The 72089-nt window shown below is 40.3% G+C and overlaps 1 protein-coding gene and 1 non-coding gene across 3 annotated transcripts; one reads left to right on the plus strand and one right to left on the minus strand.

The window, feature by feature from the left end:
- The first annotated feature begins 18555 nt into the window (after window positions 1-18555).
- Window positions 18556-18629, plus strand: TRNAN-GUU (transfer RNA asparagine (anticodon GUU)). The gene has a single exon. It is a non-coding gene; the product is annotated as a tRNA-Asn (tRNA).
- A 4433-nt stretch (window positions 18630-23062) lies between these two features.
- Window positions 23063-39622, minus strand: RAB18 (RAB18, member RAS oncogene family). Of its 2 annotated transcripts, none has more exons than XM_071560058.1 (7): window positions 39475-39622; window positions 37074-37129; window positions 29642-29703; window positions 27666-27738; window positions 25833-25951; window positions 25686-25752; window positions 23063-24327 (listed from the first exon to the last, which is right to left on the minus strand). In XM_071560058.1, the coding sequence occupies exons 1-7, from the start codon at window positions 39540-39542 to the stop codon at window positions 24149-24151; spliced, it is 624 nt and encodes a 207-aa protein (XP_071416159.1). In that variant the 5' UTR covers window positions 39543-39622; the 3' UTR covers window positions 23063-24148. The 2 variants fall into 2 exon arrangements, with proteins under 2 accessions (XP_071416159.1, XP_071416158.1); XM_071560057.1 differs by lacking the exon at window positions 39475-39622 and adding an exon at window positions 37332-37537.
- Window positions 39623-72089: the final 32467 nt, after the last annotated feature.

Consider the following 72089-nt stretch of genomic DNA (forward strand, 5'->3'; position numbering starts at 1 on the left):
TCCCTAATAAGTCAAAGTCTTTCTTCTTTCACTAAATAAACCAAACATTTTTCTAACCTGTATGGTTTCTGGCTCTGCTCACTGCTCAGCCCCTTATTACAGCTTACTCCAAAATTCCTGACTGGGTGTTTGGCAGAGCAAGTATGATCTATAGTGTGACCTTGCAATTCAGTGCACTGCTGTCTTTCTGTATAATGCACTGTAAAGCACAGCTTTTATTGGAAATGAAGCTGCATAAATAAACACTCCAATGTGAAGTAAAACATTTTGCATTACCAATGTGCAGATTCAGGTTGGGAGAAATTAGTTACTAGAGAGCCAAAAGTCAAGCAGCAATGTGCCTATAATATTTTGATCCTTTAAAAATGTAGCCAGTGTCTAATAATTCTATTTCAGGTTTGTAGTCTTTCATTAGGGGGAAGATTTGTTTGCATACTATAGAGAGCTGTATGAGATTAAACCCTTCTCTGGGGCTCTTTTCATCCTCTTGAGCTCCAACCGCAGTGTCTATAGACAGACACTGATTGCATGAAGTAAGGAAAAAGTAAAGTAAATCCAGTCTTGCAAACCTGACCAAAGATGAGTTGGGCTTTAGTTATCTACGTAGAACCTCTTTGTTTCTACCACAGTAGCTTTACTGTTCTTACATATGCTGGCTGACAGCTTGTTGAAAAACAATCTTGCTAATGCATGCACTCTAACATGCTTTAATTTTGGGCTTTTTCAGTCCATTAATTGAGCCATCACTATTTGTTCAGAAGTCAAGGCTGACTGCGTCCAGTGCACTTAAAAACATACGGGCAAAATTCATAGACATCAGCTTTGCATACCATACAGCATGAGAGGTGACAGTACCAATTATGTGTCTGGGAGGAGACACCCCAGTCAGGCTACAGACAGTTAGCTAATGTTATTCCAATGTGTCATTTTGAGAGGGGATAAACCTGTCCTGGTCATCAGCTGTGTAAAGTACTCTTTGGATCATTAGGCTAACTCTGGCAGTATCTTGCTGGTTGGGTTGGGTTTTCAGTAATAATACTCACAGTCATTCAGTCAAATACTTGTGCCAGAACTTTCACACACAGAAAACGCTTCTCTTTTATGAACACCTTGGTGCCTCACTTAACAGGTTGCAGTGTCACATCTGACACTCCTTGGAGAGCCAGCACCAGGAATTCAACCTAGTGTCTGCAGTAGACCATTACCAAGGAGGTTGTTTGCTCCAGAAAATATAACCCAAAACAAAATTAAGGGAGAACATAATGAAAGACACAGAGCTGCAGGATAGCAAATACAGCTGTTTCTTTCTTTCTCCATTACTTCAAGGCCATCCCTGCAATATGGATTCCATTTATGGCTCAGGGACAACCCTGCAGAATTGCACGTTCAAGATGTTACTGAAAAAGCCATCCCATGCCTTTTTATATGGGGGGGGGTGAGAAGAGATTTTTTTTCTCCTTTTTTGGTTGGTTGGTTGGTTGGTTTCAATATAATTTTTAAAAGCAACTTATAAAAAAGTGATTATTTGGTGCAGTGGAACTGCACTGGCAGCAATTGGGCTGAAAGTGAATACATGCATAATCACATAACCAACAGCAAAGACTTTCTGTGCAGCTTTACCCAACAACAGGAAAAAAAGAGGCATACGTATGAGAGGATCAGGGTCAGTCACTTCATCTCTACTTAGATACGGATTGATGGAGCCCCCATCCTCTATTTATAATTTTCTACTAAATCACATAAACAATTATTTCACAGTGCCATCATATTTGAAAGTCAGCTACTATATAACAATAAATCGTAATGATGTCAGACAGGCTGATGTTAGTAAACTATTAAAACACAATCTTTACTTTGAGAAATATATGGATTTCACCTCAAAGTGGGCTTTCAACTTGGCCAGTTATCAAAGTTTCAGATATATAAAACAATTACATGAAACCAGAGTGGAAAAAAGATAATGCAATTCTGAAACTAGCTCTAAGACACTAGCCTCAGTGCTGGCCTTGCAGCCCAAACCACTCCACTCTCTGAGCTGAGGCTGGCTGTGGTGGCAGCAGGGCACCAGTGCTCAACCCCTTTGATCACCCAGCCTTAGCTGTCACTGTGCCCTGCTGCACTCCCAGAGCTCCAGGACAACCAGATCTCCACCATTCAAACAGGTGTTTTTTATCATGGCTGGGAAAACAAAATAATTTTACAAAGTCTGAATTTGCTAGTTATGAAGAAATCAGCAAATTTACGTTGCTAGTTTGAAGTGGCAGCAAACCTGTTACTCCCCAGTGCACAGCAGGAAACCATGGTCCCAGCTGAGCACCCCCTGCCTCAGCCCAGCTGCCCTCAGCCTTGCTGAGGGGACCCTGCTTCTCCCATGGAGCATGCAGGAAAGCACAAAGGGGCTGCCTGCACCTCTCAGCCCCCTAAAGAGCTGTTCATAAAAAAATGCTACTGGATACATCACCTGAAATGAAGAACAATAAGAAATGTTTCTATTTATCTATGGCACTGCTGCTGCCCAGAACAAATGACATCCCATGTTACACCTGCTGAGACAGGAAAGGACCTGTCCAGTAAAATGTTTAGTCTCTTGCATTGTATCTTCAAAGATTAAAAAGTGAATTACGAGGCCCCTACTCTAGAGTATATTTATGTATAAATACTCTAGACTAACATACTCTATATATGCATGCCATAACAGGTTTCCTTGGGCATTTGTGGTGAGTTGTCCTGGTACTACTTATTAAACACTGGATACTGAAAGTCTGTTTATGTCTTCTCACACACTACTTGTATTAGAATATTAAACTCATCCCTTCAGTCTTGCGTTATGTATTGTTTACCAGGGGTTTTTTTAGTTGTTTTTTCGTGTGTGCAAAAATCCCCAGACATATGTGCAAATTAGGATTCCTGCACATGCCTTGTTTACAGGCTCATTTAAAAATGTGAGTCTTGTCATTTCAATCTACTACAGCAGTTTATCTCTAATGTGGAACTGGTGCCGGGAGTTTGAAGGGTTATTTTTCTTCTCTGTGGACAAACTGCTGTACTGTAGTGGTTACCTTCCTACTTAATAGCATGAAGCCACTTAAAAGAGTTAACCTGCTCTAGACAAAATGTTAACAATAACAATTTTCTCATAATACCATTCTACTTCAAATAGAAAATCAACTGCTGCTGTTACAGAAATATGCAGATACTCTGAACCATGACATGATGGTAGAGTGCTCTTCTGCTCATATCTATGTCATAGAAAAGCTAGACATGAGCTGTGAAATAACTAGTTTAGTCTGGATATGTTTGTAAGTAAAATGAGCTTACTGTTAGGTCCATGTAATTATCTCTCACAGCATTCCCCATTCTTTTCCCTTTCCACAGTATCACAGAGAGCAACACAGGAATCCAGTACTATGCACCATGGCTAAAGGAGCATCAGCAGCAGACTTGGAAACAGGCAAAGAGCTCTGAGGTCAAAGCAGAGGCCCAAGGCATACCAAAGGGTAAGATAAGTGCTGGCAACTGGGTGCCACATCTGGAAGATGTAGAACTTCATCTTGCAGATCCTGAGCCGAGTGGCCAGAGCAGTTGTCTTCAGTTATGGTAAGAGCCAAAGGACAGAGGGAAACAAAGAGGTAACGAGAACTAGACACTGTTCTGCCAGCTCCTGAAAGATTATATGTTTATTCATTTAGTTACCAAAACACTAAACATTTTCAAGAGAAATCTAAACTTTGTACATATCTGGGTGCAATACAAGTGCACAAACTAATCTGCATCCAAGATGGTAGTTAATTACAGTGAATGGAAATTATACTGATGTTTGTTTATTATTTATAATACCCTCTTGGTCAAAATCCAGGAATCTGTCATATGAGCTGAGACATTCTGAAATTCCCCAAAATTATCATCATGAGCAACTTAGAGTTTATTATCTGCAGAGCACCCAAGAATGGGCTTTGTAACACACAATGTCCTTGTCCTAAGTGCTAAAACTCCTGCTTGAAATGTCATTTGTCAGGAGAGAGGACATTTGGCAGGGAAGGTTTTAGGTCAGTAATGGCATGATTTATTGTGTAAAGATCATAACTCTGATAAGGAGACAACTCTTAAGAGGCAACTCTTCAGGAAATATTGATTAAGTGGTGAAAAGCTTAGCTTTCTTCTTTGTGGAACAATTCACTCTAGCTGGGTTCCTCATACTGAAACATACTGTATATGAAGCAAATGACAGGCAGAGGACTTTGACTGAGGCACACAGGAGACTTAACCTGTGTCCTCACCATGTCCTGATTTTAGCATTACCTTAAGCCATGCAAAACATCCCTTTGAGGCACAGGCACTACAGATACAAAAGAAAACTTAGACTATTTTTAGTTCTGGACCTGCAAGTCTCCACAGACAATGCCATTCACAGCTTCCCTTTCTGCACTGCCTCAGGTTTAAGTGTAACTTATTCCCAGGACTGTGCCTCTCCCACTGTTAGACCTTCTGTCACAGGGCATCATCCCTCTCTTCCTCCTCTCCCTTGCCAGGTTTGGGTCTGAGCCACTCTTCCAGAGATGCTCTGCCACCACTTTTCTCAGTGCAACATTGCCAGAAGGCCAGCTACTGCTCAAGGCATTCCAAGGAGTCAGACAAGAACAAAGCTCTATCAGCCTGTAGGATTTGTCTTACCCTGCAAGGGCAAGTTCTACTGCTGGCACACAAGCATCTTGTGATTAATGATTTTCCCTTTACTAGATTAGGTCTGCTTTAAGTTGTAGATGTTAATAGTTGACACTACCCTTTTACGTATAATCTAAGGCACCTTGAAAACTCTGAGTGGCATTAAATAACAAAGTATGTGTGATAAAATAAATGGATTGTATATACTAGTAGGATAACATTCTTTAAATAGTTAGAATCTCAAATGACGCATGAATAAAAAGCAGCATAACACCTTCGGAGAGGACAAATCTGAACCAAGCAGGGCGTGGTGGTACTTGGCTCTTCAGACATAAGAAATCAGGAATTTTATTTGTCATAACCTACAGTAGACTTTGAATGTTTTTCTTGTTCTTTGACTAAAAGAATAAATCAAAGAAATTCATGGTGTCATACACAAACGAAGATACTACCAGTTCAAAATAGAAGGAGGACAGATTAAGGCCTGGTTCTCTGAAATATTAACCCTTTAAATATTTTTAAAAACCCAAACCAACAAACAAAAAAAAATTATTGGTATGATTAATTTTGCTACCAGTTCCAGCAAAACATGGACATAATAAATTCTAGAGAAGAGAGAACTATGATGCTTCTATCTGGATATCCATCTAATGCTGTAAGCAGCAATGCTGCAAACTGTGCCCATAAGACCCAGTCTTCTGTTGGATTGAGGGTCTTTTGTTAAGCCTTCAAAGTTTCAAAACATGCTGTTCTAAAGTCTACAGCCTTTTGAATCAATGGTTTGTGAAAATAATTCACCAACATGCACAATGGTTCGAACACCACAGTATAGGACACAAAGTACTGGCTGTATCAACCATAGCCTTAGTGTTGAGGACACTGTGAGTTTAATATAAATCGTTTGCCAAGGAGAACATTACCTGGAAAGAAGAAAGGCTACATAAAGTTTTTCTTCCAGATCAATGAATGTCTTATGTTTGAAGCTTACTACTACCACCAAGTTGTTCATATGCGCAGGGGTATAAAAATTCCCCCATTAGAGTTCAAGAGGTTTTTAAAAAGCAACAGGCAAAATTTTAGCCAAAGACATACTTTATCTTTACAGACAGAAATTGGTAAACTAAGTTTCACATTTTCCTCAATCAGTTTCTGCTCCTGATGGAATAAACAGATGATAAACACATGATGGTGTTTAAAAGATGGCTGTCAAAGATCCTTACTTTTCTGCAAACATAAATATAGCCTGTGACTTAGCAAATGAACACAATTTCTTATGTTTTTGCAGCTAATTTTTCTATGTCTAACTATGATGCAAACTTTGAACAACTAATTCATAATTTATACCTGCTTCATGTATAAGCAATTTGCTAGAACTGTTAACTAGAAACAGTATTTATTTCTCCCTCTAGCTCCATCCTATCTTATTTACAATCTCATAATCTGGTTTAAAATAGTTAGCTTATAGATTTATAAGAGTCATATGTGGCCAAACAAAGAACATGGCCTTTAAAATGTATATTTGAAGTACTGTCCCAAAATAATAAGTTATGTTTATTTACCTAAAATCTGTCTCACACATGCAAGGTATCAAGAGCCATTTGAAACATAAAGATCCATAATAAAGTTCTGAGCAAGAAAAATAAAGGTTATGAACATGCCCTTACAACCACTCTGTAATTATCAACAAGGCTTTCTTTATGAAACTCTTGTTTCTCTTCATTGCTGCTTTAGATAAATCCACACAGGACCACCGAAAGGGAAACATCTCAGTTCCTGTAAAATACAATCTTTTCCCTCGATGGCAAGAGGCAAATCATGATGCATAAGAATTCTTTAATATATTTGCCTTTAGAGTTTATTGACTTTACTTTCACTGGTATTCTACCATGTAGGAATAACATTTAGTTACCAAATCTGAATCCTTCCTGACTTAAAATTCCATCCATTCAACTGCATTTTTGAATGAGTTGTATTAATTTAAGCAGCATGACGCTAGCTGGACAGAGAGCACTGGGTCAACTAACTACATTTTAAAGGTTTTCTTTCTTAGAAAAGGGGGAGGGAAAAAATCAAGCCTAAAAACATGTACCATAAATCAGGATACAGTGACTGAAAGGTGGAGCAAACATCCCTCTGGGATAATAAATCAAGTTAGGACTTGAATTTGTATCATCTTAGAACATCTTTCAAATTTATTTATTAGGTAGCTGAATGATTTTATCTTATCCATGTGTAGTCATGTCGTTCTGCCTGTATCAAGCTGTTCCAGACGGCATCTCTCTGAGCAGTAGCCTAAACTGTGTTGGAAAGAGGCTACCAGTGATGAATATGGTTTTAATTTTGGAAAAGTGAGCTGTCTGTCTTTATCATGGATTAAGGTATCATTCGAAGGTACAGAGTACACTCAGCTTGGAGTGGGCCAAGGTAGTCTCTACCCTTGGCAGCCAGGCTTTCCATCTGGTTCTCATAACACTCCCCAGCTACATTTCATCTTGTAAGCTGAAGAGATGATGCTAGATTAAAAGCAGGCCCAGCAGAGATAGCTTTCAGAAGTAGGAGCAGGTATTCTAATTATGTAACACATGTAGTCATTTCTGGTACATAAATTGGCTTCTTACTGGTACATATTTTATTGGTACCAGTTTCTCCAAGAAACAGAATTACATCAGCCTGTACCAACCCACAGCACAGGGAAAACTTCTGTTCATTTTGCCTCCTTAGTCCACTTCTAACTACCTTTTAACTAAATCCTAGAATACTAGTAAATAGCAACCTGCTTAAACCCTTGCAGCCATAAAGCTGCCATGCCCCTGGGCAGGAGATGCTACACAAGGACTCGTGTTTTCTGAACTCCATCCTGTCACTCCATTTTCAACACTGAAACCCCCACTTTGCAAGAGTTCACCCTGGTGCAGATCCTCAAGCTCACACAAAACCTCCCAGAGCTCAGGATTCAAGGGCTGTGAGCTTCCTAACAAGCAGATTTCTATTGCAGCAGTGGGGACAACAGTACCACAAAGTCTGATTTACAGTTGCCATAGGTACTATTTCAAGAGCAGTACACAAACCCACGTAGCAAGCACTACACTTGCTCAGTAATATCCTTCTGTGTATTGTTTGAAGTTACTTCCATTGTTTTTGAAATTAAAATAATTTATTTAGGCCCATGTTCAGGAAAGCATTAGAGTACAATTTTAAATAAAATAAGCTAGATATAGAACAAAATAAATCATCTGAAGTACATTGAAATATCTCCCATGGAATTTTTCTAAACCCTTTTTAGTAGGTTTCTGACATAGTTAAAACAGAGCAGAATTAATGAATATCCTAATGCAAGGAATTACATAGCTTCTCCCGTAAATAAAAGGTAAATAGCCTCTCTGAGTTAGAACTGACAATTTTAAAACACAGCTTCTCCGAGTTGAATACTGGCAGTTTTAAAACACAAACTCTCCAAAATCAAAACAAAGTCTATTTGCTGAAAGTGGCTTTGTTGTAACACCAGCCAGCACTTCGTGCTAATGTCATGCCAGGATCTGGCCACAGGAAGAGGTATATTTGTACCAAGTGCCAGCCCTGGCATATAGCCCTTCAGGCCAACCTATTTTAAGGCTATTGATCAGTTCCACAACTTCTTTTCATCCACTCCAGGAACAGCCAGTGAACCAGCAAATTGCTTTGTTACACAGCAGAATTGAAAGCTCCCCAAGTTACCTCCATCCAGGAGGAAGATTTCAACAGATTTATTGGATTTCTCATTCTTACTTAAACCACTGTGCCAATAAACAGAATGCCTTCATGCTTGATATGAATTTCTTGGTATCCATTTCTCTTGGACTGTACTGGAATCCTGAACTTCCACCTGACATGAAAGGAGCATTTCATAGAATTTACTGTTTAGTGGAATTTACCCCACCAGACACCTTTTTTTTCTTACCCCACAGCAGGTGAAGGCTTCAAGACTGTTGAAAAAGTTCAGTAGGTAACAGCATTATACACAGTCTGTATGCATTGTATCCCTATATTTAAGAATAGATTTAGTCACAATTTATTTCCATGGCCTGTTTTCTTTTTCAGCCTGTGTGAGTTCTTTCAGGATGACATTAAATCACTCAGCTGCACCCATTGTGTTAGATTCAATTTAGAATGAACCAAAGAATGGATAGGTCAAATGCTGCTCTGTCTCTTAGGAATTACATGCTTGCTAGCAGTAAATTATGTTGCATTATAATACAAATATATTGACATGAGTTATTTGTGGCTAAACACCAAAACAGAGTAGTACATGGCAACATCTGATGCTCAATCGACTTAAAACTATTTGCTCCAAGGAATTAGTTACTAAAATTATTGCCACTAACTTGTTCTGTAACAAAACTTTGTAGGAGAGAAAATCAAAAGCACTTTATGTGGTCATGAAAAGCCCCATCCTTAGGCTAACACTCAGCTAAATGTTGGGCGGTCCGTCTCAGCCTCATTCACTCCAACTGCACTGAATAAACCAGGCCCTTCACTTTGAACTTGGTGTTCCCCATCCAGGTTCCAACTCTGCATCAATTTGCTCCTGTGCTCAGTGCCACAGGCCAACTCTGCACACCCAGTGTTCCTCATACACTCCAAACTGCTCTCATTACTTTTCATTTCACCCATTTTGTTTCCCCAAGCCCTCTGGAGCCATCCTGACCAGAGTTTTTGGATGCTATCACAGTGAAAATAATTTGAGGTGGAAAAGACTGTTCTGAAAGTGAAAGAAAGTGGAGTCTTGGGTGAACCTTTCTAGAAAAAACACATTTCAAATATTATTTAAATAGCTTGCTTTCATCTCTCTTTTTATTTCTTTAAAGTTAATTGGAAAGAAAGAAAGAAGTCACCAGGACACACATTCCAGGAGTCTCCTTGGTATAAATCAGGCAACACACACACTGCACACCAGTAACAATGAAATGACCCCTTAAAATATTGCATTTCTTGCCAAGTATAACTTCTTTGAAGACTTTATACTTCACCACTGGCCAAAATTTGTGAGCTCAAAGTCCTTCTTTTCCTAGTTCAACCTGGGGCACAGTTCAGAGGAAGAAAAAAGGAATAAAGCAACTCATTTCAGCTGATGGTTTCAGTAGAAAAGCAGGACCAGTGGTTAAAAAAGAGATGCTCCTGGCCTTTAAACACCCAGGTTCTGCTCCAAGACCCAAACTGTCAGACTCCTGTCATTAGTCATTTGGGCACATTTCTTTCCCAGCATGTCTGTGGAAACCACCAACACTTGCTTTGTTTGGCCCATTCACTTCCAGACAAGATCCAGCCCTGGGGTTCTCACCAAGCCAGAGTATGAACTAGAGGACAGGGAAGCAACATCAGAACTGGCTCATGATGGACCCCCTTTGGACTGTACTGCAACACACCAACACACAGAAATCAGAATCATGAAACTTAAATAGTTTAATGTAACAATAAATGAAAGACAAATACCACAGTGTCTTATTCCTTCCACTCTTCAAGTTTACAACTTTGTTACTGTGACTCCTGACTGAACATTTGATAGATTGGATACTAATCGGCCACAGGAAATCAAAACAGATGACCAACATTAGCCAGTATGGAACCAGGGAAAGCAAAACCAGGCTGCTTTTGACTCCTCCTGTGTTATCCAGCTATTCAGAATAAGTACAAACACTGAAAAAATTATTCATAATTTGCACTTAAAGAGAATCTTCTATTAGTGGGTATCACAGCAGTTTATGACTGTTAAGTACTTGGTTCTAATGGGATAAGTGTCTGACACTCATGTGCAGAGAAAAATGTATGAAAGAACAGGAGACAGTCCAACTGCACAAATGTATTGCACACACCACTGTGAGTGTCACCGAAACGTGGAAAACATTTGGAAGGGAAAGTGAAAACAGCAGAAATATAAAATCCTTTTTGTTTTAAGACTACAGAAAATAGTTCTTCCCAAATGTTTTTCCTTCCACTGTTTTCTGTTAGGAAAAAAAAACCCAATCTCCACAATCTCCCTCTTCAAAAGAAAAAATGTGTGTCCAATTCCACAGTTCAGTGTCATGAAACTGATCTCCATATCTTTGAGGAAAGAAAATCTCAACTGTTTTTCTACCTCTTCTGTTCACAGAATTCTTGCTTTCTGCAGTTATTAGCAAAATAACTGCACAAAGTGAAATACTTAAACATCAAAATAGGTCAAACAACCCTGTCACTCTCCCCACATCCTGCACACTAAACCCTTACAAGTGCAAAAGTGTCATTTGATACTAACAACTCTCTTGGTGAGTTTTCCTCTTAGCATCTGTGTCTGCATTTAGAAAAAAAATAAGATAAAATCACCTCTGCACCAAACACCTCAAAAGAGATTTGCACATAATCTGTTGTTCACAACAGATGTATACTGGGACAATTATTAAGGAATGTGTACCAAGCGAAGAGAGTTAAAGCTTAATACTGAACGCCTGTCTTGCAGAGCTTCCAGCAGGTACTCTCACATCAGTCTCCCATTCCACTTCACAAAATAAGGTGCTGCCATCTTATGGAAGAGACCTCGAAAAGCACTCGGTCCAAAAACAATTCTGCTCTTCCTCCCTTCCTGCATTTCTCCACCTCCCTTGGTTTACTCTGTAATAAATAACTTTTTTTAAGAATTTCTTTGTCTTACAAAAGTCTGTCTATTGTGGTGAGCCACTCTTTGTGGAAGTTACTTTTTCACCTACGGTTTTATGGTAATTTTCAGAGCATCCAGGAAGTCAGACAGAGGGAGTAGCATTCCGAGAAAGGGAACAAACCAGCCAGGCTGTTAATCCTGACACTGCCTCAGACAGATTCTTGTACGATACAACAAAAACCAGCTGGAGCCATTCAGCCACTATAGGATAAAGTCATCATTCTTGCCCAGTTTTAAAGCAGTTATTTAGCATGCTCCATCTCTGGCCTTCTCTATGTGACAGCTTGAACCAGTTTAACTAAAGGTGTGATTTTTAATATGCTAAAATAGATGAAAATATGTCATCTTAAGCCTGAAGTCAGCACATACACAAAGGTTCTATTTTTCCATCTGTAATGAAAAAATAGGTGCATTTGCAGAACATGAGGGAGCTTAGCTGAGAGATTTTACTTTTGTTCTGTAAGGGAAATCCTTCCACAAGTTCCTGTGTTTTGCTTGCTAGAAAATCAAGAATTCAGATAAGGACTGCCTGTGAAAGGAGAACAATCAGCAAGGCCAAGACACTGCATTTGTGTGAACACAGGACGTCTGCAAGTTCACAACGCTTGTCATGACCTAGGACACAATATTCAACTCAAACACCTAAATCATCAGATTTCAAAAACCATAAACATTTTTGGAAGGAGTATGATCAGCATGAAAGAAGCCAAGTGTCTTCTGAGTCTCTCCCCTCCAGCAGCTAACACTGACACTCTACCAGCAAGCCTGAGCTCCACAGCCCTCTGGGGCTTGCACCAAGAGGTAAAATATGATCACTGGTCAAACACGTACTTCCTTTTATCTGACCTGACTTCTTCATTTTTCTTTCTCCTTATGAAGAAGTTTTCAAACCACTAGTAACTAGGGAGAACATTAAAAAATTCCTACTAGGAATGAACCGTTACAATGCATTAAACACACAATTTTAAACTATACTAGCTAGGTTAAGGTAACTTGCATCCAAGGATCCGACAACAGTTAGCTTAGATGACGTCCGGTCATTTGATAGCTATGTCTAATAAATACTGAATTCCACTGAAACTCCACAAAGTAGAGAAGTTACAGTCCTGTATCCATATTCAAAAAGCAAAGTATAAGATCTGCAGCTATAAGATACTAATCCTAGACAATGCAGTAGAAAGATGATACAGTATGTCATTAATAAAGAATGAAAATATAATTTAATCACTGTGCTGATAGGAAACGTGAACGGGAAAGCAGAAACATGCCAGCAACTGAAAGGACTTCCAAAGACTTTTATAGCCTCCAGAGATGTGTGTAACTGCACAAAACGGTTTGGGTGAAGGATAAATAAATGGCAACATGACATGACTCAAGAGCGTAAGTCTTTAAATGAGATTGGCCAAAAGATAGAATAGCTGGCAGCTATTCATTCATTGGAAACAGGCCTCATGAGGAAAATCTACCTTTCTTCTTTAGGGCAAACACAAAGTAAGTGGAGGGGGAAATGGGGCAGTTTTTAGCATTTCAACATATTATCATCAGATAGACTAAAGAGAAAGTCTGCACTACATTGTATCCATAAGCACCACACTCCATAAATTAAACTAACATTGCTCACCATTGAAAGCACACATACATACAGCACATGGTCTCTAGATCATTCTTTCCAAGACCAAAACTGTAATTGAAATCTTCTCTAATCCAGAGGAAGCATTCCCAAAACCAATAGTACTAGAACAACAGTGCACAGCCAGCTCTGGGTACACAAACTATTTGCTCCTAGGTCAGGCCATAATCCCTATTTCCTCATATGCCCAGTGCACCTAAATGAAATTTATATAAACGAACAGTGAGCTGTTCCAGGGAAGCTATAACCACTGAGCTAGGGGGAAAGAGCTGGTTGGGATCAAGGACACTAAGTGGAAAGTCAGGTATGTTAGTTCAAGCTGCAGGTTTCTGTGTCCTTGTGAGATTTTATACAAATAATTTGTGCCTAAATACCCAATGGGAGTTTGCCACCTAAATGCTTCTACAGCAATCAAGGCCCATCTTGCAGTGCCTCTGCAAGCCTCTCTATAAGCAGTGCAGAGAGCCAACGATCATGGAGAGCTCACAAACTATGGCAGCTGCAGGTGCCCAAGACAAATACAATATCTTCTTTCTCTCATATCAGCTTGAGAAGTCTCATTTAGCAGCATTTCTTAGTTATGACTAAAAAGATCTTACTATAATGTTCACATTGGCCTTTAAAGAAAAATTCCAGCATTTTCATGGCCCCTTATTAACTGAGAGATATAAAATTTTAATAAGGAGAGAGACTGTGGTTTCAAGGGTCCGCTTAGTCTGTAATCAGAGCATAAAATAAAGACTCTTTTTTTTACATATATATATATAAGATATGAAAACCAGCTTCATTTAAAATGGTCTTTCTATAGTGCCCAGTGTTTTCTTTGGCAAATTTGGAGAGCTGGGTTTGGGGATAAAAGTAAATTACACCATAAGATGAAAACAGGATCAAAAGATTAGACAAGACTTCATAAAAATCAGTTGCATACACGCAAAGGGAGACTTTTTCAATAGGTCATTTAAAAGATAAAGCTCTGGAGAATTCTGCTCGGTGGCAAACTCATCTAACTCATGCAAAGCCTACAGGAGAGATTGCAAGGTAGGCAGGAGTTACAGAGCATGAGAACACACACGAACTCTCACATCTTAAAGCTATTTTACACGATTAGGTATAATTTTTCATACAATGCACACATGCACTTGAGCAATGGCATAGTCCAGAAGAAGGACCTTGACTTGCAAGCAGTTTGGGGGGAAAAGAAGCAAACAGGAGCAGATTCTCTTTTTAACATTCACAGGCCTACTTTTTCATTCCAGAATGTGCTCCCATCCCCAATTTTCTCCCTCACTTCCCCATATTTGTTAGGCTGTATAAATACTTAAGAGATCAAGGGAGATGAAGAGTGTATTCTACTACTTGCAAGGATGGCCACAGACTATTCATGCTCTACAGACATAGGTCAAGCTCCAGAGCACTTCTTTTCCAGCCCCTCTGTCATCACTGATAGCTCTAACAGTGTTGGATGGATTTTTGCCTCTTCTGTGGGAGGAGACAACACTCCCCTTCAATATGGTACACATTTCTAGAGCATTCTTTGAGCAGCAAAACATTCAGAAGGTCCATAACCCCTTGCTAGCAGACAGCAACAGCTTTATGCAATAGATCCACTAACGGAGATACCAAAGTAATCCTTCTTGCAATGTAGACAGTGAGTGCTTGCAAGAAATTATAAAATATCAGCAGGATCAGCTGCCATTAAACTATGTTGCTGTCTCAGCACCATGTAATTTCTTCCCCTCACATTTTCAGCCATGCCTATAAGACTAAATTGGAAATATTTAGGGGTGTTTAATCTCCTTTTATTACTAAATTAACATTAGACCGAGAATTTTCCACTAAGTGTAGGGAAACCACATCAATATTAATCACTTGCATGTGGTCCCTAACATTTTAATAACAGCCACTCAAACATTTCAACTGCACCACACTGCACCGCCAGGGCTAAACACGGCAGGAAAGCACACTGGAGTCAGCAAATGCAGGTCTGAGTCAAGACAGAAGTATTAAAATGGAGCAAATGAGAAAATATGAATTTAAATAACTGAACTGAAACATTATTATGTGATTACATGATTTACTTGGAGATAGAAAAAACAAACACCATCTGCCAGAAAAATTAGGGTCTCTTTAGCATTTGTTCTTCCCTTAATGTGCTTTCATACACTTCCAAGTCCTCTGACTTGATTCCTGCTGTGCTGCAGCAGGGCACAACTGGGGATGATCATCCCCAAGGCTTTTCTGCAGCTCAGGAGTGGCTACTAACAATAATACAGTCTTTTAGGACACACATTGAAGAGAAAACTTCAAGTAGACATTCTGAAATATGTGGGTTACCAGGGGTCATTAAACTAAATCTCATGTTTTAGTGAACAAAAAAACCTTAGTGTTTTACTATATAATACAATGGAGAGACATAGAGCAGCTAAGCAGCTGACCTCAGAGCTACACCAAGAACTAAGTCTATTACTAGATTTAAGCTTTTGGATCTGGTTCACTTCCACAGACTATGATGTATTAAAAGAAGTTCAGGCTCAGAGGGTGCCTCTTGCTACCTCTTGTGTGTATAATACCCAAAAAGAAAAAAAAACCAAACAACATTGAATAGGCATCCCTTGACAACAAGTAGCTATCCTGTTCAGCAGGAAATGCAACTGCTTCTTTGTTTTACATCATAAATGAAACCATCTTCAGCTTGGTTCGGTTCCATTGGGCATGTAGGCACCATCTGGTAACCACAGGTGTCAGTAAAAGCCCTAGCTAAGGGAACACAATCCTATCACAGCAAAGGAAATCAAAGTTAAACACAAGGGCAAGCTTTCCATTATTAAGGTTCCAAAAATAATGGAAGATGTTGTTTGTAGCGGCCATAAAATCCTCATTGTTTCATTTCTTGTAAAACTATTTTAAATGCATGAATTTTTTGAGCACACTTGATCCTTTCTTGGGGTAGAGAGAACTACTACTGTGGTATCTTAGTACTTTCTTGCTCTGTTTTTCAAGATTAAATCTGGAAACAAAACTGTGTTCAGACTTCAGGCTAGTGTGATAAAACATTTCAATCTGTACACTGTCAATTAATTATGACTTCTCTGAAGGGCACAGCAAATGCATTTAAATGCTTTTATTGCTTCTGACTACCATTGTGAAATATATAGCAAATAATTGCCCCTATTCTGAGAAGACTGCTACTCAGATTTTCAGCCTAAGAGAAAGGAAGCACATCCTTACAGGCCTTCAGGTATCATTGCTGTCTATCTGCAACATACAGAGGAAACTTCATTGCACTTCTTTTTCATTGCTAAAGCCTCACACAGCTTGCCTCTCCTCTCTAGACAAAAGGAAATTAGAAGATCAACAGATAGTTTTTTCTTACAGTTTAAAGGGAGAAGGGAAGCAGACAGATATTCCCAGCTCACCTTGTGGCTCAGTCCACATAAATCTGTTAGCCAGTCTATTATATTTCACCACATTTGCCTGTGAAACAACAGAAGCTTCCTTTGTTCCATTTGCCAGTTAGCCCAGTCCTAAGAGAAAGAAATAATGTGGCACGAATGTGCTCCTGCTCCCAGAGTAAGATCAGACAACCAACCTCACAGTCACAGCAGGTCCATCCTGAAATACACTCTCTGCAGCACCAAACCAGAGAAGACCCAGGAAGCAGCCTTCTTCCTGGAGGGGCACAGTCAGCGACCAGAATCTGCATTGCCTGAGCCAGACTGCCGCCAGTACCTCACCTGTAACACAGTAACTGCACCTCAGTAACAGTCTATTGATGATGCTTTCCACACCCTCACTCATTTACCATCTTTCTACCTGGACTGCTACACGTGTAGAGGGAGGCACAGGCATTCAGATCTGACATGAAAGGATACTGTTACATCTTCTGGTTCACACCAAGAAATGCCAAAATGCTGCAATAGCAGTGTTATTGCAGCCATTTCACAGACCTGAAAAAGGATTTTTGTGTCTTAACACTGTCCCAACTACATCTGCTTATTTGGTAAGTCTTCTCTCTCCCTCTCCTACATGCCATAACTCAAACACTGCAAGTTACAGAAAAGCCTGAATGAGTAATGGCTGCAGTCCTGAAAACCAATTTGTTAATTCAAACATTCTTGACAAAGCTTGAATGCTGTCACTGCTCCAACAGATTGTGCTGGAAGCTGATAGACCATTATTAACACTCCCTAAAAAGCTTAAGGTCCTGCACTAAGCAAGTTTGGCTCTGCAACTTCCTGGATTCCTCCCTGTGTTCCCTATGACAACATTTAGTTTGCTACCCATTAAGACATTTCAGCTCCCAGGTCATATAGCCCAGGTACCCTCCAAATCCAGCTCAGGATGAAACCTGGATCTCTACCTTTGCCTCATACCAGGGATCCTGGCAGGAGACCAAGGTATGCAGGCCACACAGCAGCTGAGTACCATCCCATTTAGCTCCTGAGGGGAGCAGCTGGAGGAGTAAGACCCCAGTGTGCACTATGGGACAGCTTTGAGGCACATGGTGTAGACGCCCTAACAGTACAGCTTAAAACACCAGAGGAAAGGAAAGCAGCTCACTGTCAAACTCCTCACTAGGAGAAACCATCTAATGCTGCTGCTGAAGGAAGTTCTTCTACACCTACCAGTTTCTGTCTCTTCAAAACAAAACTGCTCCAACTCCTTCTAAGTCCACATATCTTCCTATGCTTGCATAGCCCAGTGGCAGGAGCACTTCACCAACACTGTAAGCAGCACTTCTAAGCACAGCCTTGCAGAGATTAAGCTTCCTAAGTTTTTTAAGCAATTCAGCCATTTTCAACTCAACATTTTGCTGTATATACTTCACCAAATGAACAGCAACAACAACAAAAGCCTAGGATATTAAAACAGTTTCCTTCTGTCAGGGAACCAGACATAAACCAAGTACAGATTCACTAGATGAACAGAACTTGGCTCCTGTCAGGTATCTCAGTAGTTCATATCCTCTGGTTTCCATCAATACATAAGGCCACGCAGATCAGAAGGTTCCATCTTTTCCTGGCTGGTGAATGACAGTAAAAAATACATATGCCCACTACACACTGAAGTTATCAGCACTTTATTTGAGGCATGAAACTTAAAAATACAAGTTTCACCATGAAATCTTCCCTGTTTATTTAAGACCTGTCCAACAGCTATCTCACCTCTAATTGACAGTTCCCAGAGAATTCTACAGTCAGCATCTTGGGTGTCTCTCAATCCATATTCTGAAGCATGCCTCTGTTTTGCTTTAATTGCATTAACATTCCCATGGGTACTGCAGGGCCTTTCTGTACCTTTGGCTAGAGAAGCAGTGATGTTAACTCACCTCGGAACCACCAGCAGACAGCCTGGCACACGACCCCAAGCCCTCCTGTCAGGAGAGAGGCAAGTGGTGAGGAACAGCTACTTCAAATCAAAAGGATCTCCTCACAGGAGATAACAGCATTTCTTCCCCCTGTATTCTGACACAGTAACACATCAGGTTTGCTGCAGCAGCGTGCCTGCAGTACCAGCCTGTCGCTGTTCAGCACACACAGCACTGATCAAACACAATCATGAATTCAGCTCTCCTGAGAAGGGTTATGTATCAGTCTCTGTGGCGCAATCGGATAGCGCGTTCGGCTGTTAACCGAAAGGTTGGTGGTTCGAGCCCACCCAGGGACGGAGGAGCTCCCTTTTAAAGGCCAGTAAGAACCTCATACAGACCAACAAGTAGAAGTGCCAAGTCCTGCCCCTGAGAAAGAACAACCACAGGCACTCAGCTGCACATTAGCAGAAACAGATCTGAGGGTTCTGGAAGACACTGAGTGAACACAAGCCAGGAAAGTCCTCTTGTGAGAGGGCACACACTGCCAGCAGGGTAATGGTGACAAATCTTTGCCCTGTCCTCAGCAGTGGTGAGGGCACAGCTCAAATGCTCTGTCCAGTTCTGGGTTCTGTAGTGCAAGAGAGACATGGGTATAGTGGAGAGGACCCAAGAAAACAGCCATGAAGATGATGAAGGGTCTTCCATGCTGTGACTGTTCAGTCTGGAAAAGGCTCACGGGGAATATTATTTTTGTATATAAATACCTGAAGGGACGTTAAAAAGTGGGCAGACCCAGGGTCTTTCCATTGGCGCTTAGTGGCAGGACCAGAGGCAATGGGCACAAACTGGAACAGACAAGGTGCTAGCTGAGGATCAGGAAACTTTTTCACCATCGGGTGACTGAGCATTGACACCAGTTGCCCAGGGAGGTGGTGGACTCTCCTCTCCTTTCTTGGAGATACTCAGAACCTGCCTGGACACCATCCTGAGTAAAGTAGCCGTGCCTGAGCAGGGCAGTTAGACCAGATGACCACCAGAGCCTCTGTTCAACCTCAACCACTCTGTGTACAGCATTCTGTTTAGGAGAAAAACAGAAGTCGGATCACTGATCTCTAGCATCCTGAGTAGCCAACCCATCCAGAACTTCAGCTTTGATTTCATACCAACCTCTGGCATTGTCAGTATCTAAGGCTCTTCACAGAATATTCTGAGTTGGAAGGGATCCACATGGATCATCGAGTCCAATTCCTGGCCCTGCATAGGACAACCCCAAAAGTCACACTAGGTGCCTGAGAATATTGTTCAAACACTTGTTGAACTCTGTCAGGCTTGGTGCTCTGACCACTCCCCTGGGGAGCCTGTTTCAGTGCCCAACCACCCACTAGGTGAAGAACCTTTTTCTAACATCCAGCCTAAACCTACCCTGACACCTCAGGCTATTTCCTCGAATTCCCTCCATCTTACTTCCATAAGCATCCTTATATCTGTCCTCCTGGATGACACTTGCCCCACAGGCTTTGTATCTTTCTCATACCTACCCTGAATTAAAACAATTATGTTTAAAGCTGCAATTCAGAATTACATATAATCTCTAACCAATATATTTATGCATTTACAAATTTTGCATTTTATTAAAGTATATGAATAAAGTATGTTTGATAGCTATATTAAATATGCTTACTATACTGTGCATTATAATTCTATTTTATCTTTTGTGTATAAAACATATTACATATTAACAAAACTGCCTTCACAGTCTGGAGGGCTGCTATTGCTCTTCCCTGAATCCCTGTTTACAGCTTTGGTCCCAATCCTACAGTAGCTAGATCTGGAGATTTTCATTACTATGTTAAAGAACAAGTTTTATGCTGTCAAGAACATCTGGATAGACACATTCCTCAGAAAGTCCAGTTGGACAAGCATTAAGAACTGGGAACGAAACGCTCCTGTCTTAAGGATCCAAGCAGATTTATTCCCAGAAGCAAGTAAATTCAGAGCTGGTGATACACAGAAAACACTAAAAAAGTTTTCTTCCAATCATGATTTGACACTTCCAGTCTTCTTCTGAGTTTTGGGTTTTTATAAAGAGCCAGAGCCCAAGAGTTTTAAAATTTGATGGGAAATTTTGCTACCATGTATATAAAATGTGCATAGATGTTACAGAAACTAAGAGCATGAGAAAGAAAATATTTAGTTAATCACCACTATTTTTACTCCTACAGAAATGACCAGATGTTACTCAGACACAAGGATAAAGACAAAACTTCTTCCTCTTCAATTAAAATGAATCACAGTACATAACCATGCAGTAGTTTGGAAACACAACTTCACAATTCTTTGTCCATATAAACCTTAAAAAACTTTCATTAAGGTGCCACAGGTACTTACAAAGGATATGGAAACCTTACAAAACTTGGAAGTTTTAATGAAGAGCTTCTCTCTTTTTCCCTAAAAAGCTAATTCTGTGGGAAAGTGACCAGAAAAACATCTTGTATTTTGCCCTTAGAGGCTAAAGTAGCTCTGAAAACTATGCCATGATCTGTCTGGCAACATGGAAAAGCACTGGTAAGGGTGCTTATTGACACCTTCATGAAGGACAGCAAGACACAAACCTACTATGGGAACTTTGGACAATATGGCATGTATGGGCTGGATGCAGCACTGTGAACATTTGCATCAATCCTCCAATAGAAGGATTATTTTAGTTCATTATGTATCAGGTTATTGGCAAACAAGGAAACTGGATATGAATCACTGTGGCACTCAGTGGCAGCAAGGTCACCACTGTACTCCTACGTTCTGTCATGGCTGACGAGACAGACATTGTTATTGCCTGTGGACTCACTGAACTGACATTTTCATTTAGTCAGGCTTTGAGCCAGCTGTTGATCTCACTATTGCAGCAGGAGAATGAGAAAAACAATGCTGTAGTTTGGATAACAGCCACACTAGCAGTAAAAGAACCCTGCATCTTGAAATCTCCATCAGAAGTCTGTCCCACTTCCCTTTTTAAAACAGCAGCAGCAGAATTACAAGACAAAACCCTAACAACACTTAGTAGTATTCTCAAGTGTAAGTTTAAGGAGATTCAAGCACTGTGCCATATTCTTCCAGGCTAGTGTTAAGCCTACAGGAAACATCTGCCAGCCACGAGTACTAAACTGCCTATCAGCACTTTATTGACTAAACAAACTGGAAGCAACTTCAGTTTTAACAGCTTTTCATAATCCTGTAAGATTTCTTATTCACCTCATTGTGGTCTAGTGCTTTGTGTAATGGAAATGGACACATTCTCATTACTTGTTGAGCAAGCAACAGCCATCTCCATTAGCCCTCAGCCACCTACTGAGGTAGGGTGAGGGATCTCTCGTGCATGTAATACTGCAATACACCACTATATAAGAGGTGTAAAGCAGTTCTGAGCAGAGGTTATGATACAGCTTGTAATAATTTCACATATGCTTGCATTACAACTACAAGGGTGGAAATGCACTCGGAGATCATTTGACTTACAAAGAGAGAAAACAATTTGAAAAGCAGGGGAAGAGACTTATTTGAAAGATGGCAGCTCCATTCCCCACCTTCCATCAAAAAAAAAAAATTGGGGGAAAGATATAAAAAAAATGTAGCAGAGTAAGAATAACCACTGATACCTTTGCTTTAACAAATACTGGAAGCACAGAAACCCAGCCTCCCAGTGCACAGCTTCTTGACAGAGCAATGATGAAAGGAAAAACCAGTCCTCAGGGACATAACCAAACATGCGTAAAAGATGAAGACAGAAAAGCTAGTTGCAAGTCAATTAGAAAACACCAGCTTGAAAAAAAAAGTATATCTAACTGCTGTCAGTCTCACTAAATACACTATTTCAGAATACTCCTCTCCCCAGAAATATTTTGCAACGAAATAAGGAGTAAATGACTTAATTCTTTTGCAGAACAATACCCGCTATTCAGAGTGCCCTGCCGTTCCCTCTCTCTGACAAAAGCTGTCAGATCTGGCAAAGACAATAAAAGACGAATCCAGGTCCCACAATAAAAGGACCTTTTGTGAGAAGCTGAAAGTTAAGTCTCCTCTCAACATAGGGATGCACCCAGACTAGGGGCGAAACAAATACGGAAATAAATTACAGTCATCTGCCAGCATGACATGACTTGCCAACTATTGCTGAGAACGTTATTCAGAGCTTTAATGCTTCTGCAACTTTCTTCTGCTGCTAACCTACATAACCCAAAATCCTATGACCTCAGTGCTAACCAAAATGATTTACTCAGCCCATATATTCTGCATGAAACAGAAATGCAAATCTAACATTTTAATACAATATTTGTGTATATTTAATATTAATTACATTTACATATATAAATTATGCTACTACATTAGCAATGTATTTGGTAAAAACAACTAGTGTGATTAAGTCTGCAAATTTTGGTACTGTTTTCTATCCAGTATAAACCAGAATAGAAAACAAAGTTTCCATGTGAAGAATAAAGTCTATTTTAAGAGATGCAGCCAAGATCTGTTGCAAAACACAGATCATGTATGCTCACATTTAGACAAAACCTTGCAGTAATAGAAGGTACTGTCATTCAATATTTTCACAAGAAACTGCTTAATAGTTCAGTTACCAACTGCACTGTAGTGATTATTTAAAAAAAACACAGACACACACAATACAGCACCCTTGCCTTGTCCTTCAGAAACAATTTGTAGGTAAGAAGTGACTCTTTAAACTATACATGCTAGAATATATACAATTCTGCAATAGGAAGAGGTTAAAAAAGTTGAATACTGTGGAAAAAAATTTATTAAGTCTATACAAGTCTTCTGAAACAAACCATTGGCTTTGATACAGTAAATTCAAGTGAATACTCATTGCAATAGTACTTTTTCATACAGAGATCAAGAAGCCTTATAGCTTCCCACTTAGTGTCTGTGACAGGAAGTTTTATTTCTGAACAAGTAGCTGCACCAAGCAGACGTGATTGAGATCTCACAGCCACAGTGAGCTACAGTTGAGATAAACTTATATTACAAACATTTCAGAAATTAAGAATCCATACTGAAGTGTGGCAAATTGATTCACAATGAAAAAACAAAGACATCACTCGGACCCCTTGCCAATAACGAAGACTTTCTGCAGCGAGTCTAGAGTAGAACGCATCATAAAAAACTAGAGTGCAAGAGTACCACAAATTTAGCATATAAATATCACAGGATTAAAACTCCAGTTAAGCCATCAACTGAAGTGATGATTAAAAGGAAAACATGGCGTTCCCCAGCTTTGCAAAGGAAGCTTTCAAAGCATTTCTTCAAGAAGGTGCTGATACCAACTATGGCCTGTGCCAATTTGTATTTTAGACACCTCTGCTGAAAGAAAGAAGTTCAGCAGATTTGCCTAAGAACTGTATAATCCTGCTGGTTTTAATACCTAAAAAAAGCATTTACTAGAAGAAATGAAATGTAACATTTATAGCTCACACTGTTTGCAAGATCTGTGCACACTATATAGTTCTATAATTTCAATGGAATTTAAAATAAAACAAAGAGCAGACAATGCAGTAATGTGTTTGTTAGATGGATTTGTTTAGAATAGTTACACAATAATGTATACAGTTGTAAAATTTTTAGTGCATTTGTTCTTGCACATTATTTATGCTACTTATAAAAATCTGAAGATTGCAAATTGGGCATGCTTACCATAACATTTTCAAACTGGGAAAGCTGCAGAACATTTTTCCTACAAGTGTTCACTGCCATGATACAAAACAAATATGTGCAAACTGCAAGGTCCCTAAAAATAGCATTTAATGACTTCATGTACAGAAAGATGTCACTATCTGTTTAAATATGCAAAGAATAAGCTTCCCCAAGTTTATAACATAGAACAATATCCGCCACATGCTCCTCCTCCTCCATATCCTTCTTCCTTGTTTGATAACTTTACACCTCTGTTTTGGCTTTCACTCTCCCACAGTCCAGGAGTCTGAATGATTTTTTCAACAAGTTCTTCAAAGGCACACTGTACACCATCGCATGTTTTTGCACTTGCCTCTGGAAAGGGAAGAGAAGAAATGAAGTGTTAGCATAACTTTACTTGTTTAGTATTTCTCTTTCAGTTAAGTCTCAACCTATAACCTACACTTACCACCTTCTACAACATACTCTGTAAGAACGTAACAGTGCCAAAATTAGCAGGTATGCAGATTAACACCACATCAGGCAGCACTTCAAAAGATTTTTTAATAGAAGAGCTTTCAAGTTGTACTTCACCAGAGTATATGGAGACAGCAATGGCTTAGATTTATTTTTCTGTGAAAAGCACTCCAGTACCAAAACGGAGGGCTCTCATCTGATCAACCTGGTTGCTGCTCTGTAAGTCAGACCTGCAGTACCACCACAGTGTAAGAAGCAAGGATCCATACTGGGCGGTTCTGGGCCGGTCTCCACAATAAAACTTTTCTGATAAAAAGCAATTAAGGGATCTCATTTCTTCTGCAATTAGCAGAATTCCATGTAAATTCACTCAGGAGCCTTACTTAACCAAGCCCATGAAATCCGCTCACAAGTTATGTTATGACAGCAACAGACACCATCACAGTCTAATTTTCATTTTCCTTTTCATCTTTCATGCACTTAACAGCTTATGCCTCAACTTAGAACTTCTATTTCCACATCTGACACTGAAGCTGAAAAGAAACACAGCACAGTACTAAACAAAAATGTGCCATTAGTCAAAGATGAAGAACATGTCTAAGTACAGGGCACATCAAGGAACTGCTTTGCTACTGGAATCATCCTATAAAATAATCCCTAAATATACGCATAAAGAGTTACTTCATCACCCATTTTTAAATTTATCATTACAAGGCTTTGTCTACAAGACTCATTTCATTTTGCAGCAAGAAGAGACCAACATACTTGCTCCAGTCCTGTCATTATCCAATCCTACACACCATTTGTAAATTAATCATACACCTTCCTTTTTTTTTACATCACAGTTCTAATACAGATTTCTGTCAAGTACCAGCTATTTTGCTATACTGAAGACTGGCTACTGGTACCAGCTTTCCCTCTTTCATTTTGCTTCTGTTGTTATTTAGCAAGTTGGGTGGAAAAAGAAATCAGACAAAACCCCAAAACTCAACACAGGTTTCACCAGGCTACAGCAGAGCCAGTATTCTGTCCTTAAATCTTCAAAAATTTCAATATACCTGTTCACAGTTAGAATAGGTATCTGGACATATTCAAGGACAATTTTAACAAACAGGAATACCCATTATCTTTGTACCTACAGCAGCTGAGAAATAATATTAACTGAACTGTATTCAAAGACTACAGCTCTACAGAAGTGATACTTTTCATTATGTAACAAAAATCAAATAAGATCTCTGCAAATGCCTATAACATACCTATGAACAACATGGAATGTTTCCTTGCAAATTTGAGGCCTTCATTTCTGTCAACTTCACGGTTTTCCTGTAAGACAACACAGCATTAATATGCATTATTAACAAAATATACCAACAGATTACTTCCTGCAGTTGAATTTGGTTTACCTTATCAATCTTGTTTCCAACTAACATTTTCACTATGTCATTCCTTGTGCAGTACGTTTCCAATTCATTTAACCAGTTATCCAGCTTCACAAAAGTATCTCTTCTCGTGACATCATAAACTGAAAGATATTAGCCATATCATTTACACAATATTTTTCCAAGAATTATAGCTTACATTACAAAAGGAGCAAAAATTACGGCTTTTTGAATTAGAAAACTGAAGGAGTCCCAAGGATTCCAATTTACCTTCTATACCACTAACTCGAAAAAAGAAGTTGGACATCCACCAGCTCAAATTACTGATGCAGATCAACTCTAGCATTCAGTCAATTACTGACCTTAAACCAATTAATCTTGAGACACCCCAGCTTACAGGCTGAAGATTCATTCTTCAAAGAACTCTGCACCTGCAGACCCCAGTGCAGGATCTTTACTAACATCACTACACCATAGCTATGCAAAGAGGATGGCACGACTTCCAGCATCAAGTTAATTAGTCATAATTAAGACTTGTTTTAACACCAGTGCTAAGCTCCTGATTTAGCTAAAAAAGTAAACAGATCAGCAAATCCTCACGAATACCAGAGAATTACTGAGTTTTCGGTATTTTGTTGTTTTAAATAATTTAGTGTTTGTGTAGAATATAAGCAGTAAGACATGCTAAGGGCAGAAGAAACAAAAGTAGACCAAAATCTAAAATCTACTACCCAATAACTATCTAACAGCTAACACTTCAAGCTATGAAGGTATTTTTCCTTCATTTTCACATCCCATGTGGAGACAGGCATAAACAGTTTGTTTCAATCAAGTCTGTAACCTGGCTTGCATTTTTAGGAAGCCACATAACAAAGAAATAGTCAGGAGGTATTTAATAAAATGGAAGAGCAAATCTCAACATCACAGTCTTGTGGCTCCCAAACAGTACTTGGGAACTTTCACAGCTTTCAACCATAAGTGGTAGTTTCAGTGCCAGCAACTAAGTGACATAACAAGACATGCCTTGACAGGAAGACAACGCAACTCAGACTTGGGAAAAGGTACACACAAAACAAACCCTACCAGGAAGATACATGACAGAGGTTAATAAAGTCAAACGATTTAACTGGACACAGTATCTTATACCAAGATTCTCTCAAGTCAGAAGCAACTCCAAAAAACTGAAACTTCCCTGCCCTTACTTTAGTCAGCTTCTCACTTCTAGCACTGGAGAAGCAGAACTTCAGAGCTCAGTGCCTACATAACATTTCCATATACAAAGGAAAAGCAACTGAGACTTCACTGTGAAGCTGCAATTTTGGGTTTTGTCTGTGTTTCTCACACACAAATTGGCCCTTTCTATATGCCCAGCTAGTCTTTTCTAAGTGATTCTGACTGTGTAACATCCCATCAGTAGGGAGAAAAATAACAAAAAATCCCAGCCAGACTCCACTGTTTATATTAATTTCATTACGAAAAAAGAACTCGGAGAAGGAGAAAGCTGTACACATACTGATATACAGAGAATACACAGAGGAGATTTTTTTTTTTAACACTGGACCTGGTAAACACAAGCAAAAATAAAAGACAAATTTCAGATAGCACAGGGACCACAGCTCCAAGCCATCCTGTTAAATAGCAGTAGCTTTTAATCTCATGCAAAAATCAGAGATTCTCAAGTCGGTCAGACGGACAACACAAGAAAGAGGTCAGACATTAAGATCCTTTAGTATGAGTTGTTCAATACAGGCACAACAATTTTTAATATCAGTTAGATATTATGTAAAGGATATATGAGTCTGTGTAACTCCAACACATGAAAAACACATTCAAAGTAGCATGCAAAGCTTTACTTACCTAGGATAACACCTTGTGCACCTCTGTAGTAACTGGGCGTTAGTGTTCTGAACCGCTCCTGACCTGCAGTATCCTAAAAAGCCATTCAAGAAAGGTCCATTATTCAGAATTTGAGCAGAATTTAGTTCAGCTTTCAGGTATTCTGCTTCTGATCAACATACAGAATAAGATTTACAGTGTATTTCGCTACCAGATTAGCTGACTTTATTCCATTTCCTCCTGTTTTACTACACATTAACTTTGTTACCTTGTCTGCCCTGGGAAACACCTTTTAACAGTCAGATATAGCAAGTAACTGCTCTATATGGCAGGGATAGCCATCTCTGCAAAGCCTGTCTGTTCTGCATCTAGTACTGCAGCAACCAGCAAGAAAGCAGCATAGCTGCAGTACTTACTAAGATTTTGTAACAACCCATGGCAACAAAACCAGTTCCCTCACTTCAATCACTTGGTCCAATTAAATTTGATGGAGTACCAGGGTAAATGCTTTAACACGCTATGACAGAGCGGAAGTAGAAATAAGTTTTTCGGAGTTTAACTAAAGTTGAGTTTATATCCTCAAATTTAACGTGCCAACAGCTCTGCAAAAAACTCCCTAGATTATTAAAATGTTGTTTTCTGTACCTGTTTTCTTAATCTCTATCAGAGATTAAGTTATAGGGCACATTTATCACAGACTTCATACATAGAATATTTGAACAATTTACCCCAGGTTAGAAGTGACACATGAAATACTGGGGATTCCCTGACAAAGAACCTGAATAACCAAACCAGACTTCCAGCATTCTACAAACCGCTTGGTCCATCCTACACATCTTAAACTGGTTTTATGGTGTAACATTTACAAGCTTTTCTTTTCCACTTTACCTCAGGATTATTTCTTTATATTTACCAATATGAAAAAAAGAAATCCCTTAGTTAGTCCTACATAATATTTTCCATCCCATTATCATTAACCATTCTGCTATTAGTCCAGTTTTCCTCCTCCATGTCTTTTTTTTTCTGTCAAGTTAGTTCAGTTATTTTCCTTGTCATTTTATGATCATTAATATTGTAATCAAGACATAAATCTTGTTTGTTAGTTGAGATACGAACCACCCTCAAAGCAACGGAAATACTGCAATACATATTTCATGTTCCACTACTACTTCTCAAGGAAGGAAAAGTCCAGTATCTTGCTTATATGAGAAACAAGGTTTTATTCTTGCTTCCTACAAGACAACACAACCAGGTCTGCATATTCAACGCATAAGGGTGGAGTGGAGGCTGGTTTAAACGACGGAGAATATGCTAAAAAAGCTTGGAAATGCTTTTCTTTTTCCGCTTGTCAAATTTAGAAATTCTACTTTTAGCTGAAGTAGAAGTTGAATACTCTAAAGCTGTGAGTACAAACACTGCCTTTCTTTCAGATGATCTGCTACAAATAACCTCGAGCCTATAAATGTCTTTGTAAGAGAGCTATGAAGTTTAGGCTAAACATGGTTTTACAGAGGTAACATTTGAACATGCAACAGTAATTCTTAACCTATGAATACACAAACTAATGTTATAGGCAAAATTTAGTAAGGAAGTGCACCCTTTTAAAATCTGTCAAATACAGATGAGCATAGACAGGGATGTCTCAGATGAGTGAAGGCTAACTCTCTATAACAATTAATTACTCATTAAAAATATCTAGGGATGGGCACATTCACTTTTTTCAAGTCTGATTGATTTAATACCATTTAATTCCTTCTCTTTACTTGTATCCCAACCAGACCTGTAATCAGTGCTGCAGAAGTTCAAGGCAATAGAACCACCCCACCAGCCAGCTGTTCCACAGTTCACTCCACCTTCTGAATGGTGCAATATTAACCTCCCACTTCTCCAAATCACCTTGATATTAAAAGAAAAGGATTCTATACAAAATGTACATTATACAAAATATCACTATTCCTAAAGCAACACAACATATTAAAAACTTAGGACAGACTTACCCATATTGCCAGTTTAGCTTTGTTTCCATCAACTGAAATAGTTTTCACCTTGAAGTCCACACCTACAGAAGGAAAAATATTTTAGTTCTTTAAACATACTACAGCTATTTTTAAAAGAAAAAGTAAAGGATAAAAAAAACCCTCAGAAAACAAGTTGTGTTTTGACATCAGCAGGAAGAGTAGGTTTCATTAGCTATTTATGAACCTCGCTCAAAATGCAACATTTATTGCTGAGGGGCTTTTGCAAAAGCCTAAGAGCCTTTAAGCCATTGACTCAAAATATTTTAGGGAAGTAGGGCAAACACTACATTTCCTGTACTAAACAAAATATTCCTGAGAAATTTTCAAGTTGGTAATTCAAATGGGTTATCTTTCTTTTCATTACTCACAAATGTGTTCTCCTTGGATTCAACCCTGGCCTTGAACAATGGACTTTAAAAATATTGAAGGAAGCTGCTTTCAGGTGGCTATTTCCTCTGCTTCCCTCTCTCAAACACTCTGTCCAAGTCCCATCAAGCTTGGTGAACCGTCACAGCCAGAGACTCATCCACTAAATGATTGCTAACCCATGAGAAATAATGTTACATTATACTGCCAGATTCTGCAACTGGGACAGGGCATCCCTGTTCGTGTGCATAGACTGGGGAAAGAGAGGCTGGAGAGCAGTGTGTCCTAGTTCAGCAGGAGGGACCAGCTAACCCTGTGTGGAGGTGATCAAAGCTGTGTATTCTACCCCCTCTATTCATTCCCCAAGGTCAATGGGCCATTAGCAGCAGCTGCCCAGGGAGCCATTATCACCTTCACACCCAGCCTGAGGGGGCGGAGCTGCTATTGGGCCATCAACAGCTCAACACCCCCTGGCTCTCAGAGTTAATCACCCATTGTGTGAGTCCCCGCCCAGGGGGAGGGACTGGGTCCTCCCTGAGGGTACATAAGTGGTGGGTAAGAAGACCTCGGGAACTTCTCGTCGGATCCAGAGCAGCAGCAGGACCTTGACAGGAGGAGATCACCACTCTCGCCCAGACCACAGCCCTCGCCTGCACCAACAGGTTTTTCTTTTCCTTTTGCTCTGGGCTTGAGGGAACCACAGGGGTCTCAGCACAAGGGCAAACAAACCCCCTTGGGTTTGTGCCCCAGGACACTGGGTTATACTGCTGGGGTTTTGTGAGTTGAAAGCAATTTCCCTTGTGTGTCAGTGCTATTATTGTAATGTTATTATTAAATTTTAGCTCTGACTTATAATCTCTCTCGTGGTGAGTTCATTTCCCCTGCTGGTTCACCTTTAAACCAGCACACAGTGCCACAGAAAGGGCCCTGGGGGTCCTGGTGGATGGCAAGTTGAATATGAGCCAGCAGTGCCCTGGCAGCCAGGAGGGCCAACCATGTCCTGGAGGGCATCAGGCACAGCATCACCAGCTGGGTGGGGGAGGGGATTGTCCTGCTCTGCTCTGCACTGGGGCAGCCTCGCCTTGAATATTGTGTGCAATTTTGGGCACCACAATATAAAAGAGACATTAAGCTATTAGGGAGTGTTCAAAGGAGGGCAATGAAGATGGTGAAGGGTCTGGAGGGGAAGCCATATAAGGAGCAGCTGAGGGCACTTGGTCTGTTCAGCCTGGAGAAGAGAAGACAGGGGAGACCTCATTGTAGTCTTCCACTTCTGCAGAAGGGGAAGCAGAGGGGCAAGTACTGATCTCTTCACTCTTGTGCTCAGTGACAGGACTCAAGGTAATGGCATGAAGCTGACTCAGGGGAGGTTTAGGTTGGATATTGGGAAAAAGTTTTTCACCCAGAGGGTAGCTGGGTACTGGAACAGGGTCCCCAGGGAAGTGGTCACAGCATCAAGCCTGACAGAGCTCAAGAAGTGTTGGGACAATACTCTCAGAACACATGGTGTGATTGTTGAGGTGTCCAGCACAGGGCCAGAAACTGGACTCGATGATCCCAATTGGTCACTTCCAAATCAGCATATTCAACAATTCTATGATTCTATAAAATGTGTCAAATAAGCTTTGGATTATTTCAACAGACAGTACATCTCTCACAGGAATTTCAGCAACAAATCAGCAATACCATTTCTCAGTGACCAAGAAAAAACCAAACTGACAACTGCTGTTCACTCATCTGAACCCAACATACAAAAACTCCTCTGCCTCCATGTGTCCTCCCCCCTGCAGGAACTGGCAGCCTATTACTCGCTCAAGGACAAGCTGCACACAACTCAAGCCAAGAAGGACAAGATGTTAGTGGCTGTGCAAATTTAAAGCATAAAGCAACACACACCAGTGTGAGAGGCTGAGTGCAGTCATGACCCATTATGCCGTAATTTAATCCTTAGGTTACTAATAGCAAGTAACTAACTGGAAGGACGTTTCAGCTATTTTGGAGCAACTTTCACTCTCCACCAGGCAACAGCCTTGAAATGAAGTAGCAGTTTGGAAAGTTGATACCTTGGTAAGAACAAATTCCAAATGCAATAGCAACCTTTTTACACTTTGAATTAAAATGGCAGCCATCACACTCACTACCAGAAAAAGAATTTATCTATTCTAATACAAAATGAGTATGGCCTCATGATAAATGTGCTACACTTATATCCCTAAGGTCATGCAGATTACACACAAGTGCAAACAGGTGCCAAAATACGTTCAACCTAAAGTCACAAAGGGTATACAGGATGATAAGAAACTGTACATTATAAGCTGATTTAAACTTTAGTTGCACTGAAGTTTGAGTTTTAGATTTTAAAAAAAACCAGAAACACAACTTTTATTCCAGTTTCACAGCTTCAGCTCACCAGTGTTCCCTTAGTGCTAAGTGATTTTCAGACCACATTCTGCACTGGGAGAAACTCTTTATTTCAAACAAAAGTTTTCCAAAGTACATCAGCTTTTGTAGCAACTGAACAGAACTTTGTTTTTTTTCAGGGACTAAGATCCTTGTTCCTAACTTAGCAGTAATATAATGCTCAGTGCCATGCACAGGGATGGCACACTATTCCAGAGTTATCTTCACAGAAAAGAACAGTGGCTGTTAACTTTATTTTAAACACAAGTTCTTGGAACTTTACCTAGTTCATAGTACACTGCTACAGTAGCAATTTGACACAAATGGATCCTAAAGAACATCCTGTCCTGTCCACTTTTCAGCACTCAGCAGTAACTTTTAGACTAATAGGATCTCTCTCTTCTACTGTAATAGCATAATTCTTCCCCTAAACTGCAAAAATCACCATTTGTTCAGTCAGCACATCCACGAATTCACAGTGCACTCTTCTGTCCATTAGACCGGAATCAAAACCTGTAACTGCAGGTATTGCAAGTCTATCAGATACTTAACAAAGCAAAATATGTCACAGTAGTTTCTAGAAACAAAACTTTTTTCCATGGGATAAACTATTAGGTGTATTCTGATGCCACAGTATCCTTCTCCATTCAGTGAGCACATTCAGTACCTTTTGCTTTCACAGCCCAGCAAGTTCATTTAGTGGAAGGTGTACACACAACACCTTTCTGTCAGCCTTGCCGCTGGCTTAAAATTTAATTTTCCATGAGTGATACAAGTAAAATAAGAAACTAAAATAGCTAATAAATTGCATGTTAAACTGGCAATTGAAATGCAAAAGTACGAAAATAAACTAAAAGCAAACCAAAATATACCCTTTAAAGGGATCAAGGTATGTCAAAGATACTTCCAGAAAATCAAAGAATTCAACACATATAAAAGCAAATGAACAAAAAGAAAACTTTTAAATAATTAGGGGTTTGATTGTCATTCTGCCGTAAAAGAGGACAAGTAGAAAAAAATACAAGGCTCAAGAAAATCTTGTTGAATTGAACAAACAGAATATTTGTGTTCTCTACCTCAGTGAAACACAGACATATTTGTGACAGGTGTCAGTTTTGAGCTTGCAAGAGTGATGTTTCTACCCTTGACAGCAGAAAGCTGACACTGCCTTCCCCCAAGCCTTGGAAGGCAGCCAGAAACCAGACAGCAGTACCAGACTGTACTCCTGGGCATTAACACCTCCTGCCTCACCACTGCACACCAGCATAGCATGGACTTACAGTCTGCAAGGAATAGCTCTGTCACTGACACTGCTCTCACACAGGCCAGTGTGCCAGGCTGGATTTACAGGAAGTGCACAATGAGCTGAAGTGTGGGATTTGTGCTACGGGTAAGTGACAAGTTGGACAGCTTAGAGTTGAAGGACTCCAAATGCAAGGAAAGCTGAGAAGTTACAAGACATCAGATTTGTGCAATACATCACCTCATTTATGAAACAGACTGCACTGAACAGTTATCTAGAATCTCTCATGCAAAGAGGAAGCAAGTAAAGACAAGCATGAGAAGAAGTAAGGACAACAGAAAATACTGGGGTATATATAGTCTGACAAGATCCAAGTGATGAAGCCCAGTGAACAATCCAGCTTCAAGGAATGCAAGGAGGACCCTGAGATTAGCTCAGTTGGTTAAAACTTGGTTGTAATAATGCCAAGGTCATGAGTTCAATCCGTTATGTGGGCAACTGACTTAAGAGTTGGACTCGATCCTTGTGGGTCCCTTCCAATTCAGAATAGTCTGTCTGTGATTCTGTGACAGGTGAGGTGCTAGGTTCAATAAAACTGATGCTATTTGCCCAAAGCAGCTTATTCTTCCCAGAATATCACAGGATTTTTACAAAGTTCTGAAGAGAACCCCACAAAGAATAATCATTTCGTGTTTCATTTAAATTGCACCCAGGAGGTCTGTGACATCTATAAAGATAAGGTACATCTCAACAGGTCATTCCAGGGGACCAACTGTACTGCACTCAAGGCTTTCCTCAGTATTGTGGGTTTGTGTGCAGTTCTTGCTGTATGTTAGAAAAAAAAATAAGCAAACCAAACACGTTATCACTTTGTTTTCTAACCCAAATAAAAAAATATAGTGCCTTTAACCAGTTCAGCAGTCAGCACATAGATGACATTAAAAGATGCCATTTTCTGTAGTCCATTCATTTTGGAAAAGCACCACATTCTTCAGCTGCAACAAGAAAGGCTTAAAAATCTCCTCTGTCCCCAAACACAAAACAAATAGTGTTTAATGAGCACAAAAAGAACTCCAAGTTGAGACTCACAAAGTGTTCTGACATTTCACCATTTTGCAAGTACCTGAATTTGGCATCTGGGATCTGTCTTTATGCAGCACAGAACAGTCACCTCTAAGAGCTCACTCCAGTTGCTATATCTACATGAACAACAAATCCTACTCTGAATTTAAAGCTGCCATATTGCTTCTTAGAAATGCATTCACCAGAAAAATGGCAATGCCACTGCAGGAAACAAACAAAAAAAAAGAACAACCCAGATTCTGTATTTCCCAGTTAAGTGGAAAAAAAAATTAATCTGCTATCCCCTATGAGTGCTCCACACACCTTTTTGTGTGATTTTCACACCCAGGGTCACAGTAGCTCTACTACACAATACTATAAACATCAGTTGGAGGGGCAGAACAGGGTGATCCAGGCCAGCATTTGCTCAGTCTCTAGAAATTGACTTTTCCTGCCAAATGACTGCATTCATGTATTTGTTTCAGAAATCAAACTCTACCTGAAGTAATGTTCACATTGAGTACTCTTCCTCTTTTTCCACATCAGAAACAGAGCAGGGTAGGACCTGCCAGTAATAGGATCTACTGCCAGGGTAGGATCTGCCTGCCAGGGTAGGAACTGCCAGCAGGAAACCTTGAATTGTTGCTACTTAACAACCAGTGATTAGCTACCACACTTGCTGTTGGGCATTTTGGCAAATGCACAGAGGAAGAATTACTTCTGGAAATAATTCCTTAGTTTCTCAAAGAGCACACAGATGTCAATTTTCAACACTGGTAAAGAATATTATATGCAAACAGCAGAGATTAAAAAAACAACAGATAAACAAAAAAATCCCAACAATAAAGATACCCACATTGAGACTGCACCAGTCTACTGATATCCAAAACATCATGACAGCTGAAGTAGCTATTCTGCACTAACTTCCTGGCCCACATGATTGACTTATCAGGAAAGTAACAGGATCCAAAGTATATACAGTGCCAAAACTCTTAGATTAGAATACAAGATTGCCATCTCCACCACCTGATTACATTCCTGTTCCCTTCCATGCTATCCTCCCTCATAAACTGGGGTGGGGCTACTTGCACAATTTCTTTTGGTTTTTTTTACAAGCAATGAAATGAAATTCCTTCCCTTGGCTGCTCAGTGCTTTGTGTGAAACAGCACTCTTGTATAGTATTAATATTAATGAAAAATTGATCAATTTATTGAGTTCTTAATTGATTAGAGCTGTCTGTTTACCAACAGTTGAACTCAAAGAAAAAATTTACATACATTCTTGAACAGAAGTCTTCCAAAAGAGAAAGCAAAAATGCAACTGAAATGCATTGTGTGGAAAAGTATCTCAATTTTTTCATTATTTTCCATATATCATATTTGAAATATTAAAACAAATACTTAAAATATAATCTTTAATTGCAATATATAATGCAATATATATTTTACATAATAATTATGTTTGAAATATGTATTTAGGATATCTAATATTGAAAATACTATTTAAGTATTTCTATTATTTCATTTATTACTTTGGTACAGAGCTGCTTCACATTCTTAAAAGTTTCATTTTGCTCCTTTGACAACAAACCCACATTCTGGGCCACTCTCCTGCAGCACAACTGACCTACACTGGTGGGGATCACACCAGCACAGCAGTGACATCTCACTGCTTTTGTCCCAGCAGCTCAAGGTGCTTGGCTCTCTTCCACTTTTCTTAGGAGTCTAGGCTGGCAAGGAATTGATTAATAAGTAGAAGAGAAAAAGCCACATTGTAATTTCCTTCCTATCGAGGGAAATCAGAAGCCACACAGAGCACAGTACACTTGTCAGAAGTTGCAAGAGTTAACATCCCCTACTGAAGAGTCTGAAGATAGTTATCATGTATCATATTGCGTAGAACAAAAGGTCTGGACAGCCACATTACTACTCAAACAACTTAACAGCCATCTGGCACAGATAAATCAGAAGGAGACATAACAGTAGCTCTTACCTTTCCATTTTAGCCCAAAATGCAGCAAACAGTGAACTGGAGGTAGTTCCACTGGAGCTTTTCCCTGACCATACCTATGACTTCCATTTGCATGGTGACAGGTGTCACTCATACCTGCTTTTTTACCCAAGAATAAATTTTTATATAAAGAGGACAACTACAGACCAGTACAGCCAATTCCCTACACCAAAGAGCACCACACAGTAAAACTGTGTCCACATCATTCTTGCGTTAAGGAAAGGCAGACGTGTCTGAACTTCAGTACACACGAGGCAAGTCTGAACAAACTGCAATTTTCCACTGAAAATTGTCTAAATTTTTCTAAGGTAGTATCATAACATACTTACCAATTGTTGCTGCAAGTTCTGGGTCGAATGTATCATCTGTGAACCGCAGCAGGAGGCTATAGGGAGGGAAGAAAAACAAGAGATACTATTACTGCAGCACAGCCATAGCTTGCTGGAGACCCACAAATTACAAGTCTGAGAGGGAACAGCAAGATCACACAGCTAAGTAAAAACACATCTCATTGTTTTTTTGTGGGAGAGATATTACAGAAAAAAGAAGAGAAACCTGGAAAGAATACAGCAGACATGCTCTGCTACCTGAGCCCACGACTCCTCACTGTGTATATTACCAAGTATGTCTCTTTGAAAACAAAATAACACACAAGTTGCCAATCAGTTACATGAACAGTCACATGATGTGCTTCGCAAAGCATTTTACATCTACCTTGTTCTATTTTAAGTCTCCCAGAATTCACCACAGAAGTAGTATTTTCTTGTTTAGTTTTCATATTGCCTCACAGTATTTCTGTAAGCTTGAGAAAAAAATTCCAAGTCAGCTTTTCATCCCAGAAATAACTCCTTGAACAGCACACACAGAAGAGTAGTAAGGACAACACCCACCAGAAATAAAGAAACAGAAGTCAAAGAGTAGAATAAGCTCACTATTGTTTTACAATTTTTTATCTTTTTGTATATAAGGCTTTTGTATGTAAGGCTTCCACACAAACGTTTCCCTCTATCCTGATAAATGTTTGCTATCAACAGAAAACCAGTTGCAACTAAGATTTAATGATTTATCACACTGTAGTAAAGTAGAGTCCCTTAAAGAAGTGCCCATAATGTCACTCTACTTGTGCCAAATGTAAATATTTTTGCAGGAGACAAAGATTCTCAGCATAGTTTCTAAAACCATCAGACTTATGTATCTGTGACAAGTGCCTACTACTATGTGGCAGCAGCTGTTTGCTATGACCCAACAGCTTCTACTCATTTCCAGGCTGGAGAAACAAAATAAACCTTATTTACTTTTTAGTCTTCCCCCCAAACCTGTTCTTTTCTTCTCTCTTCTCTTTTTGCATGTGAATTTAGCAGTCAAGTGCTGTTTAGCACTTGGACACAGTCCTGCATTGCTAAAAAAAGTGACTACTGAAATTCCTTTACTTCAAAGATGCTGGGTAGTACCTCCAAAGTTAACCATAGACTAACCTTTTTTCCCTTACTCCAGAACCCCAAAACCAAATGGTAGCTTTATTTACCAAGGAATAACTAAAATAAATCATAGAACATAGGTTTTTACCAGTACCTTCAAATAGCTGCATCAGGGTGCTATTTAAAAGATGCTATTTTTAGTTAGAACTAATATCATTCAAAACAGACAGAATATGGAATCCTTATACTGCTACTGGAATAAAAACATCACTCCACCAGTCTTGCATGCCAAGCCCAGCCAATTTCTACCTTCCCCACTACTTTCATATGTAGCTATCACCTTGTACGAAGTCCAGCACAATCACCAGGACCAGGTCTAAGAAAGAATTTGTTCAGGAGTCAGGACTGACCACTTACTACACTCTGCTAATACCAGTTTAACATCTGATCTTCCCCAGTCAAGTGATAGGTAAGGGACACAAATTCGGGAACAGGTCAATAGTAAATTCATGGACCTCAACAATCACATTTATATATTTAATACTAATTTTATTTCCTCTACATAATGCCTCTTTTAACAAGTTTTCTGATGTGAGGAAAAATAGGTATACAAAACCACTGCATGTTTTATCTGCCTCAGGAAAAATTCTTCCATATGGCGACTCATTTATAAGCGATGATCTCAACTAAAAGAAATTTACCCAGATCATGTCTGTCACCAGAGGCCTACTGTACTAATTATCAGCTCGGTCACTAACTCAAACGAGTGACTAACAGATTTTTAACAATTAGGAGTTTTTTTCCTAATCAGCAACTTGTACGTACTTTGGGCCATGGTAGAAGGCACAGATTATCATCATAAAAACCAAATCTAAAATTACAGGTGTGGCACATTCCCAGATGTCCTCCTGCAATTATATCCCCTATAGCCTGTGACAGAACTACTTTGCTGCCTCCCCGTGCTTCCCTGCACGCTGGGTCTCTTGTAACTCTGCATGTAAACACTATGGACTAGATATTAACCCCAAAGCGCTATGGAGATGGACAAGGGCACCCATCTCCCCACGACACACCGCTGCCCCTGGACAGGCCGGTAGAGTCCCCGTTTCCGCTGTGTGGTCAGCTGGGCCGGGCAGGCAGCGGGTGACAAGCCCTCGCCGGGCGGAGGGCCGGCCGGGAAGGGGCGAGGGCGCTGCCCCCGCGGGCCCCGCTCGGCGCAGCGCAGGCCGCGCCCAGCCGGCGTTGTGCGACGCGGGGCTTCGGCCGGGCCCGGCCGGCCCGGAGAGGCTGTGGGAGGCGGGCACCCCCTCACCTGGACTTGCCGACGCCGCTCTCGCCGATGATGAGGATCTTCAGGGTGGTCAGCACGTCCTCGTCCATCCCGGCGGCGCCCCCGGCCCGGCCCGACCCGCCGCTCCCTGCGCAGCTGCGGCCGCTCCGCTGCGCCTGCGCGGGGCCGCCCGCCGCTTGTTTACAGCGCGCAGGGGCGCGCCCGGCGGTGCGCGCGTGCGCGGGTCCTGCTCGGGGCCGTGGGGGCTCGGGCAGAGCGGCCCGAGGGGAGTGGGGGGTGTCCGAGCTGTCCGTGCCAGGGACAGAAACCAGATACAGCGGCAGGAGGGTGTTAGACGTTGGAATGGGATGCCCAGGAGGGTGGTGGAGCCACCGCCCCTGGAGGTGTTTAAGGAAAGACTGGACGTGGCACTCAGTGCCATGGGCTGGCTGACGCGGAGGTGTTCGGTCATAGGTTGGACTTGGTGATCTCCGAGGCCTTTTCCAAGCTAATCGATCCTGTAACTCTGCTCGCTGGCGGCTCGCCAGGGCCCTGGGCCGGAGCGGGGCCAGCTGTCACCTCCAAGGAACTCAGCTGGTCAGGAGCCCGCCACCAAAAAATGAGCTCGTTTGATCACAAAACACCAGCATGGGCTGGCTTGGACATGACACTAAATGCTTTTCAGCCAGCAGAATCTTCCATTGTCCATTAAAAGCCCAAAATGTTCTAAAGCTGACTGCTGTGAGAAATTCCAGCCAGTTCAGCTAACGTTCTAGTATGGCTTGAAAACTTCCTCAGGCCACGTGTAAGCAAGTGCAACTCTGCTAAAACAAACAGAGTACATGACAGATGTGGGTCTGAGACTGTCCTTGGCCCAGGTGGGCAGCCTCTGGGCCGTCCAGAGACTGACTCCATCACACATAAAACAGCTCAGGCTCTTCCACAGTCACACCAGAGGTAACCATGTCAGCACCAGGCAGGTGCACTGGAGAGGCTGTGGTGGTTTCTCTCAATGCTGGCTGCAGAGGGCACGGCTCCTCCATCAGAGTCCTCATTTTGCCAGGCAGTTGCTTTCAGCTGGGTTCCAGGGTCAACACAGGAACCGTTCCCTTGTGTTTTTGTAGTAAACCTCTTTGGTGCCTGGCTCTTCCCACTTACAGGAGTTGCTCTCCTGACTCTTACCTCAGAAAAATAACTCCCAGGATGAGTATAATAACAGTAATTATCCTATTAAATTATGTAGACATATTCTATAATTAAACATGTGCAAATGGCTGGCTGTGTTTACAACAAGACTGTGCCTGTTTATTAGGCATAATCTGACATTTGTTGAAGGTGCAACTTAGTTTTTGTAGTTTGGATGGTGCTTTGCAGTCACACAAGAAAGTAGTATGCCTATACTCTAGTTTTTGTTAAGTGTACAGGAGCTGTGGGGTCTTAGCATGGAACGGGATGAGGATTTTAATTTGGAAGGTATATGCAAACAGCAAAGTGTTCTACTCAGGCTACTGAATCCCTTGAAGTCAGAGAGTATTTGTATTCTGGTATTTGACTTTTTCCATTGAAGCCACAGAATCAAACTATTCAATATGAATATTAGTCCTGATTCAGATTATTATTCTATACCTGACTCAGAGTGAAGGGTTGATCAGGATGGCATTCAGATCTTTGACCTTAATGATTAGCAGATGCAAGAAAGGAGGCAAAACCTGCCCTAAATGAACAATTCCCATAGCTCATCCTATGAATTCTAGGATGCTTGTCTTTTTTTCTTGCTTGCTTTTTAGTACTCATCAGAAGTCCTCGCTTAATCATGACAACTAACCCAATCCCTTGAAAAAGATTGGAGGGTTTTCTCTTTTATCATTCTTATCATTTATCATTTACTATCCCATTTGATCCTGACCTCAGATGTGATGTCAAGCCATAGCAGCTTGATGAGCCCTCCCTTTCTAGAAGAACACTGGGGATTTTATTTTTTTTAATGCTATGCCTTTCCTCTTGATTTCTTCTCGATGATCTCTGCATTTCTAAGAATGGCACCAAGCAGATCAACCTGACTGCATATAATATTTGTGAATAAATATGCGTACATACTTTCCTTATTCTGTATACACTGCTGAGGGAAGCAGCCTGATGGTGGAAAACTAGCATAACTGGTTCCAAGGCAGGTCACTGCTGTATATGAAGAAGTGTATGTATATAGAGAGATGAAATTTGCACTTCAGCATTTCCCCTTACATCTTTAAAGCCTTGCATGAAGGCTACCTCATTCCTGGTCTGATACAGAGCTGAGAGAAGTAGAAAAATGTCAGTTCTACCTCAGCTCAGTGTCCCTGAGCTTTTCTTTACTTCAGGGCTGTGACAAAGAAGCAAAGACATCTTGACCATGATAGCTCTTGTATTCTCACCATTAAAATTCCCCATCCACTTGGCTATATCCTTGACCATGTAAACAAGCCATTGGGACTGAGTAACTGTGATTACCTTTCTCAAAAGATGGGAAATTATTGACAGTCACTCCCTTAGGGCTGGGATCTATAATGAAAGGACTATTGCCCTCGAAGGGCTCTAGACCAGTTGCAAAGTGCAGTGCCCTTAGGCAGCCACTGAGAGCAAGTGAAGGCCAGAAGGACCTTCATCCAGTTTGTTCCTGCTGAACTAGCTGCAGTGTAACCTTGGCAACAGAGACAAGCGTGTCAGTAATAATAAGTCAGTAGCACAAGAGATAACTTTGAATAAACAACAAATATCTCGCTCAGTCTTATTCTGTGCCTGAAAGACACCTGGGAGTCTTACACCATCTGCCTTAGCTTCCATGGGTTAAATGTGGGGACAATGGTATTTACTATAGAAGACTGCAGAAACAGCAAGGGGTGATAGGCCAAGGGAGCTAAGGGGTTTATGTTTTCTTTACAAGCACTGCCTAGTTTAGCATAAGCTGTGAAATTCCTGGTGGAAGACTGTCCCCTTAACCACATGGCTATCCTCCTGTCTCTCTATGCCATCACAAATAAAAACAGGCCTTGAAATGTATAGGTTCTGTTTAGGTACACAAAATTCTCAGGAGTATGCACCTGTCTAGTTATCAAAGTCCTTAATTTATTTCACTTCCAAAGATTTTCTCAATTATGCCAACCATGCACAATGTCCAGCAGAAGGTGAGAAGTTCAGCCATTTCAGAGGGAAGTTGACAGCAATCTACAGGTCTCCTGTTGCAAAGACTAATCCTGCTGTCCCATTTCCAGATTGTGAGGATAACACCCATGTGTTATTGTGGCAGTGAGTAATGAGTCACAATTCACAGTAAAACAAGCATGATTTCTAAACTCACCAGTCCCTCCCAGCAGAAATGACACACATACACACACTCATTCTTTTGTGCTGCTTCATGCAACAATTTGCAGTGTTTGTAAAAATGACACTACATGTGTCAGATTAAGGGAGGTTCCTTTTCTGTGTGACATCCTTAAACACAGTCAGCACATCCATAAGATTTCACATTCAGCAAATAAAAGCAAGGAGTGAAAATGCTGCAGCAGTCCCAGAACTCTGGGCAGAATTTCTCTGGAGTTCACACTGCAATGTAAATGATTCTGCTGTGACTGGCCACTCCTTTTCTAAGGAATTGAGCCTATTTTCATGAAGAAATGACAAATTAATCTTTTTCTTCCCTCTTCCAACAGCTGCCAGAGCTGAGCACTCCCATCTGTGGATCCTCTCAGTGTCTGCTTGGTTTCTGTAAACACTAAGGGGGATTTAAGACTGTAAGCACATTAGCTCTGGGCAATTCAAATACACTGCTTGTAGTCAACACAGTTTTAAAAAGTGGATTATACACAGCATTGGGGCTGTAATCAGCTCTTTGGGGAAGAACAAGAAGAAAACTATTTTTTCGGCCACTCAAAAAGCCATGGTTGTATACGAGAGTGATATACCAGTATTTTTCAGAGAAAACCAACATATATTTTGAAGCTCATTAACTATGTCTTGCATAATGATCACGAGTAGAGTCATGATTTTGTGCTAGCATAATGTGATTGGTGAAGATAATACAAAAATCTTAGTTGCATAGTTTGAAATTTTTTTTTACTAGATATGAGGTGTAACTCTCAAAAGGCACATCTTCCTTCTCTGCTGGAAAATGGTGAAAAAGGCTAGTCTACTCCTACTTACATTGAATTTATTCAGATAAATTGATAAATCGTTTAATCCCAACTAATGCAAGCAGTACTCTTAAAAATAACAGCTTGTCTTTATGCATTTCATCATGAACCTTTAAACAAAGGACAGCTTTTAAGACTGGATGACCTAAATACTATTTGTAAAATGTTTCTAAAGCAACCATTGAAATCTGTGAACAATAATGATATAGAAATAGATTATTGTTTAGGATTGTTAGATTCCTTACAAAACATTGATTACATTTTAAATAATAAGTAAACAGCTTTGATACTCAAAGTAAATCAATAATCTATTGCACACCAACAATGAAAAGGGTGAGGCAATAGATTTCAAGGGGCACAGTAAGAACTACAAAGTTTTTTTCATAGCAAGTGTAATTGTATACAGTGCAGCACAATATATAATATATTCACCACTGAGATCACAGAAACACTTAAGTTGGAAAAGACCTCTGAGATCATCAAGTCCTACCTTTGACTGAACACTACCTTGTCAACTAGACCATGGCACTAAGTCCAGTTATTTCTTGAACACCTCCAGGGATGGTGACTCCACCACCTCCCTGGGCAGTCTGTTCCAAATGTTTAACAACCATTTCTGTTAAGTAATTCCCCTTGATGTCAAACTAATCCTCCCCTGATGCAGCCTGAGACTGTGTCCTTTCGTCCTGTTGCTGTTGCCTGGGAAAAGACACCAACCCCCATCTGGCTACAACCTCCTTTCAGGTGACTCTAGAGAGTGGTAAGGTCTCCCCTGAGCCTCCTTTTCTTCAGGTTAAACAAATGCAGCTCCCTCAGCTGCTCCTCATAGGTCTTACCCTCTAAACCCTTCACCAGCTCTGTTGCCCTTCTCTGAACCTGCTCCAGCATCTCAACATCCCTTCTGAACTGAGGGGCCGAGAACTGGACACGGTACTCAAGCTGTGGCCTCACCAGTGCTGAGTACAAGGGAACAAGCACTGCCCTAGTCCTGCTGGCCTCACTATTCTTTATACAAGCCAAGATGCCACTGACCTTCTTGGTCTCCTGGGCACTCTGCAGGCCCATGTTCAGCTGCTGTTGATCAGCATCCCCTTTTCCACTTGGATGCTTTCCAGCCACTCTGCCCCCAGCCTGTATTGCTGCCTGGGGTTGTTTTGACCTAAGAGCGGGACCCAGTACTTTGCTTTGTTGAACCTCATACTATTGGCCTTGGGCCATTGATCTAGCCTGTCCAGACCTCTTGGCAGAGCCTTCCTACTCTTCAGAAGATCAACACTCCCACCCAACTTGGTGTTGTCCATGAACAACTTGATCCCCTCATCCAGGTCATCAATAAAGACATGACTGGGCCCACTGGGAAACACCACTTGTGACCAGCCACCAAAATATCACAAAACAAAAAAAAATCACAAAAAAAAAAAAATTAAAAAAAAAATCACAAATATTTGACAGATCAAGTTCATATGAAGTGTTTCCTCTCAGTATTAATGAAATAAAAAGTAGTAATACAGACTTACTATTGCCACATTTGTTCCTCAGCCTTTCAAAGGCCACTTCATGATTTGCTTTGAACTTCCTGTGGGGGAGAGTTAAAGATGCATTTTGTGAATACAGTACACCTGCTAAAGGAGACACAGTAAGAATGCATCTGCGTGCAGTGCCTTTCTACTTTAGCAATATCTGTATTTCTCACAAGAAAGGCAACTCAGCTTCCTTCTCAGGAAGCAGCTGCTCTGAAAGAACTCTTCTCATTTTCAAAGAGGGTATACTTTATCATTTCAAGGAGGGGAAATCTGGAAAGGATTTACTTACATTTAATAAAGAACTTATTCATTTCTCCTTCTCCAGTTGCTTTCAGTACTTATATGGTTAATGTTAAGGGAGAAGGAAAGGAATAACTCCTTCCCTGCTGTGAGACCCTCTCATCCATAATCCCTCTGAAGGGATAACATACCTCATCTAGCATTAGGTAGCATGTGCCATGTGCCTGTGGGATTAGCTCTTAGAAAGGGATGGAGTGGATTGAGTAACCACAGTCATCACTATCTTGCTCTTTGCATAACATTGTGCGAAGAAATCCTGATAAATCAGAGAATCTGGTGGGCAAGGGGCAGAGACATAACATCAAGTAACACTGCCAAGTAAGCTGAACAACAATTTGTATTAAATCTAACCATCATTGGAAGAAATGCATGCAGAAATGTAAGTTCAAATGGAGACAAATCCAGCCCTAGTATGGCAACCACTTTTACCAGGTCCGATCAAAGTCCATCTGTCACCAGGGGCAGTAGTTTTGCCTAGGCAACACTACTGGACAAGCATGAAATAGCACTTGCCCAGAATGTTACTGCAGTCTTCACCAGTTTGTGACCCAGGGCCTTTTGAGCCAATCAAGATGGTGTCTTGATATATGATAGCTGTAATTCTCTTAAAAATAGCAGTATTTTTCTTCATGGAAGAGCATTTCTCATCCATATATTTTTAACCCAAAATAACACATAAAGCCTTCTGTGGCAATTGCACAGATTAACTACATATACATGCTGATTCATATTTTATACTTTCTGCCTATTGCCTTTGTTTGATTTCTCAGATTACGCACAACTGTGAGCAACTGTCTATTTGCTTACTCTATGCCACATATAATTTTGTAGATCTCCAGCGTACCTTCCTATAGTTCTAATTTTTTCAACCAGAGGAATCTGTTTAATCATTCCTCATATGGAAGCCATTAAAATTTTTAATTATAATATTTTCACTTTGCTGCACAGTTGCTTTCCTGTTGTATCATTTTTCAGATGAGGAGACTAAACTAGAGAAAGTACAGAAAAAATGGGTGCCCTTAGAGCTGAGAATGAGATGTTTTCTGGTTTATTCTATGAGAGATTTTAATATTTTCTAGCAGTCTATTTGTTTTATTGGTTATCAGTTAGCCCTGAGCTATTATTTTCATAGACCTCTACATTATGTTTTCTAAATCCTTCCTTTCTTTATTTATTCCTGTCCTTTTACTCCTACAGTTTAAACAGTATCTGTCTGTTTGAAATCCTACCCTCTCATTCATTCTGGAGTGGTAACAGCCAGGTCAGTGCTCTTTATTAAAAATGTACCTTTAGAATGTTTTTAAAACAGGATCACAGAAGGACAGAATTTTGTGCATTTTCATTTGTGCTCATTGCCACTTGTCCTGTCAGTGGACACTGCTGAGAGTCTGGCGCTATCTTTTTTACTCCTCTCCCATCAGGTGTCGATCCACATTGATAAGATCTAACCTGAGCTGTCTCTTCTCCAGGCTAAACAATCCCAGCGCTCTCAGTTTCTGTTCATGTGACAGTTTCTCCCAGGATGAAGTACTTTTCACATGCTGAATTTTGTCTAGCCATTGTGTCTTCCAGTGTCTCAGTAGTACAAGATCCTTCCAACTCTTTTTTATTCCTTGTCTTCACTCTTCTGAACAATTCTGCAGCAGTAGAATTAAATTACATCACCTTCTGTTGTCCTTCTCATTTAAAAAAATACATGGTGCATCCCAGGCCTCAGCACCATCTTCCTTCTCAGATACCACTTGTAGATCTGCACTCCCTATAATTCCTATCCTTTGCTTTCTAACTTTTAGCTAGTTAGTTGTCCACCTGAAGATCTCTCTCTTTCCCTAGCAGCTTAGTTTCTTTATGATCTTTGAAGAAGGCTCTTGGTTACAGCTATTAAATGCAAAGTAAAATGTGTCAGCTAGATGTGGCATTGGCTTCTCAAAGAATTCTGATGTGTTTGTGCAGAATAAATTAACTTTACAGAAACCATTATTGTAGCATTAATGTGGCAAAGAGAAGCAGTGGAAATAAGGTTCCAACCTTCTGAAGAATCAATGGCGTTGGAAGGGACCTTTGGAGATCAACTAATCTAACTTCCCTGCTCAAGCAGGGTCAGATAGAGGAGGTTGTCCAAGACTACATCCAGGCAGTTTTTGAATATCTCCAGTGATGGATATTCCACAACTTCTCTGGGCAACGTATTTCAGTGTTTGACTGCCCTCACAGTAAAACTAAAAGTGTTTCCTGCAGTTCGAATGGAATCTCATTTGTTTAGTTTGCCTGTTGCCTCTTGTTCATGGAGAGGAGCCTGATAGCTTCTCCTCCATTCCCTCCTATCAGATATTTATACATGTTGGGAAGATCCTCCTGAACCTTTTCTTCTCCAGACTTAAAGAGTTCCAGGTCTCCTAATCTGTCCTTATATGAAAGAAGCTGCAGTCCCTTCATCATATTCATGGCCCTTCACTGAACTGTTTTCATTGAGTCAGAATTGTTCTGATAAACTGGACCCAACACTCCTGTGTGGTCTCTACCTGAGTAGAGAACTATCCCCTGGCTTGACCTGCTGGCAATGCTTTTCCTAATACAAGCCATAAAGCTATTGGCCTTCATTGCCACTAGGGAAGCCATGAGAGATTTTAAAATCTCCTATATCTTGCTGTTTACCCATGTTGCCCTGAATCATTCAAAAGCTTCTACTGACAGGTGGCTTACAGTTACACTGAACTTCCAGTGTGGTGTCTGTAATAGTCTGCATTTTGCCTGCCTTCTAACCTCTAGTCATCTTTAAAGCACTCTTCATATTTTTGTTTTTTAGGTGCAGGATTTTTCTGCTTTTGTCATTTCTGCAAGTCAGATGAATGTAATCATTACTGTAAGACTTTTTCATAGTTACATTTTGATTGTGGACCCCTTCCAATTCCGGACATTCTATGATTGTATCATTTGTTCCCGTCATCCAGGACAATATTAGTAGCTGTTCTTTCGGTTGTGCTGAACTACCTGTTTAGAGGTCTGGTGGTGCATTTCCCTTCACCCTCCTTGGGACCACTCTAAGATCTCAGGAATTCTCATTAGGCCTTGGCCTTTGTGGTAATGAATTTGGTGGTGAAGTGTCATTCACTGCACTAAGAACTCTTACAAGGCTGACATGGGGGCAGCACTGACCACACCAGGTACTTCTGCTGCCTGACAAAGATGGGGAATGAGAGTTAATCCATCATCCCCTGACAGCCTTGGAACAGTCCATACCTGATTTGTAGCCTGAGCGGAATGGTACCATTGTTACTGGACTTCTGAAAATTACAGTAACTACTGACCTGTACTGGAGCCAGGATGGAAGTTTATTAATGACTAAGCAAGTCATCTTGCATCCCTATAAACACTGGTTCTAGGGGAGATTCTTTGAGCTCTCTTGCACCTCAGTGGGCTGTGAGCAGCATCTCCCTTCAAGTGGGACATCTCTCAGATCTCACCAGCTCTCAAGTTTACAATACTTGAAGCACTGCCACCAAAAATCAACAACAGGTCCTGTGCTGATACCCCCACCACTCCTCAAGGCTCAACTCTCACCCGTTGAGAAATACCAACATATTGGATGTATTTCAAAGGGAATTTTTAAAAGGTATATCTTAATTTATTTAGATATATATCTTTGAATGCATATGTATGTGTAAGTTGATTTAAATACCCTATAGCAAGTGTAGTATGAATGTTGCCATCTCAGCTCTATAATTAAGTCACTGTTGTGATTGTAGAAAATCCTGTTGACTTACTTTGTAAATGTGAAATTAATCTGTGATTAAATTCTGCTACATCCTTTAGATATAAACCACTGACCTAATCTGAGACTACAATTTGACCTAGCTGCACTTAGGCTCCAACAGCAGTTCAGGAAGAAAGGGGTCTACTCTGAACCTTGTGCCTCCATAGGAGAGTCTCCCTTACCCATTTTCATCCATACCATTTTGCATCTCTGGTCTCCATGGAAACCATTCTACATGGATTCTAATCCAATTTTCCTTAATGTGCCTCAGCTGTGTAGTAAGTAATAGAGTGATCCTTGCCACTGAACCTTTGTTAAGTTGCACTTTCACAAACTCATATTAAACCTGCTTTTGCTAATAGCTTTGATGGTGATCCTTTAAGTGATCTAAACCAGTCATTCCCAACAAGTGGAGAAGTTATTTTTCTAAATTCAAACCTTCATTCCTAGAACCATGTCCAGACATGATATTTTAGGGCTAACTGTGGTTTTCATTATTATTTGAGTTTCTTGTCCCCCCTGCCTCTCTGACAGACTCACCATGGCTGAGATGCTCATCCCCTCATTGTTCCTGTGATCTCCTTGGTCAGGCAATGTGTTGCACACTCCTAATCCTACATGGATATTGTTTGCATGTAAAGCAATCTGTTTCCAATCAGAAAAATAATTAATACTAATAGTAATAATAACCATATGGTTCAAACACTGCTCTATCACACAGGACAGTTGATAAGATAGGACCTTAAAAGCCTATAAGAGAAGCCACATAGCAATTCCTTTATGGTAATGTGAATGTGGCAAAGGGAGGCAGTGGGAAGGGGCATCTGGCACAGGATGTGCTATCTGTCTCTGCCACTATCTGCAGCAGATGGTTTGGGCTTCACTGTAAATGCACGGGCATTAAAAAGAAATACAACACAAAGAATGTGACATTCTTCTCTCTTTCATGAGCACAGTTTATTTCACCCACCAACATACTTGGCAAAGGACCCTTGTTTCTTTGTCCAATAGAGATCTTATGCCAAGGTTAGTGTAATTTGCCTTTGGTTTAAGCACATTACTCACTAGGTGGCCATGGCAGCATGATAACAAACATTGTGCATCATTACATCTTCTCTTATAAAAACTGCAGCACATCAGGGTTTGGGAAGGATTGGCAGAACTCTGGTTGAGTAGCTCTTTTGCACTTTCATCACATTTCTGTTGCACTTAGAATATGCTAATATTATGAAACATTTTGTTGAGGCATGCTGATAATCTAGTGCAAGTCCCTTTTAAGAAGAGGTGTAGGTAGTCAGTTCTTGCTATCAAGTCTATAATTAAAAAATACAGTGATTATATATTTGTATAATCCCTTTTTCCTGAGTGTTATCTGTAAACTTTGTAGGAGGCTCTTTAACACCCATTGAAGTGTAGCTCTTTAGGGTAAAAGAAATTTGTGGGACACATCAACCTTGAGACCAGTTTAGAAGAGAAAGCAAGGCAAAATACAATCTCAAATTGAAATTGAAGCCAAAATGCAGATGGAACAGTCAGTGTAGTGATGCTAATAGTACCCTTATAGTGTTACAAAAATTGCAATAGGAATCTACAGCTCATGTTCATAATCTTTTTCCTTACTTCTCATCTGATACAAAACAGTGCCAGTAAATGAGCAAATCTCCTTAATACCAAGCTGAGGTACTGATTTCCTATTATTTCTATATTTCCACTGCACAAATGCCTGGAGACTTTCATTAGAATAGATCCCAACTGTAATCATTTCTGCAAAATCACAGGCTTATTAAATTGTTGAAAGAGAAAACTAGCCCTACTTATTCAGGCAAGAATTTTCCCTATAACATATTGAGTTTTTCTTGGTGATATCTGTCTTCAAATAGTGATCAGGCTTTATGTCCTGGATAGCAATATTAAGTATAATCTGCTGTCATCTTGTGATAACATGTAAGCTAAAATACTTGCAAAAAAACCAAAATATTTTCTTCTGGATCAGGAGTTTGAATTAGATGACTGAATTTTCCTGGCATGAAAGGATTATTCCTTGTCTTTCACCTAATCCTGCTCTGTTATACAGTATATATAGTTACACATAGTTTTTGTTTCCCCTGGGTTTGAAAAGATTACTTTTCCACTGGGTTTCCTGCATCCCTGTAATACTTCCCCTTGATTCTCTGGTTTCATCTGCTCAACTCTGTTTATGGAGTGTCCAGTAACCTGAATGAAGTTACAGTTTTTAGATCTGTCATTTAGTCTTTGCATCTATCACTAGAGGCCCCAAGGTCTTGTATTCAACCTTTAAGATCTTTTGTTCCATCATCTGCCATCCATTGTGGCAAAGTAGTTTTTCCCACAGGCATTTCAATTATCAATTGATGCTTAGTATTTGCTTAGGACTTTAAAGCCTTTGGTTTCCATTTGTCACTTGAGCTGTCCACCTCAGGTCCTAGAAGTGCACTGAAATTTGGAAGCATTTTTGCAGATCTTGTGTATATTTGATCCTTTGATCTTAACTATCCCTTGCATTCGTAGTTGTTTTAACAACATAATACAGGTTTAAATCACCTCAATTACCATTGGAGCTGGTGAGGCACAGTATGTTCACTCCAGTGAGCAGCAGGAGATTCTGAAGTCCTGTGATATGAGTAATTTCCTGTTTTCTGTGACTTTTGAGTAATCTGTGCAACTTCCTCAAGCAAAATATTTTTTTCAAGATGCAATACCTGTGTCCCTGTCTTGACTAATACTTGACAAGGCACAAGTACCTATTGCTGCTATTGCATTTCACTAAACATGTTATTTGGCTTTTCTGTGGGCAGTTGGGGTTCTGAACTTCTGTGAACTTTTGAGTTTGTTTTGCTGTCGTTTTTTTCCATGACTTTCATGCCCATAGTGTTATAGCTACTAGTAGGCAACACAGGGGTGCTTTTTCATATTTATTGCTGAATATAAATAGTTCTGATAACTTCATATTTTAGCTTATTTTCAGCTCCTGTTAAGATCAGTGAAATTAGTCTCATCTTCACCAAAATGTCAGCAAGATGAAGTTCATATAGAGATTTTTACTTGCAAATAATTGCTAAGCTTTACAGTCTGTTTCAATTCATTTACATGCAAGTGTAGTTGGTGAATTTAGAAAAATTCTTCACATGGTATGAAGAAATTGGTAGATTTTTTTTTCTCATGGGGGAAAAAAGCCTTTCATGTTTAATTGCCTTCCAGATATCTGGCAACTTTTTATAGAGCTATTTAACCATTAGCTTTTGTTATTTGAGTCTATACAGGTAGTAATATCTGAATGCACACACTGATCACAAGAGGATGTAAATTGTTAGCAGTGCAGTACCAGACCTCTTGTTTTTATTCACTACCCACTTATACAGGGTTTGGTCCTACAGAACTAATAATAAATTTCACACAGATTTCTGCATAAGCAGAATGAAAGCATAATGGTTTCCTCTCATAAATCATGCCCTCTGCTTCCTTCACACTCTGAAATGTGTTCTGTTGGTTTTCTCGCCTTTTTTTTTAATTTGATCTCAGCTGTGATTTCTCAGTGTATCACCTTATATTGCTTAGTTTTTAAGACTCACTGAACAAGCAATTGCAAGCATATATTTTCAGTAAGTTTTTGTTTATTTCATCTGATTAACTATGTGTTGTGTTGAATGGAGCATGTTCAATGCTATACATAGGGAAGAAACATGAATGTGGTAAAGAATTAGTGTAGAGCTGTTCTCAGGGAAGTCTTGGCAGAGCTTACCTAGATGAAGGAGTCTTGGAAATGGGAAGAGCTGTGATCTGAGGGCAGGATATAAGGGTGACCGTGGAGATCAATTTTTGGAGAGGAGATAGAACAGAGGAGGCCAGTCAGGAAACCAGACCATGCTTTTCAACCACATGGAAAGGTTTGAAGAGATCAGAAACTCCTCCCACCTTGAAATCTAAACAACAATCTAATTTCTAGCCAAATAAAGAAGCACAGCGTCTGTAGTAGTACCTTTTATATACATGTGCAAGCCAACAGCTCTTAAAATTGCTTAGAGCTTATTATTTTACCCTTTCTGTTTAAAATAAACAGTCTCTCTCTGAGCATGGCTACAGGATGTTTCATGATATACGACTTCCCATACAAACAAGAGGTGTACCACTCTGGCTGAGTACACAGAGGCAAGGCCCTGTTACACAATGGCTAGATCACACCATGGTGATTTGATGCCCAGGATGCAATTTTGAGGCAGTTGGTTGGATGAACTATTAAAATGTCATCATGTATTTATGTTATTGTCATCTTCCTTTCTTCATCTGTAAATTCAGTACAAGAAAATAAGGTCCTTTACAGAACATTTCTAGTGATGGAAAGCATCATGAAAGAGCTAGACATTGCTATAGAACCACACTGTGAGGCAGAAATAGTGTGAAACTTTAGCTCTATAAGCTGCATTGTGTCTTACAAAGACTACAAAAGCACAGAAAGTTGGTATTAGAGAATTTCCTTTTGACCTTTAGACACCATAAGCTTTCTGCTTGCAGGGCACATTGGCAGATGGCTATGAGCTGACATGTGAAAGGCAATTCCTGTATTGCAGACATAACCAATACTGGCTACAGCTCCAAAGTTTCCTTTTATTCTAAAGTTGCATTGTCTGCTAAGATCATATTCCAGTCAAACTCAAACAGGTCCTACCTCTTCCTTAATCTGAGCTGAAGGCAAATCCTGCTGTGCTTCCCATGATATCTGAGCTACAGCAAAAAGAGATTGCACATGATCTCCGTGCTTTGGGGCAGACAGTGCAGAGGCACGCTCTGCCACTTGCTGTTGTTACAAGGGAGAACAGGGTAGCCCAGATCTGCCAGCCATTCCCTCACAGATTCCATGGAGTGGCAATGAATTAGCTGCACAAGCCAATGTAACCCTGAGACTGCAATAGCAACATAAAAAAGATCAATTTTTTTTTCTCCCACAGCTTCTATGGAAAGTCCCTTGCACCAGGATGAGGGATCATGTTGAGTACAGGTTTCAGGGTTTACCATTCCAAGAAACAAAATTAGAGGGGTTTTTTCTTTGGCTCATAAATGTCTGCTAAATTAAGATATGTGCCTATTATTAAAAATACTCTATTAATTCAACTGGTATAAACAAAATAAACCTCATCCTGCTTTGTAATTCAGATATTCACATGTATCATAAAAGGAGCTGGCATGCTCTGGATGTAACAGGGAACTACAGGCTTTAAAGGGTTATAGACTCAAGCAAAAACTAAAGTATGGTTTAATTATTAACTTGTACAAGAGATTGACCAGGCCTGGGGCAAAAGTTGAGATTATAACCATCTATATTTTAGGCAGCATCTAGTGTTATTATTCTCTCACCTCTGAAAATGAAGGCCTCCTTCCTAATCCATTAATACTCAGCAGCGTTTTTTCAGGAAAGAAATATACTTGCCAATAAAACAAATGAGTTACATGATTGAGAGGCTACAATATAAGGAAGAGAGTTCACAGAGCTTCTACAATCTTATTTTGACTGAAGCTTAAGGGGGTGGCTTTATTAGCCACACCAGCAGTGTCATATTCTCCACAGCACAGACATCCACAGAGCACGCAGACTACAGAAACCCACAGATCACACTGCTGCCAAAAGCAGGGACTTTATTCTCACTCACAGCTGCATGGTCCCATTGCTGCCTGATCACAAGCAGGGAGAAAGCTCCACTTCCTAACTGAAAACAAACTGTGCAGAAAGGAGGTTTCTGTCAGATCAGCAAGTTGCTCTCACTTCCCTGTGCCTGCACTATATGGGCACAGCTGGCACAGGTGAAGGGGCAGTAGCACATAACCAAAGGGTCTGAGGGGGTCCCCCCACAGTCTTAGACCCACTTGAGTCACTCCCACAGTCCTCACTTACTATGAAGTTAGACAATTTCAGGTTATGCAGATACCAGGACACTGGTAAGCTTTATGTCAGTAAGAAAATACTTTCATTTCCACTGTAAGCTACTGTTAGAATAGCTTGCACTTCTCCATCTTGATATATAAATGAAGCAGGGAAAAAGGGACTTTTTATCTCTACCCTTTTTCTTCCATTTTTAGTTTAGCTTTATTTCTGGGAAAACTTGTGCTAATATTTATACAAGTAAAAAAGTACCACCAAGATCTATCTCGATTCATAAACAGAACCTGTAAGTCAGAATTTGTCTCATAACATAGAGGATAGCCATCTACTTGGAGTAAAACCTTTCTGGATTCTGCAGACAACTGAATAAAACAACTTTTTTTAATGGGAGATATTAATTCAACCACACAAAGGGAATTTCAGTCTAGGAATTCCAACCTCCAACATTATGAACACAGGATACAAAATTGCAAACATTACATCATCAAAATTATATTGTCTTATAATGCCCTTGTGTACATGATACAGGAACTAGCAGCTTTGGATAGGGGTTGACATCTTCTGACTTCACATATGCTACTGGGCTCATTGTGGTGTCCTGGGAGTTCATAACAATCAGATCAAATATCCACACGTGATACAATCTTCCATTGTTTTTAAATTACTTTGTGTGTATATACAACTCCAAGCTTGTTGTCTGGTTTAATTTTTCTTGGGTGGTGGTGTGGAGATTGATACAATCCAAGTCAAAACAGGATTACTTAAGGAAAGAAAGAAAAGTTTTTTTAAAAATTGCTCAGAGATTGATAAAATCTTATGACTTGCTAAGAACACAGATACTTCTCACCACTGTGAACTAGATCATTAACTGTTGTTTTACTAATAGATGTCAGAAGCAGAATTTCACATTGAATATTTCAAGTTTAGGAGGCATCCAGAATTCAGAAACTTTGAACTAAAAAGCCTCTGTAAAGGATCTCAGATTATTTTCTGCTACAACAGGACCCCAAGAGTATTAAAAGTATAGAAATTGCTTGAATGTTTTGAACTCCTGAGGGAAACATTGAGGAAAAACTGAGGAATGGATAAAAAGTAAAATAAGCATTGTCATCTTCTGGTATTGTCATATTTTATTTATTGTTTTTACAGCTTTTGGACTCCACACTTTTCTTCCAAGGCTGGTTCAACATGCATGTGGATCATGCCATAGATGAGATGTCTGAGATGAGACACGGTCCGTATATAAATTCTTAAGCAAGCAATCGAGGGCTGGATGGACCTCTTTCCATAGCTCCTCTAGTTTCCATAGTTTCCCTAGTTATTACAGATTAAATGGAACACAAAATATTTCAGTAAAAATACATGGCCTTTTCCTCCCAATTCTGTAAAGTCTGTGATACTTCTTTTTATCAAAAACATTGTAATGTGTGCTTTTCTAACCTATCTTTCAAAAGCCTGACTTTCTAGTCTTAGCTTATGAACCTTTTACTGTATAAACAGCATCATGCTTTATTTTCTTTTTCTTTTTCTTTTTTTTTTTGGTCAATGCCTTAAACATTTGCACATCTGAAATCCAGCTGCCTGGCACAGCACCTTCCATCACAGCAAGCAGTGTGTATACATCTGTTGGTGAAGAAACCTGACCGTGTATTGTATGTGTACTCAGCATTCAGTCTAGTGAAAAACAGAATATAATAGGTCCATAAATTGTTTCCTATGACCTAAACTGATCTGTCTAAATTCTGCCCTTTGGGATTGTGTTATAATTGCTGTCTAGAAGCTTCTTTCCTGGTTGCTTCCTCTCAGCCCTGGCACAAACCCCATCTCCTGACAAGTGTCCTCCCAGCAGAGAAACACTGAAGAGTGTTCCACCTATTGCTCTCAACTTCATGCTGAGCACAGGAGGCTGGAGGAGGCTATTGAGGAGCAATAAAAGCCCTTCCTTCCCCCTGATTGTGTCCTGTTCTTATGGTACTCCCTGTGGCTGGCATCCGGGAAAAATCAGTGTCTCTGCTGTGCATCACAACTCACTGGTGTTAATACTGAAATTCAGCTACATAAATCTAATCCCGTGTCACTGAGTTCATGTCCTTTTGTCTGCAAATCAAGCTAGACTCCTGCAGACATGGCATACTCACAGTGTAAGTACAGATAACCTCTGAACTCGTTTGCCTCATTACCTGTGCCTGGTTTCACACTGGCAGAAGCTTAGAATCAATTTACTGAAGCTAAACAGTTACTAAACAACAGCTGAAGAGGCTGCTGGGGCAGCCACAGGAGCTGTCTGCTCCTGTGTGGAGGCCACAGTGAACTGCACTGCACTGGGGTTCCAGACAACCTGTAATACCTGACTCCAGATGGCTAATTGCCCCCTACTGCAATCTCAGCCTGTATTTCCATAGATCAAAATTTTTCTCTATATTAAGCATTCAAGCCTATGGGCAAAAATTCCAAACGTTCTTTTTGCATGTGCTGGGCCCTTTGCCTTTTGGAAATTCATGATGCATTATGAAATTGCTAGCAGAAACCATCCAGAATCAACAGGAATGACAGGTGAAACTCGCCATTTCCCTTGTTTTACTGGTCTCTTATGATCTCTGCTTACTTTGATAATTACATTCCTATTGATCTCTCACTGGCTAGCATGGAGAAAATACCACTGGAGCTGTCACTTTCAAGTGATGTATTTGACAGTCTGCCAAAAGTTTTGCAAATAGAGTAAACCTACTCTATTTGTAGTGTAGTACTAGCCCATACCACATCAATGGCAGGAACATTAGGAAAACAGGAATGATAATACTAGGAAAGAGCACTGGACACTAGTATGAAAATAATTTTTAGGTCACTTGCCTTTTCTTCAATCCAGTTTTCAAGAACCTCATCTGGTAGTAGAGGGCTCTGGTATTGCTGCCTGCAGAGCTCAGTGATGACAGGGAAGTGGTGGAGTTCAGCAGCTGTGGGTGCTGAGGTCACCTCTGCAGTACTCGCTGAGTGGGTGCCCTCAGCCTTCAGATAATTCTGGTTACCAGATGAAACTTTGCCAGGTTTTTCTTCTTATACTACATAGCTGAGCAAACCGAGGTGTGTGCACTGACTTTCACCCCAGGTTTTCCCTACTGCCATCCTTCTGGAAACTCAGAATCAACTGACAAGTCCTTTTGTAGGATTGGAAATTCAAAGGTCTGTTCCCATGAGTCTCTGTTCTCTAAACTCCATAATCTGAGTAGGAAGGAGCTGCTGACAGCACCTACACTGTGTAGGCTGTAAAGCAAGTGCCATGAATGCAGAAAGGTGCTGTTGGAGCATGTTTTCAGTCACCGCTTTTTGTCTCCTCGTGATTCCCAGGACTGAACTCAGTATCTCCCATTTCTTTCCTACGTTCACTTGGGCCCCAGAGAAGCTCTTTGCTCGGTCAGCTGTGAGATCAGGATAAGGCTTTTTACACTTGATTCCCCATCCTTCTCTGTTGAGTAGCTAGACACTAGTTCAAGTATTAAACAAATAAGCTGAAAATATGTCTCATTATCACAACCCTCAATAGATTTTCAGTATACAGTAATGTTAGTGAAGTGCACTGTAGAGAAGAGGAATATGTGTGCCCTTTTGTGTCACCCATGGCAAGCTGAAAGAGATACCCAGCTGGGTGATTGAGGACTTTTTCTTTCTTTGATCAGCAGTGTCTTAGACAGCTCCTTCCACCACAACCTCTCTTGATCAACCTCTCCAGCTACATTTTGATGGTAAGAGTTTGTTATGGCTGACAACTGACAGAAATAAATGAGGAGAGGTCTGTGGAAAGGAAAAGCCAGACAACATTTTCACAAAACTTTTTAAGTTACCTTCCTCATACACTTTCAACATTGACAAGGATCAAATCTGCTCAAAACAACATCCAGCTAATACCAAAAAAAAAAAAAAAAAAAACAGCCCAAAGAACAACCATTAAAAGAGAGTTTTAGCCATAAACAGCAGTCAGAGATTATAATTTTTACCATCATACATCATCATCATAATACCTCCTAGGATCTTAGAAATATAAAAGTCCAGCAACATCATAGAAATCTTTTTACCACAGTGACAGGAAAATTGTTACTAGATGAGTGCTCCACAAGGCTCTACAGACCAACTGCTCCAGTATGCAATAAAAGAACAGTACTTACTAGAGGAGTCTTCCCCATCAGGGTGGACTGCTGAGGTTAGGGCTGACTTCTCTTTCTGCTGTAGACTTTGTATCAAAGATGTTCTGGTAAGGCACGAGGTTCTGCTGTTATCAGTCAGTCTCAGTGCCTTTGATAGCTTTAATGGCTTGCTGATGTCAGCATTAAAACATGGTATGAGAGCGATTCTGCGAATTCTCCAGCCTATTCCAATATAAACAGGTGGCTTCAAAGCAGCCAGAGGTCTGGGTTTATCTTTGACTTCCTCAAAGCATGAGAGAGCCTTCACGTTGCATGGATTTCTGTACCAGGTCTGACATTCCTTGGCTTTTCTTTTCATGAGTTCAGTGGTTCTTCACAAAGGCATTCTGAATATCCACTTTTCCCAGAAGGCAAAATGTGCCTGGCCCCTCCATTGCTGTTGATAGAGATAAGTGGCATGGCAGTCCTTAACAGTGCCTACTGAAAGGTTGGAGTGTGCTCTCATGCAGCCCTATAAACAGCCTGATCCTGACCATCCACCAGCACTTAAGTAGGGGCCTGTCATCTGGTCAGCCTCACCTCAACGGTCCCTGTGGGTCCCTTCCAACTCAGAATATTCTGTGTGAGTCTGCGATCATCTCTCAGGGCAATGTTGGGCATGGAGGGTGAACACATGGGCAGTCCTTGGGCAGTCCTGGCAGGGTGAAGCAGCAGTCTGGAAATGCATCTCCTGAGCCAGGAAAGTTGCAGTGGCCTTAATGTACTTTGAAAGAGCAACATCAAACACCTGGGGCCTTGCCAGCTAATGGCATGGTGGTGCTGCGGGCTTATTTCAACACAGCAAAACTAAGCTGACTAAACCCTCAGCCATGCATGAGGGAGAGCTGAGAAGGTTGAAGTTTGAGGTATGCCCTGTAGAAGTTGTAAAAAATTGCATCTGTGGAAAGGTGTAATGGATTTACTGATTATCAGCCTGTTTTGATGTAGTAATAATTTGCATGAATTTTTGTGTTGTAGCAGACACTAATCAAGCCCTAACTCTCACAATTTGTTGCAGACTTTGTGATCAGCTTGTGGAAACACCCAGCTCTGTAACTTGGTTTTCCTCAGGCAACACGTGGAATTACAACAAAGAGGGTGTTGCTGATAAAATCTAAGGAATGATGAACTTGCAAGATCCTACATAAATGTCTGTAGATAGAAATATATTGGCCTGCAGCAGGAAAACTTTGCTTTGTACTGCTTTATTTTTTTAAAATAGGAATAAAAGCAGTATTGACCCAAGAAAATCACACTGATTTATTTGGAAATATGATGAAATTTAAATTTGGCTTTCCTGGGGCTTTAAAAAAAAAATCCAGCATTTTTATCCTTTCAGTAGGTCTTGATATTCAACCAGAGAAGACCAAGACCAAGAGATCAAGCCACTGAATTAATTCTGTACAGACAGACTTTTTTACCATAGAATATAGTTAGTTTGCTTTTCATAGAAGTTACTTTCTCTTTCAGGTTTTTTTTCTCACTATTTCAGCTCCCCTATAAATCAACTTTATTTGCCCAGTATCATTGATATTCTGCTAGTTATGAACTTGGCCACAGTGTTTTTTCAGGAATAGCAGGACACTGCAAAATTCTATTTCGGATGTACAAGTATGCAGAAGAGGTCTAAACCCAATAAAACCTTTTTGTATTTTAGTGTTTGGACATAGCTCCTATAGCTATCATAAATTTTTGATCTTGCAAGAAACAGCAGCTGTTCTAACTAAGTTAGAAGGGGAAAATATTGATGCAGACTGACTTTATAAAAAGATGATGTGAAAATTTTCCTGCAAGCATACACAGTGCTAGGGAATTTGCTGTTTTCCAAGTGGAAATCACATGTAAGATGCAATACATGATCTGGCCTCTGTTGGAATCTGAATTTTGTCTATAAGAAGTGAACAGACACCTTTCCTAATGTCTACAGAAGAATAACTCAATTTTCTGACAGTATTCACAAGCCCTTGTGATCATAAGAAGATACTGATTTCCAGCAGGACCCTTTAAATCCTAGGAGTTCAGAGAGCCTTGAAGCAGAAAGATGTGGGCACCAGAGCACAATTCACCCTGTCAGGACAGTCAATTAACCCAGTGTCATAAAAGCTCCTATTTCATGAAAGCTCATGACTTTAAAGGATGACTAGCACAAATATAGGCACCTACACCACAGATGTTAAATCATTTGCATTCCCAGTGCCCTCACAAGCACGGCTGTGGGGTGTGAACGGTGCTGAAGCACTACGTGTGCCACCCATTCCTGAGATGGGGCTGTGACCCAAAGTGGGGCTGGGGCAGTCTTCGAGTGGAGTCACAAGCCTGACAAGACAGGCAGTTGTTCATGCTGATATTTTTTGATTCTGAACCTGGTAGTGCAGAGGGAAAGGTTGAGTACTGCAGCTGTGGTCCCACAATAGTCAGTTACCCTCATCAAACACACTTGCTTCAGTGAGAATAGAAATTCTGTGGCTGTCTCAGGAAACAAAGGGCCCTCCCTCATTAGGTTTTATTGTTGTCCACTTTGTTCCTCAATGCTTTTGTGTTTGTATATTAAATGGAAAGAAGAAAAGTGGGGCACCAAGATGTGGATGGAACCTGCTGTATAAAGGAAAATGCCTGCTCACTAAAATATTCACACAAAGAAAGGGGAGGGAGGCATTTGAAAACACCCAGGATACCCTGTACGTAGAATAATGGGACATAAATGGAAGAAAGAAAAGCCAAAGCTATTAAATTATGTTTTGTCTGTCCTTGATGTTAAAAATTGTTATTATTCAGCAGAGCCCAGTCCGTGTTTGTTTTGTTTTAATGTCTGGAATACTTTGCATTTCACCCTAATAATCCACTCTGTTCTAAATGTTTATACAGCATGATTTACTACAATGTGGATGTGTAATTATAGCGATGATTAGACAAAACATCTTTGACAAGAAAGGAAAACAGTAGTTAATAATGTTTTCCATCTGTTTGGTAAAACCTCACTTAAAAAGAAAGAGCCCCTTAGCATATAGCAGAGTCCAAGGCACCACCTATGCAAGTACATGACAGCAGTATAAATGCCTAATGAATTCATTCTGATCATTGCTCACACATTTTTGAAAGCACTACCATCTGTTTTATACATAAATATTACAGTAATTAATGTCAGCACATGTTTATATTATATCATTTCCAGAGTCTTATTTTAGAGTTAAGACCTTTTTCTTTTCGGGCAGAATAACGTCGTATTTTAAGCTATTGGCAGGAAATGCAATGTTATTAGGATAAAATGAGTGAATTTCAGTAATGGCTCGCTTCTTTATTGGAAAACTTTATAGCATTTAATGCTTCTGTTCTTCATTAAAGGCTAAATACTGGGTCAGTGCCTACTCATGGAAAGCCCAAAAGAAACTTAAGCACTGCTGAATGAGGTAAAACTATAGCGAAAAATACCATGCAACCTCTAAGCTCCTGAAATTGGTATTTTAAGTCCCTGTGGCAGCCTCTCAATGACTGGGCATTGAGGGTTCATTAGTGCCTGGCACTGGGCACTCTGGCTCCAGATTAGCAAATGATTCAAGTTTAAATTAAATGGATGAGTTAGCTCTGGTCGGATTACCTCCCTCCAGGGCCCTACTGTTTCTTGCTGTTTATAAGGTTGTGGTGTTGGTTTTGTCACTAGCAGTTCATTTGCCTCATGAGCACTGGAAGAAAGAAAAATATTTTAATTAAATTGTTTCTGCTTCCCCAGCCAAAATGCTAGGAAAGGTGTCCACAACAGTGCAAGCCAAAAGTATTACTCTGATTCTCATTTAAGACTTCTGCTTACATGGTGTGCCAGTCACAGGCTTGGTGAAAAACCCACTGAAGTCAGTTTGAAGGCTTCTGTTGAGTTCTTTGGGCTTCAAGTGAGTATTTATCTTTACCTGTGCTCCCAGAGAAATATGTTCCAGATGCACAAAAAAATGTGGATGACAGTCCTGAATTGTAACTGTTTTCACTGTGCTCATTGAATCAATAACTTTCTCTCCTTCACAGTGAAATTGAGTCACAGCGGAACTTTTCTTGTTCTGTTGCCAATATCCCATGCACCTGTAGAGGGACCTGCTATTTGAAAATCTTTGCCTAGGGACTGATATTGGTGGAATTTGTTTCTGATATGATTTAAGTTAGGCCTCTTGTTCTCTTTCTAGATTCAATACTGCCAGTTTCACCTTTCACTTGAGTATCAATATTGCACTTCAGCATGGTTTATTAGTATCTTACTTTTCTTTGACTTTTATCTTTTTTTTATTCTTTTACTTCTTTTTTTAACAAGAGCTGCAGCAGATGCTGTGGTTGTCGAATCTAGTTGAGATTTAAGCATCTCTGGAGAGACTTAAATCTTCTAACACTACTCAGTACAATCTGAGCCACCAATAGATTTTCCTGGATGTCTTCCATCATAGATTCCACTTAAGCAAGGTTCCTAAGTATCCATCTGAGTTTCCAACCAACTAATTGTTGCTAAGGATTGCTACTTCTCCTTGCAAAGAAAGTTACTCCATGTTTATTTCTATTAGAAATAAAGAAATAACTGGAAAGGACAAAAGAATTGGGGACAAAAAGGGGAATGAGAAATAAATACCTGCAGAATGAAACTGTTTTCCCCTGAATATTTGTTACGTGAAAGCTAAAACTCGTATTTCTGCTTCTTATTTCAAATCATAGAATCACAGATTACGCTGAGTTGAAAGGGACCCATCAGGATCACAGAATCATAGAATCAGTTGGGTTGGAAGAGACCTCCAAGATCATCAAGTCCAACCCTTAATCCAACCCCACTTTGATTACCAGATCATGACACTCAGTGCCACATCCAGTCTCACCTTAAAAACCTCCAGGGACAGAGAATCCTCCACCTCTCTGGGCAGGACATTCCAATGCCTGATTACTCTCTCTGTAAAGAACGTCTTCCTGATATCCAACCTAAACCTCCCCTGGCAGAGTTTAAGCCCATGCCTTCTTGTCCTACTGTTGGTTGCCTGAGAGAAGAGACCAATCCCCAACCGGCTACAACAACCTTTCTGGTAGTTGTAGAGAGTGATAAGGTCTCCCCTGAGCCTCATCTTCTCCAGACTAAACAATCCCAGCACCCTCAGCCTCTCCCCATAGGACTTGTGCTCCAGTCACTTCACCAGCCTTGTTGCTCTTCTCTGGACCCGCTCCAGCACCTCAATATCCTTTCTGAACTGAGGGGCCCAGAACTGAACACAACACTCAAGGTGTGGCCTCACCAGTGCTGAGTACAGAGGAAGGATCACTGCCCTTGTCCTGCTGGCCACAGTATTCTTGATACAGGACAGGATCCCATTGGCCTTCTTGGCCACCTGGGCACACTACTGGCTCATGTTCAGCCTCCTGTCAATCCAAACCCCCAGGTCCCTTTCTGCCTGGCTGCTCTCCAGCCACTCTGTCCCCAGACTGTAGCACTGCAGGGGGTTATTAACTACCAGCTACGAGCTTCCTGTCTCACTCTTTCTCTTCATTTCCATAGTGGTGATGGTGACTTTAAAAGAATAAACTCCAGAAAGACTGAAAAGCTACTCTGTTAGGCAGGGACTTGTTGCAGAGGTACAAAGAAAAAAAAATTAAATTGAAGATAGGTTTATAGCCAAGGCAATGTGATGTGGTTGTCAGTGACGCCAAGGAACTGGATTCTGCAGTGACCAAACCACAAAATTCACACTCGCACCTAGAACTGACCTATTCTGTCCTCTGAGGGAAGAGAAGGAGAAATGTCAATTTTTCAGAAAATTTGCTTGTATCACAAGTGTGAGTCTCCTGCAGAGTTCTGCTTGAGATTTAAATTACTGCTAGCCATGAGAGGCATTCACCTCTGGAGCTCTGGAACAAGCTTTTAAATACACATAGATTCATCTACTCCTCCATGGCTTTCTTTGGTTCCTTCTTTCAGAGGATGCTGAAGGATGAAATGTTAAATGTTACACAGTAGTCCCAAGGGCTAGGGGTCCCCCTCCAAGAAGGACCACAGTGGCTGCTTAACAATGAATGATTTTGAATATGAGCTGAGAGTTGGAAGTAGGGAAGGGTCTCATATAACTCTGAAACAGCTGGGAATTTAAGGAAATGGAAAGTAATGACATGTGTGGGTCTTGATCACAGTCTTAGTGTTGATACTACAAAAGTAGTTTAAGCTCTCTGCTGACCCCAAGCAGTGAGGGCCTCAGTTTTATTTATTATCTAAAATACAGTGAATGCCTTGCTCAGAACAAGGCTTCTCAGTATAGAACTGAGATGCTCATTCATTCTGCCCTGATGGTAGAGCCCAATCTATTAAATCCCCTGTGCCATTTCCTAAGCTTCTTCTCTAGAGGTTTTCCAGTCATGTAGTAACTTGGATTAATTCTGCCTGTTGAAAGAAGGACTACTTAGAGACTGCATGTAAGGTCCTGTGGTTACAAAGGCAGTGTACTTTGTAGCTGATATAAAACTATGGCATGAAAAATGTATTACAGTGATCAAAGAAAACGCTGTGGCCATATTTTGCAAACATTAGTGTTCACAAATTGAACAACTGGTATAGTTTTTGGCATTCCTATGTTACACTCGCAAAATGTAAAACAGCTTAGCTTTTCTGACTGTAGAATTTTGAGCATCTCTAATGCATGAAAAAAGGTAAAAAAGCAGACAAAACAGGGGATGTACTCAAATTGTACAGAATAAAGGATTACTTCTAGAAGAATATACACATATATTTCTATAATTATATACAAACATATTAGCCAAACATAAAGTCTGGACTAGAAAAATCCAACATTACACATACAGATCCTGGAGAGTTTCCAGTTGTTTTGCCTCCCTGCTTCTATTTCAATATTCAATTTCTCTCTCTCTCTCTCTAAGAAAGTAAAGATCCAGGATTGGAATTCTAAGTCAAAAATCCCATTTAACAAAAAAGTCTTAACTATGGAAAACATGAAATTCAGCCCAAATAAGTTGTCATTTTGTTATTTCATTTCTCAAGCTAAAGAATGACAAGTGAATGATCCAGCAATTTCAGGTTACCATTACCAGCTCTTCCTGTATCACAGCTGCTCTCTGTTATTTTCTGAATAGGGTATGACTGTGTGCCTATTACTGGTGTATTTCTGTATAAATCTGTTGATTTAGCATAACAGCACTGGAAGAATAAGCAGACATATGACAGCATCTGAAGACTGCAAATCCACAAGACCACTGACAGAAAGGGTATTCTCTTGTGTGTTTTCCCCTTAAGCCACTGCTGAACTCACTGGAATAGGTTTTCTTGCGAACACAGCAGAAAGAGATCAGCAAGTTGATGAACACAGCAAATTCCAAGGACATGCTATAAGCAGGTGAGAAACTGTAAAAGGCAGGCAGAGCCAGAAGAATGGGGCAATTTGGAGCAGGGGAACAGCCCACAGTCTTTACGGAATTGAAGTCTGCTTGAGATCAGGATAGCAATGCCCCCATGTGATAGAACGCTCTCCCTACTCAAAAGCCCTTTCTCTTAGGTGTTATCATGCTGCTCTTGTTAACAAAAAACAAAGCTTCTATGAAAGAAAGTTCCCTCTGTTCCTCACAGTTCCTGCCCAATTGAAGGGAAGAAGAGAACTGAAACCAAAGGCACTGCACCCTAAACCAAGAGTGAGAGAAGAACAGAAATTCCTCCAGCTGGAGGCATTCAAATCCCCTCTCCAATATATGGTCGCCAGTGGTCTGGAGCAAACTAGGAGGTTCTCCAGGCAGAAAAAGGCAGGCACAGAGTAGGGACTGCTTAAGTTTTAACCTGATAGACTGAGTTCAAGTGTCTTGAACTCTGTAATCTTAAAAAGACCTACCAAAGAATGGCTAACGAGACCAAGAAGACAATGGAGTTGCTTCTGAACATGTGTAAATACATTGCACTTATTTCTCAAAAAATATGGTATGTGTCCTGCTAAATTCATGCTGTCCCTAGCTCAGCTATCACTGACTTACTGTCTGTTGTAAGAGTTGATGAACTTATTCAGTCTCTTTACTCTCATCTTCCCTGAATGCAAAAAGATATTCAGCACTTAGCAGGAGTTAGTATGTGTCTAGTATTTTAACTGATCCAAATAGTATATTCAACACCTCTCTCACAATCTATATGTGTGTTTTTGTCAGCACTTTGATCCAAAGGATAAGAAAGCCAAAAAAGCACAAACCAAACCAAAATGAAATGGAAAAAAACCCCAAAACAAACAAACAAAAACAAAATAAAGCAAAACAAACCTCCGACCTGAACAAAATAAACAAAAAACAACCAACCAACAAAAACCCCCAGACCCCAAAGCCTTCTCTAGAGGAGGCACAGAGCAGGCATGTTCTGGAGATTGGAATGAGCATTCCTGGAGCCTGTGTTCTCAGAAAGATGAATAGTAAATCATTTAAGCCATCAAGAGAAGAGCTGGGCCAACTAAGTCAGTCTGGATGGTAATACTCCTATTAACAAGCAGCCAAGAAACTATAGAAGATCGTGATTAAGCACTTGATGAGTAATTTTGCATCCTTCATAGTAAAAACAGATTTTTGAAATGGTGCTTTTCAAAACTTGTTTTTCTGGTAAATTATTTTTAGACTGCACCCTGTAAATTTTCATACATTTTCAGACTGTTCCTTCTGTTAGTGGAGATACCTGAGCAGCTGCACACATATTCTCTTAGTTCTCAGAATCAGAGTGTCCAAAAGATTTAGATTGCCAATATTAGCAGTGATGTATTTTTTTCCTCTTACACATTTTCCAGTTTTTCTTATGAGCAGTTAGCATTCTACTCAGATCTATTTCTTCTGCTAGGAGGATAAGATTTAAGATAAAAGGGCTTAGGGTATTTTCATTTTCTGGAAGTCACTTCTTTAAAAAGACTTGAATCTGACATGACTTTAAATTGCATGGAGACATTCAAGTAATTTGTAGGAATTATAATCAGAGATAGACCTGAGTTTTGAGAAGAAAACCTGCATTATAAATATGCAGTCTTGGTTCAGGGGTGCTCTGAGCATCCAGAAATAGCAGAGAGAGCTATGTACCCTGTGAGTTATGCAAACATCATGTACCTTCTCTGACCTCTGACACAGTATACAATACCCTATTTAAAAAGCAACTAAATTATTTAAAATAAAAATATGGCTTTTGAGAAGATTAAGAGTATTAATGCTATCATTTTTTTAAACTAACTGGTTGCTTTCTTTGATTTTCCATTATTTTTACAGGCCTCCTGCCAATAAATCATCAGAAATAAAAAGGAGGAACACTAGAAACTGTACTACTATGCATCTATTTTGCCACTGTGTAGCAAATAGGTATAATCCATCATCTCCAGTACTCCTTTCAATAGTATCCTTCATATTTTAAATAATTTAATAGTCCAGTGACAGTCTAATTCATTCCTTTGATAGCCAAGATGTTTTCAAAGGTAAGGTTTTTTTCCCCAAAGTAGCACTTTCTGGATTCTCTACTAAAACGGCGTTTAGATGCAAAATGCTTTCCCTTGTTTTTGGCCAACTTGAGGAATGTTGGAAAGATCTGGAAAAGACATTTTCATTTTTCAGTTCTGTCCCAAAAATCTGCACAATCTTCCTGTCATTTCCTTTTCCAATCCATCTGACACTGGATCCTCATCAAATGCCTGAAAATATTTAGGTAAAATGTTTTGTCAATGGCAACCTCAAGACAGAAGATTGTGGGCTGAGTCTCCTGCTCCCTCCTGGCAGGTTCCATTAATGGAAAAAGAGTATTTTTCCTAGTAATGGGCCATGTATGACTTATTTGATGGAGCTGAGTGCCATCATCCTTAGTGGGATGAGCATGAAATAATCTCAACATATGACTGCATGTTTGAGCAGTGTCAGTACTTCTGTATTGCAAAGTCTTCCCTGCTAGTTTGTACTAATAACACAAACCCCATTGCTTAGTACTAGGGTAAACAAAGAGGGAAGAGCAAAAATAATTTAACAACAGAGTATAATTAAATCATTCAACAACACAGTTCATGTCACCACTTCAACTCAGTCATAGCTTATGCCTGTAAATTGGCCTACTTGAAGCATCTGAACAGGTCTGTGCCAAGAAGAAAAGCTGACCCTGAATCTGTTGTTTGTAACCTCAGTGTAGGATGGTTTAATCAAGTGTGTTTGTAATTGTGCCAACAGTACAATTGCTTTGAAATGTTATATGTGTCTAACACTCGAGGTTCAACACTGGTACCCATGGGACATATAATGCTAAATACTTGTCATTCTCTAAAGGAAAAGCAGACACATCAGGACAGTATGTACTTCCCATCTGTGCCTCAGAGTGCAGCTGCTTTTCTCTATCAATCAGCTTTCCTATGCCTAATATACCAATATATTTTTCTGTTCTTTACTTAGGCATGGTGGTGATTGCAGCAAGCAAGAATTCAGTAAGAAAGGGAGAGATTCACATCTGTTGCTGTGGCACTCTGTGTAGCTCACCTTTATCATCATTGTACTGCTGTCTAATGGGGATTTTACGTGGGAGCTCTTTCTAAATACTGTGCTGGAAAAATCCTATGTATCCTATTTGTCAAGACCATTTTCTTTCTGCATCTGTACAGCATCAGTGATCCAACTGCAGCAATTGATGTTGATAGGGCAGCACAGTGTATAGTATTTATATAATATTCATTCACTCCAAGAATCCAGATGCTTCTCACAAAGAGGCAGCGAAAGGAAAGCATTGAGAATTGGTTTTGAAGTTACATAAGTGGTCTGAATAAATAAACCCTTTCAAGAAGGATGAGCAGTGCTTCTAGTATCAGAAAGCAAAGCATTCAACGGGGCAAGAAGTTCAGCAGCAGCAGAAAAAACATTTGAAAGGAAAAACAGGAGTGGAAAATATTGCTGGTTGCCATGTGGAATAGTATTACTATGAAGACTGACACTTTTTCACCTCTCACTTGTAAGCTAGGAGCTTTGGATTCAATCTTAGCTTTTCCATTTTGAATTCCATGCTTTGTCGAAAGAAAAGAAACAAAACAAACAAATAAATAAAAATAAAACAAATAAACAAAACAACAACAACAAAAACTCAAACAAACCTTTCCCTCAGAATAAACCTTTATGCCTGAGGAACTCAGGGTCCTCAGAATTGCTCCACAGCTATTATAATATTCTTGCTAATATTTGCGTGCTATCATCCTTTCCTTCATGTCATTCAATAGCCTATTAAATTACAGTACCCTTTAAAGAAATCATTATCAATCTGTGTTTTACATTAACCCAGCACTTAACACGTTGCCCGAGCAAGAGCTTCACAACAGGGTCTGCTCAGGGTTTTACACCATCCTTGGCAAGGAAAAAATTGCTGCAGACCTTCTAACCAGCCATAGCAAGGAGTTCCCCAGAGCCCGGTTGTTTCCCAAAGACAGTATCGCAGGTGGCTGCGAGACCCAGCCCTTGAAACGCTGGAGTCACATCTAAGCTGGGAGAGAGCTTTAAGGTCATCAAGTCCAACGTAAACCTGGCAGGTCTGAGCGGCAGCAAAACGTGCTTACGACACCATCAGCACTGATTATTATCCCCAGCTTTGTGATGAACACGTCCCGGGTGCTCGCACGCCTGCGGCAGCACCTCCCGGCCGGCGCTGTTCCGGAGGGATGGGAGCCGGGAATGCCGCGGGAGGAGAGCACGCTGGGCCGCGGCGGCGACCGCGGGGCGCGGGTGCCCCCTGCCGTCCGCTGCTGGTACTGCAGCGCCCCGGGGCGCGGCGGCAGCGCCGGTATCGCTGCAGGGGATGTGAGGCAGAGCCTTCCCTCTTCTCAACGGGCAAACTTCACTGTTAAAGGATACTATAAACGGAATAGTTATATACAACATTTTCGTGTCCAGAGAAGGGCAACGAAGCTGGTGAAGGATCTGGAACACAAGTCTAGTGAGGAGCGGCTGAGGGAGTCTGTGGTCTTGAACCTTGGAAAAAACGAGGCTCAGCGTGGATCTTACCGCTCTCTACAACTACCTGAAAGGAGGTTGTAGCCAGGTGGGGGGTGCTCTCTTCTCCCAGGTAACCAGCAATAAAACAAGAGGAAATGACCTCAAGTAGTGTCAGAGGAGGTTTAGATTGGATATTGGAAAAATGTCTTCACTGAAAGGGTGGTCAGGCACTGGGACAGGCTGCCTGGGGAAGTCATCAAATCATTCATTGAGGTGTATGACAAACATGTAGATGTGGCACTTGGAGACATAGTTTAGGGTGAACATGGCAGCACTGGGCTAATGGTTGGACAGAAAGCATGTGATGGCCTTACAGAGTTGACCAGACACTTAAAAGAAGCAAAAGAAGAAAGGGGAGAGAAGATAACAGTGTTCAGGAAGAGCATCAATGAGAACTCTAGAAAGGGAATTATTCTTCCCCACAGCAAGAAAGTGAAGGGAAGCCTTTCCCTTTTACAGCTCTTTTTTTGTATTCAATTCAGAACATAAATTAGAATAAACTAATGCTCAAAAGGAAGCTCAAGACTGTGATATCTCCCTTGCTGTAATCTGGCAGACTTTTAGAAAAGCACTTGTAAGGGAGCAGTTCCTGCAGATAATCAAACCGACTCTACTGTTGGTGGCACTTCTGTTTTCTTTCTCTCTGAGCATCCGGGAATGGGAACCACAGCTTCCTTCTAAAATAGCCCAGGAAATAAAGTGAAATCTAGTCAGACAAATCATTTTGCTTTCACATGTATTTCTTATTTCTTTTCTCTGTGTCAGCTCTGCCTCCTGATTTTCAGTTCAATGATGTGATAGTGGCAAGGTTTGAGGTGCCACTGTCACTGGTCTGTGCAAGCGGGGGGCAATAACACCTTCATCAGGTGA

This window comes from Pithys albifrons, chromosome 7, assembly GCF_047495875.1.
Source record: "Pithys albifrons albifrons isolate INPA30051 chromosome 7, PitAlb_v1, whole genome shotgun sequence".
NCBI classification, from domain to species: Eukaryota; Metazoa; Chordata; class Aves; order Passeriformes; family Thamnophilidae; genus Pithys; species Pithys albifrons.

Bases quoted from the DNA above. Each gene is read 5' to 3' on its own strand.
- RAB18 (XM_071560057.1), bottom strand. From the start codon at position 37,522: ATGAAAACTAAACAAGAAAATACTACTTCTGTGGTGAATTCTGGGAGA. The intron at 27,739-29,641 runs GTAAGTCTGTCC...ATGGCTTTTTAG, and splicing joins AAGCTAAACTGGCAATATGG to GATACTGCAGGTCAGGAGCG. The intron at 25,952-27,665 runs GTAAGTAAAGCT...AATATCTTTCAG, and splicing joins TGCACAAGGTGTTATCCTAG to TTTATGATGTCACGAGAAGA.